This window comes from Mchenga conophoros, linkage group LG9 (genome assembly GCF_057382185.1).
Source record: "Mchenga conophoros isolate Kocher_MC1m ecotype Shallow Benthic linkage group LG9, M_conophoros_male_GT1.1, whole genome shotgun sequence".
In the NCBI taxonomy this organism is placed as follows: domain Eukaryota; kingdom Metazoa; phylum Chordata; class Actinopteri; order Cichliformes; family Cichlidae; genus Mchenga; species Mchenga conophoros.
The window spans coordinates 24,867,025-24,927,972 of record NC_140534.1 but is presented as its reverse complement, the minus strand read 5'-3'; the positions used below and the strand labels follow the sequence as shown (position 1 = coordinate 24,927,972).

The window sequence follows — 60,948 nt, the reverse complement described above, 5'->3', positions numbered from 1 at the left end:
TTCTTTTCAGGGTAATGGAAATAAATGACAGCTGCTACGTGGCTCTCAAAGGGACAAAAATAGATGTGAAAAACTGAGCAGTAGTGTTTCTTTGTAGCCATGATGACAGTTACTCACCATCAGTTTATAATAAGTTCATCTGTAATAACACCAGCAGTGAGAGTTCATCAGGAATGTGAGCCTCAAGAATTCAGTGCTTTGTAAGAAAGTTACACTTTCCTGCAGAGACACTGCAATGGGGGTTGAAGAAACAGCTCTCACATATGATGCTGTTTCATTCACATGACCTTGCTACTGAAAGAACACCTGCACATCCTGTTGTTGTTTATCTTGCAAATCAAGTAAGCCTGAGAACAATTACCCCCCAGTGTGCTTAACGGTTGGTCTATGACAGCTTTGTTTTACTTCATTACACCTTAGTCTTTCAACTTGTGAGCCCGCTGTTATCTTTCTGATGCTTCTCTTCTGTTGATTTGTTACACTTACATGTAAAGCACACCCACCCTCTGATTTTTGCCTCCTCCCTTACTTTGTCAGTGATTCCTGGTGGTCCCACTCTCCCGCTCAGTAACAACACACCAACACAGTAAACTCTTGGAAAAAAAAGAATTTTTGTGATTTGCAAAATTATTTTATTGGTTAATTTGTGATTTTTTTTAACATTACAAAGCTTTCCACTTACTTTTGATTTAAGACTATTTTTAACTGTTCAGAGAACTCGGTCAATGTTTGTTTGGGATAACACGATGTCAGTGCTGTGGTTGAAATCCTGATGGAAAAAGCATGAAAACAAGTCAGTTGTTAAATCAGGCTCGGAAAACCTGACAGCAGGACAAGAGCTGACAATTTGCAGATGGTCTGATGTATGTAGCCACACTCACTTCACTGCAGGGCTTAAGAGGATAGACGTGTGACTCCTGGGACATGAAGGGTTTGAACGTGTATTTTTGGCACGGCATAATTCATTGGTCTGTGCATGGAGAACCTTTTCCCTTTATTATGTGCAAGTGTCATTAGTTGTATCATCCACCATCCATATGTGATGGCTCTGGCTCAAAGGGAAGGACAAAATATGGAGACCACACATGATTTGTATGAAAAGTAAAAATTGTTAAAAAAAACAACCCTAAAGTTAATAATGCGATCAGTTAATCAGTAATGTATGTAGTGTGTGGATGTGTGTTCCTGTGCTGTAGATAAATCAGAATATAAAGCAAACAAAGTTCAAATAAACTCAAATTACCTGAAAGGGAAACACAGAAAAGTTGCAAACACTACTCTAAATAATTTTACTCTAATACCAGTAACCATCAAAACCTGGAATACAGAGGAGTGAGGGTCATTACACATATTTATTCAGAATAAAACAGTTTTTTGTGTGTTTCAGTTCTAGGGGATGTCAACATAACTGCACAGCTACACAGTAACAGTCAGCGCATAAGGAAATACAGTCATTTAACTTATTTTTTAAGGAAATAACTCAAATAACTGCACTGGCATACAGAAGCCCATTTTAGTAACAATCACTACTGTGTTGTGATGTCAGAGTAATGTCACTAAAGCTGTTTTAAAAAAGCTTCTTGAAAAGCATCCCAGTGTTTTAAAATGTCACAGGGACAGCAAGTTTCAAATTTCAAGTTTTATTGTCATGTACAGATAAACAGTGTAGCCACATTTATCCATAATGAAATTCTTTGGCTTGTGCTCCTCAGCTTTACATGAGCATATAGAGATTGTGCAGTTATATTGAGAAGAAAATAACAGAAAATAGCAGTGGTAGTAATAAAGTAATAATAATATTAATAACAACAATAAAAAGGAGAGGAAAAAAGTATTAAATATTAGAGAATTTAGTTGGTATTTACAAGTTTGTGCAAGAGTATGTGCAGCACTAACAGCAATCATATTTCCCTTGTATTGGCTTGTCATTGGTGTAATTCCCAATGTGATCATGTACCATTACTGTGCCACATTATTTTCTCTTTCCCTTCACCCCCAACCAATCACCATGTGTCTGCCGGAGGCTTCTTATTGCTAAAAGGGACTTTTTCCTTCCTGTTGTTGCCCTTGCTCAAAGGGGATCAGTTGATTGTTGGGGGTTTCTCTCTTATATTGTACGGTGTTTGGTCTTTACCTGACAACATAAGACAGCTGTTTTTATCAATTGGCACTATTTATATTGAATTGAATTTTATGGATTTTCTTTAGTTGAATTGAATTGAACTGAATTGATCTTATATTAGTTTTTAACTTAATAATTTTATCCTGTTCAATAAATAAACAATAACTCAAAAGAATATTCTTGCCGTGTATGGTTTATTCTTTATTTCTGTAAGTTCTATGCTCGTGTAGATTTGGACTTTTTAAAAACTTTATGCTTCACTGTGAATGGCAAAATTTGTATATTTTGTTAAACATTGTTGACTTTATTGATCTATGCTGGGAAATAAACCTATTGCCTCCACATGAGGACATACTTTTTAAAAAAACAAAAACAAAAACAAAATGCAAGCAACAGCTGTGTAACAAAGTAATGACTTCCTGTACAAAGATGTAGTTTTCATACTTCATGCTAGTACTTCAGTGGGTCTAAATCATCACAAATAGTCAGGAGAAATGAAAAATGCATCCCAAAGATGAAGGGGAGACAATTGGCAACATTACTTTTTAAAATTGTCACAATATGTGACAAATACGGATACTGTTCAGCGGATGTAATAAATGATGTGAATAATACACTAAATGTAGGCTGAGTTTTTCAAATGATCACACAGCGCCCCCAGGTGGCGGAATGTTATAATATTACACAATTCCTGTGACTGTAGGAAAATTAATATGACAGGGTTTGTTTATCTGTTTATCCTCACTGCTCGTCACATCTATATAGAGCTGACCGTTTCAAAATAATAAAAAACGTATTCATGTTTTCATTGCAGCTGCTGCTGATTTTAATTATTTTTATACTGATCGGTTGCATGATCTATAATAATGCAATTTAAGTGCAAAATAATTATTCTGTAAAATCAATATTATGGAGTAAAAAAAACATGATATTTGCATTCAAAAATATAGCAGTATAGAAGCAGAAAGTCGCAAAGCATACAAATATTTATATTATGTACATGTACGTTAAAGTATGTATGTTAAAGTAAGGGTGTATCAAGTTACACGCTTTCTGGTCCTATTCATGCGATCATCTAAAGGTACTTGGTGTGTGTGTGTGTGTGTGTGTGTGTGTTTTGTGTGTGTGTGTGTGTGTGTGTGTGTGTGTGTGTGTGTGTGTGTGCGTGTGTGTGCGTGTGTGTGTGTGTGTATTGGGTGCGGGGGCACACCATGCCCCCTATGGACACACCACTGAGTCCAATGTGATTGTAGCCTACTGTATACAAGATAAACCTGGGAAGTCTGTTAAACTGCTTTTTAACATGTTTGCAAGATATGTATGTGTCTTGGTAATCTCAAATTACACTTAGAAATTTTTGTTGGTCTGCAGGCTGACATCTGCCAATGATAAATGGATTTTCCACATTCTTATCGTTTAACTAAACATATCTAAAAAAAACCCATATCTTTTTTTTCTTCTAAACACTTTAAAAACATTAAGGCAATAAACAAAAAGATACTTCTTTGACCAATATCTGCATTTTCTCAGGATTGCACAGTTACAAAACTGAACTTACATTTAACACAGTAAGCATGTAACACACGTGTTTTTACTGTAACATAACAGCACAGGAAAACACATTGCTCGAACTCAAGCAAGATAAGGTGCAACAGTGAATTTATGATATTAAAATTACTAAAATGTCTCATAGAAAAGTACTTGCTTCACACATTTCTGCTCTGCATTAAAGCAAAGCTGAGGAACATGTAAGAATCTGGACCAAAAGGTCTTTTGGCTGGATGAGCTGCATGTCTCAGAGTCTAGGGCGGTATGGTAGGAGTGACACACCCGCTGGCCCTCGTACCTCGTTTCATGTGTGTTTTTAGTTTGTGTAGGTTTTTTTTTTTTTATGAGCGAGAAGACAAATGTGCTCCAATTATAAGTTTTCACAATTGATTATCAAAACGGTTAGAATTTCAAATTTGTTTTCCGTGGCGCCATGGGCTTCCTCTCTCTGGCTCAGAGGCAAAAGGCTCCCGCGCCCAGGCAGGAAACACTTTTTAATATGTGTGATAGTTTAGGCCTTAGGTCTGATGTCGGCTCACGTGTCTTTTTCTGCAACTTTCTGGACATCTCCTTATTTAGAGACGCCACTTCACCCGTCACCAGACCTGTATAAAGAGATAAGTAGAAACAGAGCTCCCCAAACCCCAGAAATTTCCGACTAGTGATGCCTTCACCAGTGAGACAGACCCTTCCCCTCAAATTCCTTAGAGAAGGGCGTGCAATAAAGTATAAAACAGAAATATGTGATGCTAATTATAAGATATTAGCCTTTATTTTCTTAAAAATAAATCCCAACATTTGCTTCTCTCTTCTGGACCTGCTTATCTTTGTATTTTAGTTAGAGCTTTCAATAAAGCCGTTTTGAATTTTATTTGGTGCTTTTGAAATTTTCCGTTTTTGTCCATCTCTGTCAGACACACAGATAATGTGGCAGCTACAGTAAATGCAGTTTGGATACAGTGACACTCAGAGTGAAATGAAGACCGATAATTGCTTTTCACTGGGGAAATATTAGATCTGTAAAATATCAAAATTATGCATTAGTCTTAAAGCCATTGCATTTTCACTCAAGAAAGGGAAAACAGTCAGCACATTTCTTTCTTATCTCTGAATATAAACAGACATCCAACCTAATGATGAAGCATGAAAGAAATAAAGTGATTCTATACATGTTTGTGTGACACAACTAATATACATGTCTCTTCAGACACAGAAATTACGGGTAAGTATGAATTAATTTTTTTTTAATTAGTAAAACTTCATATCATATACCAGTAATATTCAAGGCAGCGCATCAAAATGTCAACAAATAAATGAAAGGGAGATCAATGAAAATGAAGGATTCTGAATTAAACTCACCAAATACTGAAATCCTTTGTAGATCAGTCAAAGCAAACCAGTCTTCAAAAGCTTCGAGAAACATCCACAGACATACACATCATTGCAAGATGTTAATTATGTTTTGTCCATATGGCATCATTTATAATTAAAGATTTTTCTTAAAATGTTCTTTAACTGTCAGTGTCAATGAAATACATAAATTAATTAATACTCACAATACAGCACCTAAATCAGAGCAAAACCCACTCGGAACTTCTCATGTTAGGACCAACTACAATATCGATATAGCAACAAAATGCAATGTTCTTTGCATTAGAAACATTAGAGAAACCAAGTCAAAAAATACACAAATATAAACTGACTCTAAGCTGTCACTAGCAGGACTCTTATTGTCATTAACTCATTTTTGCTTTGAAACTAGGGCTGTCAACATTAACGTGGATTAATCCGTCATCACGATTAACGCGATTAACATTTTTATTGCATTTAACCCATCTGGAGCACAGAATAAACAAACTTTGGACAAACGGTGTTGAGACATGATTTTGAGTCATTCTACGTTCCAGATTGGTTAATTGCGTTAAAAATGTTAATCGCGTTAATCGTGATGACAAATTCATCCGCGTTAACGTTAACATCCCTAGTTAAAACATTATTACTGGTCAACCACTGGCACTATATATCTGTCATGGGCATCTGTGTTTGGAGTGTTCAACAATCTCACTGTGGTCTTTTCAGTGGAGCCTCAGATGTGAGATGAGTCCACTGAAACCTGCTACACAAGTTTCTGCTCTGCTTTAACGCAAAGTTGGGGAACATGTAAGAATCTGGGCTAAAAGGTCCTTTAGCTGGATGAGCTGCATGTCTCAGAGTCTAGGGAAGTCAGTATTGTAGGAGTGACACACCCCCAGGACTCCATCTACCGAAGAGAAGTTCAGTAGTTTCCAAAACGCGTATCCATAAACCGAAGCTTTGCATGCAGTTTGTCTCACAAAATGAAAGGATGGTCAGGTCATTACTATCCTAAACTTTGTATTATCTGAGGTCACATGCTGGTAATGTTAATGCTGACACAGCTTCCAGAGAAAACATATACTTCCAACAGAGCAGCAACACTAATGGTAATAAAAAAAATACTTTATGGAAGAAGAAGAAGAAGAAAAACAAAATCCACAGAGAAGTAAACATCCAAAAGTTTCCTTAATGTCGAAGCAGCAGACATGTTTCAACAAGCCAGTTTTATCCCCATGTTACATTAGCTTGTGTAATTGCACCACCACTTACTACAGACATTGGTTTGTAATGGGCTGTTAATGTAGGTTCAAAAATATGCATATGTCTTTCATGTTGCTCAATAACCAGCCCACAAACCAGTAAAAAATGTTACCTCATTAAAAGTCCACATATACACTATCAGTCAAAAGTTTGACAAACCTTCTCATACAATGTTTTTTTTTTTTTTTAATACTTTCTACATTGTAGATACATACTGACATTCATACTCTCTGTTTGCTGCACTGCAAACCCTTGGCCTTCTCTCAATGAAGTTTATGATGTAGTCAGACACACACCCACTTCTTGGTCTTTCCTCAGGCAGCAATAGAGGTTATCGGCAGGGGCGTTGTCTCTACCAGGGATGTAATGAACCTTAAACTGGTATGGCTGCAAAGCAAGATACCATCTGATGATTCTCTCATCACTGTCCTTCATTCTCTGTAGCCACAGCAGGGTTTTGGGTCAGGGTTTTCTGGTCAGTTTGAAGGTTGAATTCTCTTCCCTGCAAATAATATTTGAATGAGACAAGTGCCATTTAATGGCCAAGGCTTCCTTCTTCACCGTTGCGTAGAGGCTCTCCCTTGGTAGCAGCTTACGGCTGATGTAGGCAACAGGGTGTCTTCCTCAAAGTAGCAGCCCTTTGCTTTGTTGACAGCGCTGCAAACCCTTGCCCTTCTCTCAAAGAGCTTCATGATTTAGTCACCTGAAATGGTTTTCATTTGTGGAATTTCTTGCCTTCTAAATGGGGTTGAAACCATCAGTTGTGTTGTGCAGAAGTCAGGTTGGTACACAGCTGACAGCTGTCAGAATTCATATTATGGCAGGACCTAATCAGCTAAGGAAACCACAGTCCATTATTATTTTGAGAACTACAGGTCAGCCAGTCTGGAAAACGTAAAAAAAACTTGCATGTGTCGCCAAGTGCAGTCGCAAAAACCATTAAGCGCTACAACAAAACTGGCTGACATGAGGACCGCCCCACCTCTGCTGCTGAAGACAAATTCTGAAAAAATGCTTGATAAATAATGAAGATAAATTCATCTGAGTCACTAGCCTCAGAAATCCCAAGTTAACAACACCTCAGATCAGAGCTCAGATAAATGTCACACAAAGTTCCTGTAGCAGACACATCTTGACATCAACTGTTCAGGGAAGACGGTGCGAATCAGGTCTTTATGGTCTGATAGCTGCTGGGAAACCACTACTAAGGAAAAACGATAAGCAGCAGAGATTTGGTTGGGCCAAGAAACACAAGGAAATTAGACCAGTGGAAATCTGTGCTTTGCATGGCTACTACAGCATCCTGCAGCAACATGCCATCCCATCCAGTTTGTATTTAGTTGGGCAATCATTTATTTTTCAGCAGGACAATGACCCCCAAAACCAGGATGTGTAAGGGCTATTTGACCAAGAAGGAGAGTGATGAGATGGTGGGCCAGATGGCCTGGCGTGCACAGTCACCTGACCTAGAGTTGAGTTGCACCCATTCCAGAAATCCACTGCTGCCCCTTTTACTCATTGGACTCATTCAGTTCAAATACCAGGCAAAGCTTCTCCAGCAATGCTGTCTGACCTGCTGGCCATGGTAACCACATCACATGCAGAGGCGTGGACTGTTAGCACCACAGCTTGAGGTTTCCGAGTAATCCTGTTCTTTCAGGCTCTTCCTGTCTTTTCTACATACAAGAAACCCAAACTATAAGAGACACATAACTACTAAAAATCCAGACATGTCATATGTTTGGTTGTTTGGTCTATGTGTGCACTAGTTTGGCTTTTCTGTGTTATTTGTCGCTCCTTGATTATGTCTGTCTATGTAGTGCCCTTATTGCAGCCTTTCAAGTCATTTTCAGCTGTCTGTCTGTGTTTTATTTTTTTTTCTTTAGCTTGTGTCACTTTGTGGCTGGTTTTTCATCTGCGTGTTTTACTTTTTTGCTGCCGTTTGCAGTCATTCAAGTCTCCTTTTTGGTTTTTATTTTTTCATCTAACATTTCAAGGTTTAAAGATTAACTTTAAACAAGTAATAATTAGATTTCCCCTGGTTAAGAAACCAATGAGCTGGGTAAAATCTAATTCTAATTCAGCCTTAAACAACAAATAATAGCAATAATAATTTCTGAACCACAGAGAGCAGTACCCACTCAGTACTTTGGGGAACTGTGGTTTGCTGAGGTTCAGATATCCGAAGTACGATAACCGGAAAGGAAGAACTGAAAGCAGTTTTTAGGCCGTGATTCATGCGTAATCCTCTCCAAACATCACAGATCACACCCTGTATTTTCACTTCCCGGCAGACTTGACAGTCAGCTGTCATACGCTCGCACTAACCGACACATGCAGTAAAAGGCGTACGGACTAAAAATACGTGTACAAACATTTAGAAGATTTATCCTATAAACACAAAATCAATGTATAAAAATGTGAAAAGCTACTCATTGTTTTCTTGTCTTAGGATATCTGATTATGTGAGCTTTTTTTCTTGGTTTTTTACGCGATCGTTTGCAAATACCACCCCCTTCTCCCCCTATGCCGATGGTACGGTCCAAAATGCGGCGTCATATGACTCGCTGACTCACCGAACGACCTATAAAAAAGGCTCTACATGCGTTTATTCACTATTTCGTCGTTTTTCACTACCAAAAACTTGTCAAAATGCCGATGTGCGGAGGGCTTACCGATGTGAAGCAGGCCGATGAAGAAGTTCAGACGATCTGTGATGCAGTGAGTAGAAAAGAGAGATTTTACACTTAACATTTTGTGCACACGGGGCCTGTGCTTCTTATTGATGTTGCTGTCATTGTTATTCAGATGAAGCCTCACGCAGAGCAGAAAACCGGGAGAAACTTCGAGGTTTTCACTGCAAAGAACTACAAAACACAGGTCGTTGCTGGGACCAACTACTTCATTAAGGTAATGTTCGTAATGCAAGCAGTGAGCTCAGTGGAAACACTGCAAAGCTCCGAGGTCTTGCATATAATAAAATATCATCAATAAGAGTATTAACTGTAGATAATCTGATCCATAAAGTGAAAACTAACGCGATTATCAGTGATTTTCTTTCTTTACCATCTCTAGGCTTATGTAGTTATGTGGTCATATATATAGAATTTCATGCAAACCTTAAACTGTTGATTTTCTAGTCTTAAGTGTCATTCATCACGGCTGATGCTTTTAATCTAAGTTTCCAGCCAAGTTTTGGTTAAATGTATTTAAATTTTGAGAAAAAATATGCAAAGGAAGATTAAAGTACATGTGTGCTTCACACTCCTGGTGTTAATGGGCAAAACAAGCCATTCCAGTGCTTCCAGTACTTGTGTATGATGGCTTGGAACACATTTGCACAACACTCCCTCAGGGCTTCAATAAAGTCTCACAAGCAGAGATTTACTTTATTTTCTTAGTCTAAAATGACTCATCCGTGTTTTTGATCACTCTAGCCATAGTCCACTCTGTAATGAAGACATGAACACCTCCTTCCCTACATGTTAGCATGTTGTGTGGTCAGCGTGGCTTATGTTATCACGAGTACTTCTATGTGCACATTAAGTATCTCTTCTAACTTTTTCTTGTACTTCCTTGCAGGTCCATGTGGGCGGAGATGAATGCGTTCACCTCCGTGTTTACAAGAAACTCCCGTGTTATGGAGGAGAGCTCGAGCTGTCCAGTGTGCAACACCCCAAGAGTCACGATGACAGTATTGAGTACTTCTAATGGGAGAACGAACCAGCCAAAGCATCAGTGCCTTCAGGCTGTAGTCTTGTAGTAGTCCATTAATAACCTGCCTCTTGACAAACATGTGCAGTTTCCTTTGCTTATATGTAACAATATACTGTAGATGGTAGATGTAAGGTAAAGTGGAACACTTTTATACAAGGTGCATAAATAAATTAAGCAGATTTTTCTTCTATTGTGGTGTCTGATTTGTGAAATGCCTGCATATTATCTGAAAGCAAACTCATTTCTCTTTCCTAACATAAGACACATTTGCAGTATATTTAGTAAATGTGGCAGCTATATACATGTCTTGCACAAGTGATTGATGGATTTTAGCACACAATGTTTGTGTTCAGACCCGCAAAAACATTTTTGTAGCAATAATCATGTCAGACTGAACTCTGAACACAATTTTGTTTAAAATGACATCTTTTGGAGAGTTCTTTCATCTAGCTTGCCCTCCTTTTTGAATGCTTACATGAAAGAGACATAATACACAGTTGAGTCTGATATGAGGCAGGGGTCTCATTGATTTTAATCAACTTTTTCTACTCTTAGGATACGTTTTGTTCTTTTACACTAATCAATAGAAAGTTGCTCAATTTTCTCCAGCGCTGAAACATTTCTGTCCTGATGGGAGTGATCCTTGTGCAATAGTCTAAACACCTAGAAGGCTCAAGGGTCACTGAATGGTTTAAGTTCATAAATACTATCAGTCATTTGTTATACATTAAGTGGATCTTGACAGTGCTTTCCAAAAACATTGTTAAAACCCCAAATTATTTGAAATGATCTTCTAAGACTGGTGTTTCAACCTCCAATGGAGCTCTGTAGGTTTGAGGATTCATGATCAAGGTGAAACTGTGCTGGCAACGTGTGGTAGCCAACATCGTACATTTGAAATGTAAGACGACCCATGCTACCATGACATGCTATTCCATAGCATAGGTAAAGAAAAACTTTCGCTTTAAGATTTCCAGTTATTCAAGTTTTCAGTGGTCCAAAGTTCACAAATGAACTGTACATAACACACAACAGTGTACAGGGAAAATATGATTTAAGCAATCTTAAATGACAATAAGTCACATGCTGTATTTGAACATGTCGAGACTGTCGGGCAAACCTCAAATCACACTTCCCAACTCTGACTTGGAAAAAAAAAGGTGGTCAGTGGGTTGTCAGCAGTATTTTGTTGGCAGACTTTGGCATTAGTCAGCCTGTGATTGTTTTTATCTTGTGACTGACATTCATCTTTGTTAATCACACGCAATGTGATCCCATTGATGACTCAAGTTGCAGATATTTCACCATAGTCTATGCAGTCTGTGTCTACAAACATATTGTAAATATGCATCAGATTGAAATGACACGCTTTAGATTGATTTTCTTGTTGAAAACATTAAAATCACACTGTTCCTCTACTAGAAAATACAAAAGAAGGTTTGCACATGCTTTGTGACACTGTTTGCCACATTGGTTGGATTTCTTGCAAGAAATCAGAGGGCTGTTGGCAAAAAAGTGTAGAGGGTGTTTAATTACAAAGCTCTAGGTGCAGATGGATTTTACATTAAAAAACACTGATTATTCACACTTTATACATTTACATTAAGTCATGAACAGTCAGCAAGATTTCTTGTTAAAAGAAGCACAAATATGACAAAAGAAGCGGCACTGCAATAAAATAATCACAGCAGGATGTCACAGTACTGGATCTCACTGAAACGTTGGACATATCAGAGTGTATTTTTATTGTGTATTCATTGACAACAGACTCGTTGTGATTTCAATAATAAAGTTAATTCAGTTCTCTTGTTCATAACGACATATATTTTTGTTGTGAACTATTTGCAAAGAGTCAAGGTGTCTGAAAAAACAACAGCGAAGACAAAGCAAATGGATGTTCCCCCAAATGCTAGGTAAAAGCTACACAAAAGAAAATAGTCACAAGTTAAAGAGACAAAGAAACAGCAAAGTGCAAAGAGAGCCTCCACTGATCCTGAGACCGTCTGCAGGTCCGTCTCTGTCCTCAGATTCCAAACATTCTAAAAAAGAGAAAAAACGTCTTCAGGTCTTAACGTTCTTTGAGAAATGTCCAAACTATTCTTTGAAACATGTGAGCACTGCTGTTGAGTCTCTGTTTCACAACCAGAAGTTACATTCCTCAGAGTTGAAATGTGACAAGTAGAAATTGTTGGTCTTTAATCCCACGACCCAGCTGCCATAGGCAGAACCTGGATTCACTGCAAAACATATTATCTCTCAGCATGTGTCGGTGCATGTGTTGCTAATATCATTGCAGATTGTCTGGGTAGAGTGGCATCAACCAAAACTTTGCAAATCTGTAGCAGACTGCTTACGGTTTCTAAGTGCTGACAGTGACAGTACGGTAACGGTCTGCTTGTGGTGCCGTCTTCTTAGGACACCAACTTCTCTGCTTGTCTCTGACATAGAACTCAGTCTGGAGATGGTATTAAGGCTCACTCAGAATAATTTTGCATATTGGTTTTGTGGAACATCAGCTTGAAGTTGCCCTGTGGCACAGGCCCTATCCACATCAGTTAAATGTAGTATGCTTGGAGCAGACCTACGCCGCATCAAATTGCAAAAAGACCATCAAATCTTCTGAGTATATATGCAGTAGGGTTATATGCCATACTGTTGGCTTTAGAATAGGTGGAATGGTTATTTATTTGTTTTTGTCTGAATGTATTATTGTAGGGTCTACCTTATAATATAAAGTGCCTTGAGGCGACTGTTGTTGTGATTTGGCGCTGTATAAATAAAACTATAGGTATAGGTATACATATAGGTATTGTGGGTAATGAAAGAGCAGATAGGTTGGCTAAAGAAGCTGTTAAAAAAGTAGATGTCGATGTGCAGATATCAAAAGTATAGTCTGGAAAGAAAGTAAGAATTTATGGAAACTGACTTGGTCATAGCAAAGTAAAAGGGAGAGATTTATATAGGGTACAACACGCAATAGAAGTTAAGAGAAGTAGAGGAATAAATAGGCAGGAGGAGATATTAATAAGGGGAATACGAACAGGTCATTGTTTTCCGAATGGCACTCTCCTTAGAATGAGGAAACATTCGACTGGTTTATGTAACTGGTGGAAACGGTTGAACATGTACTTATTATTTGCAGGAAGTATGCCAGTCAAAGCAGAGTGTTGAGGGTAGAAATGGGTGGTACTACAGAGCAGAAAAGTTTGAAAGGTAGTTGAGTGGTTAAGTCATGATGAAGGAAAAGGAGTGGTTTTTCGTTTTTTGAGAAATACTGGACTCATCAAGAGGATCTAAGGTTTTGGAAGCGATGTAACAGTAAAACCCAGGAGATGGCAGCAGTGCAACATCTTTGGATGCAAGCTGCCATTAAAAATGAAGGAAGAAGAAGAAGATTCTTTGGTGGCAGACAGGATTTGACAAATTATCATTATTCTTTTTATCAATCTCTTTACTTGTTTTTGGAGTTCTTTGCAAAACTGCAAGTCTCTGCAATCACCCCTTCAGTTAAAAAAAACCTGCAGACCTGGCATATTGATCTGAGTCAAGTTTGATAGCTTATCTCTCGAACAGTCAGCTTAAAGAATTTGCAAAGCTCATTTTGTTTATTTAAGATACTTTTTGACAGACACAGCTGTGCCACATAATGGAGTTTTGTAAGACATTTATATCAGACTACAGACTGACAGGACTGCAAGAAACACCTCTTAGTTATCACCCTTTTTAGTCATCTAAAGAAAAGTTCATATAAAAGCTTAGGTTTTATCTGTTTTAAAGACATTTAAAATTTAAGACGCAATTACACAAGTAGATATTTGGAGAAGACAGCGTAAGCAAACATTTAGGGTCTGTGGTTACACATGTTGCTCCACCTATCATGTGTTAGAGCCACCTTCCAGTAAGTTTCCAGGTCACTTATCCAGTACATGTACTCGGAGAGGCACCAGTATGTTTGAGTCACACAAAACCAGAAAATTGACACCTCTATTTATTTCAGCTGACTTTCAGAATGGCTGAAATGGTATGCGCAGGATTCATGGAGACGAGGGCCGCTGATGAGGAAATTCAGAAAATCTGTGATGAGGTGAGCTGAGTGTTATGTGAGTAACATTCAGACTCACATAACACTCAGACACATCAAGTCATTGCTCTGCATTTTACGTCATGTTTTGCATTTATTTTGTCCATACACAGGTTAAGTGTCAAGTAGAGGAAAAAAGAAATGAAGCATATGCAGTTTTTAACGCTGTTCAGTACAAGAGTCAGGTGTTGCAAGGAGTCAACTATGTCATCAAGGTAATTAAAACTGTGATATTATGCATGTTAGGAATTATTAACGAAAGAAAATAAAGTATTTATGGACTGAGTTACTTGTGAGCTCCAGATGACCTGTTGAACAGATGAACATCTTACTGAAGATCTTCAGCGTTCAACAAGTACAAGTTTCCTCTGATTTGACTGCAGGTACATGTGGGAGGATGCAGCTACCTTGATCTGCGAGTCTGGAAGAAGCTTACATGTCATGGAGGGGAAGCTATAGTTACTGGTATGGAAGACCATCATGACAAAGATCCCATCCAACCTTTTCAATGTGATCACACTTTGTTTTTTTGCTGCTCTCTGTCTCCAAGCTGCTGCCTCATGACATGTGCTAAAAGAAAAAAAATGCAATAAAGCTCCTTCAAAAGTAACAATTATAGGAAATCAATCATTTTAATTATAATATTTCTAGACATGTTGCACTGACTGGACTGCAACTTGAGAGGTTTGAAGCATTAAAAGTTGAATTGTGTAACAACAAAATAAATTGTGTTGTTGATTTCTTGCCAGTTATAAACTCAGGCTTTTACCAGCAAACTGAAAATATGTTTAAAATAAGTCAAGTCTTCATAATAAACACACCAATTGACAGTTTAGTATGACAACTATACATTTATAGGTGTAAATGATACTTGTGTGGCACAGTGGTGCAACGACCCAAAGACCTGTATGTTAGGTTATCAGTGTTTTTTTGTCGGCTATAAATGTGAATGTGGGCATGTGTGTGTCTCTCTGGTTGGCCCTGCCATACCAGCTCTGGTATCTGTATTGGATCGATACTAGCATGTTGGATCAATCTTTTTTTTTTACTATCCCCTTAAGTTCAGTAGGTATAACTGAATTGCATTAGATAAAGTTTTTGGAAATGCTGAGGTTTGGGTGTCAGAAGTAGGATAACCTGAAAGGAAGAGCAGAAAGCAGTTTTTTAGGCCATGATTCATGTTTGATCCTCTCCAAATTATACAATCACACCTCACACCCTTTACTTCCACTCACTACCTGTTGTGCCAAAAACTAATTTCCAGTGTTTCCGTGTTTTGTTTTGCTTTTAAAATGCGTAATTTGTATGTTTGTAAATACACTTTGGTGAACAGGGTTTTATTAGTCCTTTATTTATCCAGGTAAAAAATCTCATTGAGATTAAAAATCTCATTTTCAAGAGAGACCTGGTTTACATAGGGGTTATATATAAAATGTAAAAATGGCCTGTTTTTCAGGTATCTGTATAACTCTGTGTTATTGTATTTACATTGTAACCAATCCGGTCTGTATGTGTCCACTTAAACTATGTTTAGAGAACTATTGTTATATTTGTTGCAGTTTCTGCTGTCCTCTTGGCCAGATTACTCTTAAAAAGACACTTTTAATGTCAATGCGAGATTATTTTTAACTGGATAAATAAAGGATATATAAAAGTCAGTGCCAAAAACTGATTGCGGATTCTACCTTCTTACAGAAATGTTGTTTGTGGCTCAAGATGACTTGATATTATTCGTGAAGGCAATGTTCAGCACAAAGTTACACTGATGCGTGAGGGATACGTGTGACATATGTTTTGCATAGAGCAACAATTTATTTATAGCAGTACAGTAATCAGTTTCTAGTAAATACTGGAAATCAGTTTTTGGCAGACGATCATTTTTTGGTACAACACCGACAGACTCGAGCGTCAGCTCAGACTAACCCACACATGCAGTAAAAAACGGACAAAAAATGGACAAAAGTAATTGTTTCCGTATGTAAGTGTGCTTCTCTTTTTTTCATAATGTTGGCAAATACCGCCCCGCCCACAACCCCCTTCTCCCTAAGATGATGGTACGGTCCAAAATGTGTTTATGTGGGTTTTTTTTTTTTTTAGCCTACAAAGAAACGCATCTTTTTCCGTGCGCTGGTCCAAAATGCGGAGTCTTGTGAATTGGCGTGTGTTTATAACCTTTTTGGTCGTTTTTTACCAACAAAATGTTGTCGGAGTAAAAATGATGGGAGGGTTGACCGAGGAGAAGCAGGCTGATGAAGCAGTTCAAAAGATCTGCGATGCAGTGAGTAGAAAAGTGAGATTTGACACTCGCACACACGGGGCCTGTGCTTCATGTTGGTGTTGCTGTTATTGTTCTTCAGATGAAGCCTCTCGCAGAGCAGAAAACCGGGAGAAACTTCGAGGTTTTCACTGCAGAGAGCTACAAAACGCAGCACGTAGCTGGGACCAACTACTTCATTAAGGTAATGTTTGTAATTCAAGCGTTTATGTGTTAATTTATATGGAGGTTCATACAAAACTTAAACTGTTATGGTTAAAACTGTCACAGCCATAACAGAGCTCAAAAAATGTTCTGTTTGTGAACACTAGTGCCATCATGCACTATGTAGCCAAAGAAGTGGATGCCCCTTTTCCACATTGTAAGATAGTTTATTTACTTTCCAGCTCTTTAAAACTTCGCAGCAAAATGTTGAGGAAAAGCACCGAGTTTTTTAAATGGACTAACAATGAGGTGGAGTTATTGCTGCGAGTAACACAAAAGTACAAAGTTGCAAAAGTGAGTGAGAATGAAAGAATTTGAAGAAAAGCTATCTGGAGCATGTACAAACTGATATTAATCTTTAATAGGGTGGTCAAAATGTCAAAATTGATAGCAAACAAAACTACTGCTGTGTAATGCCCTCCGTCATCTTAGTTTGTGAACACTAGAAACATTGTGCACTCTATATAGATGAAGACGTGAATTCTCCTTTTCACATGTTAGCATGTTGTTTGGCCCACAGCTGTGGCTTACATTACCACAGCTGTGATAAAATGATCAGGAGTACTTCTATGTGCACATTAAGCATCTCCTTTAAGTTTCCTTGTATTTCCTTGCAGGTCCATGTGGGAGGAGGCGAATATGTTCACCTTCGTGTTTACAAGAAACTCCCGGCTTATGGAGGAACGCTCCAGCTGACCAGACTGCAGCACCCCAAGAGTCAACATGATACTATTGCATACTTCTAATGGGAGAACGAACCAGCCAAAGCATCAGTGCCCACAGTAGTCGCATTGTAATCCATTAATAACCTCCCTCTTCATGAGGGGAAAGCTTTCCTTGTTTCCATATAATAACATACTGCAGATAATGGAAATAAGACTAGATCAGTTAAATACGAGGTGGGTAAATAAATAAAGCAGAATTTTTTTTGTGTGTGTGTTATTGTAAGATACATTCTGTGGTCATATGGGCTATTTTTAAAGTATTTGATTGGTTGGGGAATTGAACTGCCTCACAATTCACCACTTATGTGACTCACTTCAGAGATGCCATCAAGGATAACCAGCGCAGTTTCAAAGAAACAAATAAAACATCTACTTTTGTCCATAGTGAAACAGATAATACGTTTGAAATAAACATTATGCTTTAAAAAGAGCTGTAAAATAGTGAGACTGTCATGGTGAATTGGGTTGAAGGACTCAGGTGCGAGACTTCTTGCAGAGTGACAGTGAATTTATTCACAGTGAAAAAAATAAGGCAACAGTTCGAGTCTGTAATCCAAAAGGGCAGTGCAGTGATACGGTGACTTGTCCCCGCGGTGACAGTGCAGTGATTATCCAAAACTACTTGTTCTTGTGCCCGCTCCTCCTCCGATCCCTGGATCCTGGAGGCAGATGAGAAAAACACACGCACGGTAACTTAAACGTTCTCTCTCCTTCACAAACTAGGTACGCTAATCGCGACTACGCTACCCGGTTTAGCTCAACGTTCCAGCGTTGGTTGTGACCCGACCGCACTGTTAAATAGGTCTGCTTTGGATTAGTAGCAGCCGGCGAAGTGATTAAGCACAGGTGCGGCGATTCCAGCTCAGGATGCTCCCCCCGGGTCAGCTGCCGTTCCGTGCCATGGCTTCCGGAAGTACATGTTCCCGGATACAAACACGCACACAGGATGGAGAGGAGAACACCACAAAGTACACACAAACACAACAAAAATTGGCAAGGCGACCGGTGAGGACCGTCTAGCCGTGGCAGAGACATCTATAGTCTGTGCTGTAACCCAGCAGTATTGAGACATCGCTCTGGCAGTGTGTTTGGGATCATCGTCTCACTGAAAAACGAAGCCATCTGGTTGTTGTAAAGGGGTTTTCTCATGACCATGGAAATGATTCTGCGATCATCCACCCCGGTTGTCTTTCTTTGACATTCAGATCTTTTTTGCATTGCTGATTTCACCAATCCTTTGTTTCTTTCTCAGGATAGAATAGAATAGAATAGAATAGAATAGAATAGAATTCAACTTTATTGTCATTGCACATGCACGGGTACAGGGCAACAAAATGCAGTTTGCATCCATCCAGAAGTGCTTTAGTGATATAGATATATTACAATATATATTAGCAATAATATAGTTATGTAAGTATATTACAGAAATGGGTCTATTATGGTATGTTATAATGTACACGGTATGAAGTATGTTGTGAATATTCTATAACTATAAGTATGTACAGGCTGTAGTGAGTACAAGCTATGTACAGGCTATGAACAGGATATAAATATGAAAAACTATACAGAATATGAAATAAATAACTTTACAGAAATCTGAGATATACAGCTATACAGAAATGGGAACTGTGCAAGTTGTAAACAGTTGTAGGGTTAAAAATTATCGTATGTACAGAATGATTATTTACACAGAGCTATACAGTAGTGCAGTTAAGATAAGTGAGGGTGTGGATAATTCCTACAGAGGCTATATAAAGTGCTGGTGGTTGTGAGTGGTGGTTCAGTCCATGTTATTATTGTGTGTTTGAGGGTACAGTTGTCCATTGTGGGTGTGTGTATGTTCAGTCCGTGTGTTAACGTGGGTCAGATGTCAGGAGGCAGAGTTCAGGAGTCTGACAGCTGTGGGGAAGAAGCTGTTCCGGTACCTGGTGGTCTTAGTCCGGAGGCTCCTGTGGCACCTCCCAGAGGGCAGGAGGGTGAAGAGTCCATGTGATGGGTGACTGGGGTCTTTGATGATTTTCCCAGCCCTTTTCAGACACCGCTTCCTGTAGATGTCTTTTATGGCAGGAAGTGGTGCTCCGGCGGCGCGATGGGCAGTTTTCACGACCCTCTGCAACGCCTTCAGAGCAGTTCCCTTACCAGACTGTTATACAGTTGGTCAGGATGCTCTCGATGGTGCAACGATAGAAGTTCACCAGGATGTCTGAGGACAGGTGGTTCTTCCTCAGAGTCCTCAAGAAGAAGAGGCGCTGGTGAGCCTTCTTGACCAGCTTGGAGCAGTTGGTCGTCCAGGCGAGATCCTCAGAGATGTGGACTCCCAGGAACTTGAAGCTGCTCACACGCTCCACAGCCGTCCCCTTAATGTGGATGGGTGGATGTGGGTCAGCATTCCTCCTGTAGTCCACGATGAGCTCCTTGGTCTTCTCGGTGTTAAGCAGCAGGTTGTGTGTGTAATGTACCAAACTGTAAATTTTGCCACTCCTAATAATGTAGCAATTTCTTGGATGGGATTTTCCCATTTTCACAGCTTGAGGATGGCTTGCTCCACCTACACGGAGAGCTGCTTTGACTGCATGTTGTCTATTCACTAGTGATGTGCGATACCACTGATTTCCTTTCCGATCCAATACTAAGTAAAATTCAGGGTGGCATCGACAATACTGATCCGATACTTTGTACAAAAATGTAATGTTTTATTGTATTTCAAATTATAGCTTCATAATGATTACAGGACATCAGACTACTTGTTCTTATTGCTTAATAATGCAGAATTATATAGAAATAAAAAAACAACAACCCTGAAGTTGTGTGCTATTTGAACACTTGCCTGCCTGCAGCACTAAAGGACTCTTACAAGATGTCTGTCTCGCCCTAGCTGCACCTTCCTCTCCTCATTTTCAGTTCCCCTCAACATAAGCTCGTCATAGTCTGTGATATGATTTACTCTGAGGTGTTTGATGAGGTTAGTGGTGTTGCCACAACACCTCACTGTCTTGCCACATGTATCGCAAACCACGTCTTGGCTGTTTGTGGAAGTAAAATACATCCATACATGACTCCATTTACACTTGGCCATTGTTGAGTGTGCACGCCAAAGGGCTGCGACATTTATACAGCCTTATTTTGCATATGACTATTGTAGACTATTAGCTGTAGGCCTGAGAGTGTGTGTAATTGTTTAGAGGGAAAGGAATTTATGGACACTGGGGGTCTGCTGTCATAAAAGGAGACAGGAAGCTACAGTTGGGGGTTGCTGATGCTGATGCTTTAACCTGAATCTAATAAACGGTCATAATTGTTATAACTTAGAAGTAGGTTTGCAGGAGACTCTCCACCTTATCTGTAAGGTAAGACAACAAGAGGCCAATGGCCCAGTGGATGCAGAGTGGGAGTCTCAGTGTTTGTACAGCTGCTGTTATTGTGTATATATTTATTTATATTTATATTTAGATTTCTTCATACATTCTTATATAGTTCTATATTGTGTATTGTGTATTTTGTTGTACAGTTATTTTATTTTCAACTTTAATTTATATATTTTATCTTATTCTTCCCAGTTAAATTTACCCTTCATTCTAATTTGTGTTGTACAGTTATTTCATTTTTAACCTTAATTTATATTTTATTCCTTCCTAGTTAAATTTACCCTTTTTAATTTTTCATATTTATTTCCTATCTTATTCATAGCCTTTCCTTTTTTGTTTTCTTTAGGTCACGAGCAGTTGTCCAAGCATTTCACTACATATCGTACTGTGTATGACTGTGTACGTGACAAATAAAATTTGAATTTGAATTTGTTTGTAATATGTTAACTGTGTTTTGTATGTTGTCTAGAGGAATTTGGTGTAGCTTGGGTGAGGAGATTACTTTTATGACCCCCAGGATGTACGACGCACCCACACCTACATGCACACTCACTCATGTACTCATGCATACACACACAGACACACAGAGTTTGCAGGACACCATGGGGGGTTTTATGATAAGGTTGCTTCTACAAAACTGTGTTTCACAGACAAAGGAGGGAAGATTTGCACCGGCCTTGCACATCTCCCCTTCTAGAAGATGCATGCTTAAATGAAGATGAATAAAGGTTTTGTGAAAATGACTACTGAGTCTGGTGCCGTCTCTGGATGCCTGGAGGAATAAAAAAGAACCGGGGTGAAACTGATTTCGTAACACTATGTAAGTCGGAAGAGGAAGTAGTTCCTTCCAAGTTAGATGATCCGAATGATATAGTTTCTTTCCTAACCCTAACCCATATCCTGTTAGTGATAAACTACAAATTTACTCCAAATTACTAAAAAAATGATATTTTAATATGAAAATCGATTCTAAAACATTAATAACTGTAACTGGAGGAATTGATATTTGAACCAAAAACTTCAATATTGATCTGCACAACACTACTGTTCACAGCAAAATATTCCAAATGCAAGCACCACGCCTCAAATCAGCTCAAGGCCATTTATCTGCTTAATTGATAATAACATAATGAATGAATTGCCCACATCTGCATAGCACATAGCGTTTGAGTCAATTGTCCAATTACTTGTAGTTCTTTTAAAAAGAGGGTGGCATATGTTAAGTAGCTGAAACTCTTAAACCCTTCATCCAATTTGAATGTGGATACCCTCAAATGAAAGATGAGAGACATTGTGTCCATAACATAACTATAATATTGTTCAGTAAGAAGTTGAGAGAATTATTTGAACCAAAAACTTCAAATCTGGTTTCATCTCTCCATAAGACCTGTGGCCACTGATATTCAGTGCAGTTCTTGTGTAACTTTACATATTTCAGCTTTCCTTGAAAATGGTAAACGGTAGATGGACCGACTGTGTCAGATATTTTTTCTCATTTCTGAGGGCAATGCTTTCAGATACAGTTAATCCGTTGCAGGTTGTTTTTTGTTTTGTTGTTGTTGTTTTTTCTTTAGGTCTGCCACTCACTTGTTGTTCAGTTTCTTCATTTTTTTAAGAACTGTAGATTATACTAAGTTATACCAGCTTTTTGGCTAACAGCTCATTGGAAATCACCTTCTGGTGCAAAAATACTGATTTATGTATGTCAAATGGTACTTTTTTGTCAAATAAAACTATTCCTCTGAAAGTGCTCAGGCATAAGGACTGGTCTGAAAATAAGTGGAAAAACACCCAGAGCTCAAGGTTTGTTTGTTTTTTTAAAGACAAGTGAACAATGAATTACAATAAGTTAGACATGATGAAATAAAGGCATGAATAACAGTAATTCTGAGCAATCAATCAATCAATCAATCAATCAATCAATCAATTAATCAATCAATCAATCAATCAATCAATCAATCAATCAAGGCTTTATTCGCCACGTGCAGGTTGCCCTGCAGTGAATTAGGAACCCCCGAAGCAAACACAGCAGCCATCCTGCCCAGCGCTACCATTCCAGCGCGGGCTCAGACCCACCGTGTTCCCAGGAGGGAACAAGCATCGAAGGCTTTTGGAAAGGGAGGGGGGATGAGTGTGTGCATATCAGTGTATATGTATGTGTGTGCATGTCCAGAGTTCAGCTGAGACAGTGTCCTTCGCCCTGCTAGGCTAAGTAAACAGTCTTCCAGCCAACCCAGGTGGCCTTGCATGGAATGGGAAGGAACAGTCTAAACACAGTCCATTATCAGGGTGTTTTTGTCGGTTCCAGCCTTGCGACCGCAGCTGGCGCCGAAGGGGTATCCACATGCCATTTTTTTGCCCCCCCCACCCCGAGGGCATTCCACCCCCCACCCCCCACCCCCGCGGGCATTTCCCCCCTCCCCTATCCCCCTCCGCGTCCATGTGCGTGTGCACGTGCGCGAGAACGGACTTTTTGCACGTGCATGTGGGTCCAGGGGGTCATATGAGTTCACATGTGTTTAATAGCGTATTATTTAATGAAACCATTATGTGTTTTAATTAAACTCTTTTTAAAGGATTGTATAGGTCTCAGAGTTCTGTTATTTAGACATAGATGATTTAATTTAACTACTTTAGGGGTATTTTAACTAGTTAGGAGCCTTTTGCATTTTCTTCAGTCGTATTTAGGAGCAAATAGTTTTCAAACAGAGGGCCGCAAATAACAGGTATCCCTTTAGAAATAAACAGTGATACTTCTAAAAACCGTGTATTCCCACACAGCATTTAATTTAGCTAGTTTAGGAAGATTTCACTTTTCTAATAGTTTCACAGGCTAGTCGTTTTTAAATAGAGCACCACAAACAACATGTATCCCTTTAGAAATAAACTGTGATACTTCTAAAAGTACATATTTGCACTAGCGCTGTATCAACCTCAATGTGGCTTTAATGCAACTAGTCTTATAATTATCTACTAGTCTGCAACAGTTAGACTCGATGATTACACATAGATGATTTAACTACTTTAGGGGCATTTCACTTTTCTAAAAGTTTCACAGGCCAATAGTTTTAAATAGAGCACCGCAAACAACATGTATCCCTTTAGAAATAAACTGTGATACTTCTAAAAAACACATATTCACACACCCTGTAACAGTTAGACAGAGGGGGGGTACAGTTAGGCTCCCAACAGTCTGTAAAAAAGGTATGAAGCAACAAAAGAGGAGACCTTATCAAGAGCATCCCAGCCCAAAGGTGTTTCTTCACAAATAGTTAATTCCCACACTCTGCAACAGTTAGACTCGATGATTACACATAGCTAATCAGAGGGGGTGCAGTTAGGTGCCCAACAGTCTACAAAGCAACAAAAGATGCTCCTTATCAAGAGCATCTCAGCCCAAAGATGTTTCTTCACAAACAGTTAATGGCTTTAATGCAACTAGTCTTATCATGTCAGAGGCCAACAGAAACCATGTCCAACAGAGTCTCCAAAGGCCTGCCACCTTTCTTCCTTACATCGTGCTCTTTTATTTCTACATCTCAGAGGTCAACTGAAAGTAGCCCCACTTATATAAAAACACCCCATCAGACACACAGTATATTCCACACTACTTCACAACTGCCGCAAGGTATAGCGTTTTAACTTTTTATTTTTTCACCTGAATGGGCGTTGTAGCCGACTTTGCTACCCGCACAGAGCGTTTCTGACAGTCGGGTGCTGCTTATACAATAGAGAAAAGCAACAATACAGAATGTTTCTCTGCTCCAAGAAATCCGAGGGCCTTTCACAAGGTAAGCATGTCTGTTATACCCAGGGCATAAATGTCTGTATGTCAGTGCTGATTATTCAAACCCTGTTTAAAACGTGACACATATGTTGTCCGAAAACATTTCCTCTAAATTTGCAAAGTTACTGATTTAAAAAATATATATTTTCGAATTTTTAGTTGCATGTCAAACATATGATAGACTCTTGAGCATATTCGTATAGCTAAATTCACAATGGTATAACCGTGCTAAATAAAAGAGGCCCAAGCACCAATGCACTCTAATCCACTCCGCTAAACTGTATGTTGATAAGTACATGAAGCGTACCTCTACCTCTACAGCTGAAAACAGTTTGTATCCGCACTCTGAGGATCTGCTGAATTGTTTTTAATAAGGCACTTTTTGACAAACAGCAGATGATGATGAAATCCTCTTTATTGTAGAAACTGTCCCTAAGCTATTGTTGCTCATACTTACTGAGGTCCCTAGCTACTTCCTTACTATGTCAGTAAACTTTTTTGAAAAGGAAGCTGTTGTAGATTTAAAGAAACATCTTAATTGAAGCAAAGGCAAAAAAAAAAAACTGGAATGAATTTCATGTGACTGTTCATATTAAAGCCAACAACAAGTGAAAATCCAAAAACGGCTCCAATCCTTTGTATTAATGATCTCCCCCCTCTCTCTCTCTCTCTCTCTCTCTCTGTGTGTGTGTGTGTGTGTGTGTGTGTGTGTGCCCTCACAGAAGGAAGGTCACAGCAGGAGCTTTTCTCAAACGCATTACCAATCAGTTTTTTACAAGAAGTGTAGCTCACACAATGGTATAAATGTATTCTTTGCGATACTTTATAAATATGAAACTCTAAAGATTTTGAGTTCGGGCACATTGTGAAGCAAGAATCTAAATATCTGTGTCACAATGATTTCTATAAAAGCGCGTTGTTTATGGGGATAATGTAACAAATCTTTTGTGCGTCCTATTAATGATCAATGATAATTGAAGAGGAACCCAGGCTCGGGACATTTTCATGACAAGTGACAGCGCAGACAACTACTAACGAGAGAACATGTTTTATCATCATAAAGACTGTGATATGAAGCATCGTTAAAGTGTCACTTCAGTAATGTTGACTCATGCTTTTAATAATGACTTTAAAACACTAAACTCTAATTTCTGTGGTTATTTTAAGTTTACAGAATATAACATGTGGTAAGACGACGAGTTTTACTTCTCACTGTCCATGTTATGTGTATCTATTTATCATGTATGCTACTTTGCTCTGTGGACTGTAAAATGTTTCATTGTGTTAATGAAATAAACCAGACTTTCACTGTCTGCATCTTTTACTGTTTTTCTGCTTTTGTTCACTCCAAGTTTGACAAAACCTACAGATATCCAGAGTTAACCCACTAACAATGTGGAGCAGTCTCAGTGTATTTAGCTGCTTTTTTCCCTGAACACAACCAACTGAGAGAAACGCCTGTAGGCCTCACTTTGGTCATTTGAACACTGAAGGAGATTTGTTCCATAGACACATACTAGTGTTTCCTGCACTTAATCCATCACTACTATGTTCTATATAAATCCAGATTCCTTTTATAGTTTGCAGTGAAATTTGTTAAACCGTTGCTTAATGGGACAGAAGTACAAGTCACTCTTTACTAACACATTTGTAGATAAATTTATTGCTAAACAACGCAGCTAGCAGTCTCACACACTCTTTAGGTTTTTCAAGTTATGTGTGTAAGGGTTTAGTCTATCAAACCTTACCCTTTTTCCCCAGTATCACAACAGTATGACTCCCAAAGTACGGCTCAGTAAACAACCAATGATTCTAAAGACAGAACAGAAAGATACAGTTGGAAGATGAATGATTGCGTTTTTATGATGCATAGTAAAACGACCCCCTCTTCTTCTTCTCTGTGCTGGTGTTGTTGTTGTTGTTGTTGTTGTTGTTGTTGTTGTTGTTGTGTGTGTGTGTGTGTGTGTGTGTGTGCCTTAGAAGTCAATTAATACATTAGCCATACTTAAAAAACATCTGAATTTCATTTAGAGCTGAGATTCTAAGTTGTAAGCAGAAATCTTATGCACAGCCAGAAACATGTTTCCCCACTTTCACAATGCTGAGGTGCCAAATCCACAACCCCCAACAAATGGTTTGTTACACGCGGGTGTGAAGGGCAAGCTTTACTTACACAGCCTCACACACAGTAGATTTTTAAAGTTTTTGGGTACAGGGGTTTAGCCACAGATGCAACATCCACTTTTGATAAAGATCACTCCACCTGTTTATTTCTTAAGAAATTAAGCATCTTTATTAAGCTCTTATTTATAAATGTCTACACAATAATAGACACTGTGTGCTCTGTGACATTATAGTCTTCTACTTCTGCTTCCATCGGTTTGCATTTTAAACTCCCAGCCTTTCAGTTTGTTATGAACGACTTATATTTCTAACATTTTGTGATATAAAAGTGAACCATGCGACTTTTTTTATTTGGCATGACTTAAGACACGAGTTATTTAAACAATTATAAATGACAGTGTGGTGGCCATAGTACTTTATGTGGGCCAAATGTGTTAAGGATAATGTTTATCAATGTAAAATTGCAAAGAACCTTTGAATAGATTATAACATTTTGTAAACAGTTACCTCAGAAGCTGTACTGGCAGTTCTGTGTATGTAAGGTAAAACTATCCACAGTACTACCACTTAAGTAACTAAACACATAAAGTCACCCTTACCAATAATCCACTGCTCCTTGAAAAAAGTAGCACAAACAGACAACTGACTGAGCAATGATAAGTAGAACTACCCGAGGCCGAGACTCAAGCAGAAGAAAATTAAAAGTTGTTGTTTTTGTGGCTCGAAAAATTAAAGAAAGTATGTTTAATAATTCAACAAGACCCGCACCTTCAACACATGTACATTCAAATTTTGGAACAGGCTCATCATTGCTGTTGTTCAATAGTTTTTATCCGTTCGAAAAAGTCATTTTACGGCTTTAATATTTCCAGCTGATAAGGAGAATGAGTGCGTTTCAAATGTGCGTCCAAAGGCTTTAAACATCTGCTTTGTCTGTAACGACAGTATCAAACTACAGAGTATTGTTTTTACTAAAATTCAACATTTTCAGATGAAAATTTGGCTGCTTTTTGTTTTTTCACTGTAACACCCACCTCAACGCCGTTTTTAGGATATTCTTGGTGATCCCACCTTTTTCATATTTATGCTTTTGGCACTGAGGGTATCTGATACGCATGTTGTCACTGTGTTTTTGTACTACCAGCTGCGAGGGCTCTGCTTTTGCTTTGAGCAGTCTGTTTTTATTTTGTCTCGTGACTGTGTGGTTTTTTTTCAAACGAGATCCTCCTCAGTTTGATTTTGTTACCACAAACTTTGTGTGAAGTTCACAACAGAGGTAAAGAGATTTAAACACCCCAGTTTAAGGAGGCAGGCAGGGGTTGAACCAGCTGCACAGGGCTGGTGAAGCAGAGAGTGTCCGGGGAGATGTGCAACAGAAGCAGAGGGAACATTTTACAAGATGATAAATGGCACATTTAGGTGATTAAGGACTGTTGACAAGCTTAAAAGACACGTCCGTCAGAGTTCAACAACATTACAGTTTGATTAAATAAAACTTTTTTAAACTACACAAGGGTCATTTTCTCCTCTGATAGTAAGCATATTAAACATGTCAAGAAAGAAAGAGTATAAAGAAAAATAGTAAATGTGTGTCTAATTAAACTCTTCCTGTGAACCTTATATCATCCTTTAATATGTTTGGTGTTACAAACTTGAAGAAGCACAGAAAAGATCATCAGACATTAATCTAATCAGTTAGAGGTATATTACTACTCATAAAGTATAAGCTCTCCAGTAGTTTCTGGGTCTTACTCATAATTGCCTTTGAGTTAGGTGTGCACTGATAATCTCCAAAGGGAAAATACCCAGGCAAGATCCCACTGGATGTCTTAGAACATAACATAGAGATGAACATAATTATTTTAGCCATTCAGACCCAATTTTAATAAAATACCATTACTAGGAAGTGAACTGACTCAGATCAGGTCTGATAGGAGTCAGTCAAAAATAACCACACGGGGTCAAAATGGGTTAAAAATAATTTTTTAAATATGCCAAAAATGTCACAAAGCACTGCAGCAGCTTGTTAAATCAGCAGGAGAACCAAATTCACATGATGGTCTTTAAAGACAATTAGTGCTGATTTTTATGCTTGCACACAATTTTGCTGTGAGGAGGGGGACACCCAAAAAAGACTGAATCTAAATAGTAAAAATCTTTTGCGAAGAATGCATTTTTTTTTTAGAAAATATCACTTCCATAATTTGCAGCCTTGGGCCAATTCACAGTACTTGGAGAAATAAAATAGCCTGGAAATGAACGTGAAAGTTATTATTGGCTCTCGGTTTCTCCTCATTTACACCTTCCACAGAAGGCTGTGGAAAGGAAACACTTAGATGAGAGCCCCACTGCTTCAAAATTGGCCAAATGACCTTCAGGAAGCTAAGCATAAACACCACAGAGATGAAAACAGTACTAAATTATGCATTAATATCCAGAATAGTAATATCTCAAACATATTTTTAGATTGATTACAAGCATTTGGCAGAATATGGGAGCAAATGCTCACAGTCGGGATGACGTTTACAGTTTGTACTAGAAATCTCATCTGTTTTATTTATTCATATTGCCTCCGTCTCTCAGGCTAAGGGTTATTTCAGTTATTGGGAATGTATTATCATTAAAACATGATGTTTACAAGCTTCAAATTGAGCATGCGACACATTAAAGTGGCTTTGTTTGATTTGTTGGGATATAGTTGGGATATATTTGCTGTACACAATATATCCCAACTATGACTGTGGTGATCCCACACTGAGCTGATAAGATAAGCATTTGCAGCATACCTTATCAAAAAGCAGCCTTCCTTTCCTTTTTAATATCATACACCATCAGCGAATTGATGTGAGTTTTTAAAATGCACATGTAGTATATGGTTTATTAGTATTCGCTATGACACAAAAAAGGAAAATTATCCTAATTTTTTATGAATATTTGAAGCATGAAAAGCAAAAAACATCAAAGCTTACAGGAGGACGGGAAAAGGCAAAACTTCACCCACTACTTTGCTCAACCTGTGGTGAGCTGCAAACATAAAGCTGCTAAAATTAAGCAAAAAGCAAACAAATTATCCTCATTCAAAAATGTCATGTGACAACCTCATTGGCTTATGGAATTCTGATGTCACAGGCTTCTAAAGCATTGATCCTTTGAAGCTTTGATCCTCATGAAGTCTTAAGTAGGGGTGAGGATGTAGAACTTTCAGTCCGTTATTTGCAGCACTTGTGTTAGCAGCATTCAAACGTTCACCAGTAAAGCATTTTCAAACATTTGGATCCTTTCCGTACTCACGGTATACAGACTCCAACATGTCTCAGAAACAGCAAGAAAGACAAGAAGTTGACCCCAGCTCTATTCCATGGTATGAGTCCCTAGACCCTTATATCAGCTCTCTTCCTTGGGATGAACAGGTAGAGTTAGAGGAAAAGCGACTGGAAGAAATGGAGAAAGAAAATCTCATGAACAGAGAAAAGATTAAGATCCTGATGGAAGAAAATGAGAGAAAGAGCACTGAATTAGAAGAATTATCCTACCAGCTTGAAGAAAAACAGGGTATTATTGAGGAGAAACAATGGGCTCTCCAAGACGAGAAGAATCAGGAGCTCCAAGAAAAGCTTGATGGAGCTCTGGAAAAAATTAAAGATCTGCTCCAAAAGGAGAAAAAAGAGAGCATAAAACAGGAAAACATGCTCAAGAAGAATCAGGAGCTCCAAGAGAAGCTTGACGAAGCTCTGGAAAAAAATAAAGATCTGCTCCAAAAGGAGAAAAAAGAGAGCATAAAACAGGAAAACATGCTCAAGAAGAATCAGGAGCTCCAAGAGAAGCTTGACGAAGCTCTGGAAAAACTGAAAGAAATCCACCAAGAAGAGAAACAACAGTCCACACAGCAGAGAGACATGCAGCGCAAACTCCAAGCCATGGAGGAAAAATACAAAGCTCTGCATGTGAAACATGATAAAACTCTGCACAAAAATCAACAGTTGCTTCAAGACAAGAAGCAAATGGAAATGAAACTGAAACAAATGGGCTCCAATGTTGACGAGATGGAGGAAAAACACAGATTGCTCCAAATCAGGCTCGAGAAAACAGTGCACAGAAATAAAGAGTTCATTCAAGAGAGAGAGCAACAAGAAATGCTTGAGAAAGAAACGGACTCCAAGCTTGAAGTCTTGGAGGAAGAACTGAAAATGTTGCAAATGACTCTTGAGGAAGCACTGCTCAAAAATAAAGAGATGCTTCATGAGAAAGACCAACAGCAAATACATCAAGAAGAAATGTATTGCAAGCTGAGGAACATCGAGAAACAAAATGAAGGCTTGCAAGTTATGTTTGATGAAGCTCTGGAGAGAAATAAAGAGTTGGTTCACGAGAAAGACCAACAGAAAATACAAAAGGAAGAAATGGATTGCAAGATGAAGAACATCAAGACACAAAATGAAGGCTTGCAAGTTATGCTTGATGAAGCTCTGGAGAGAAATAAGGAGATCCTCCAAGACAAAAAACAAGAGCCCGTAGAGCAGAGCGACCTGCAGAGCAAACTCCAAGCCATGGAGGAAAAATACAAAGCTCTGCAGGTGAAACATGACAAAACTCTGCACAAAAATCAACAGTTGCTTCAAAACAAGAAGCAAATGGAAATTAAACTGAAACAAATGGGCTTCAATGTTGACGAGATGGAGGAAAAACACAGATTGCTCCAAATCAGGCTCGATAAAAAAGTGCACGGAAATAACCAGCTGCTTCAAGAAAAAGACCAACAGAAAATACAACTGGAAGAAGAAAAACTTATTCTTCAGAGGAAAAATGAAGAACTCCAAGAACTGTATAATGAAACAAAGTACAAAACAACTGTACTGGAAGGAGAAAAGAAAAAACTGGCAAATCAATGCTCAGCGATGCAGAGTAGCATCAATGAAATGCTGAGAAAAAATACAGAACTTGAAGAACTTTCTAAGACCTTGAAGCACAAAAACACTGAAATCCAGGCACAAAAGCAAGAACAACAGAAAACACATAAAGACCTGCAGTGTAGACTTCAAGATATCCAGAAGAGAAACCAGCAGCTGGAAGACATGCACACAGATGTGCACAAGGCAAAGCAAATAGAGGAGGCAACAGTTAAAGAACTGAAAGACCATCTTAAAGAAAAACAAGAACAATTAGAAGACATGGTGAAAAGATGCAACAAACTTGAGAAAGAAAACACAGAAACAATGGATGAGCTGAAAACCCTCATCATTGAGAAAAAAGTGCTGGTGGAAGAATATCTAAAAAAGAAGAGAAAACGTTTCCACTGGTTCTGGAGGAGGGACACTGCTGCTTCTCACCTGATGTAAGCTCGTCTTCCTCCACCTCTATTCCATCTTCATTTTCCCCCTTCCCCTCCCTCCTTTTTCTTTTTTCACCCTCACCCCCCGACCAGTCCCGGCAGTTGACTGCCCCCTCCTGAGCCTGGTTCTGCCATAGGTTTCTCCTTTAGGTTTCTTTCACTTTAAAAGGAGTTTTTCCTATCCACTGTCGCCTGGTGCTTGCTCAGAGGGGATTGTTGGGGTTTTCTCTCATCTCTCTCTTTCCTTCTTTCTATCCCCCCTTTTCCCCCTTCTACCTTTTCCTTTACCCAATAAACACAATTGGCCTCATTTTACATGTGTTTGAAAAATGTCTTCATTCAACAATAATTCATCTTAGGTATAAAAACAAGAAATGGGTAATAGCAGCATGTGTGTTTGTGTGTGTGCATAATATACATACTTGTATACCAGAAGGAATTAATACTAGATGGGTAGAGACAGGTTTTAAAGACTAGAAATGAAAACATGTGAGTCCTATAATCTAAGCTCGTTTCACATTCATAGTAATTAGTTACTGATTACTTTTTTCAAGTAACTTGACCAACACTGATGCCAACTACTCACCAAGTGGTGGAAAAAGTTTGGTTTGGTTAAGTTTTGCTTTCATCTTTACTTTTGCGCCCTCCTGGGTCTCATTGTCTAATCAGCCTCTTGTGCATTTGTAATCCCACCTTTCCCTCTGCTTTGCCTCACAAACAGCATGCACGCCTGACTTGACTGCAGGATAAAATAAATACGGTCAGTATAAAAAGAAAAGCAGCAGAGAGAAGAAAACATTTAAAGTCCCTCCACCAAGCAAAGATTTATCAGTAAAACCTGGATTTTGGCAGCGTTTAGGAAAACAATTCATCCAAAATTAAGTATTAAGAATCAGTTTCTTATCCTGGTAAAAGGGAGAAAGGATGGACTATAGCAGAGGAGGTGAAAAAGCAGAGATTTATATAGAACAAAAAAAACTATGGAGTTTTATATCAGGAGGTGTGAAAAAGTTATGTAGGTTTGAAAGATGTGAAGAAAAGATAGAAAAGATTGAGAGAAGGGCAAAGAAGTCATCAGAGGGCAGTACAGCAGGAAGAGATATGGACAGAGAGCTTCCCTGTAGTCACATCTGAGAGGGTGCAATAACCAGAAAAGTAAAAAAGGTGAGAAAATAATGAGCTAAAAAAGAGAGCTGCAAAGGATATGAGAGAGAAATGCTGTAAGCATGTCTCCAGGCTCTGAATTGAAGGATTTTAGCACACAATGCTTTGTGTTTTCAAATTCACAAAATCATATTTTACGTTCTTGTAGCAACAACCATGTGAGACTGAAGTTTAATCAGAATCAGAATCAGAATCAGAAAGGGGTTTATTGCCAAATGTTGAGCAGGTTTACAACATTAGGAAATTGCCGCGGTGCTTCAGTGCAAACATAGTGTCATAAATAGCACTTAAATAGTGTCATAAATAGCACATAAATAGACATGAAAAAATAAAAGTAGGGATAAGAATTAAAAGTGCTACGTAGAAAGATATGTGCATGAGCTGTACATGAGATATATACATGAGAATAAGAATTAAGAGTGCTACGTAGAAAGATATATACATGAGTGCAGGTGGTGATCAGTGCCAAACATGGAATGATGCAGGGTCTTTTCTTCTAAATACTTTTCTTCCCCACGTCCCGTGTGCAAGAGTCAATTATAGCATCATTTGGAGAGTTATATTTCATTTAGCATGTTATCCTTTTTGAACGTATATGTGAAGGTGACCTAAAATAAAGCACAGTTCAGTCAGAGAGTCTTTTATTGATTGAAATCTACTTTTCCAACTTTTAGGAGATAACTGAAAGTACACATGAAAGGTGCTCAGTAGGTTGTCAGCATTATTTTATTAGCAAATTTGAACATCAGTTTAATGATATAAGCAGTAAATGACACTATAAACTGAGTTGATCTTACTTACTGGATATAATATGTTTTGGTCATGAGTCATGCTCTGAGTGCATGCACCCTGACGGCTCCACTCCGTCAGTCATTAAGCCTGGGAATGCTGGGCACCCCATGGCTGAAATAAGAGAGCTGCACACTGAAGTGGGAAATGTCAGATATAGGCTGGTGGTGAGGAAAGTCCAGGACTGCCAGTGTGTGTTCAGATACCTGTAAGTATATTGATTGCTGCAGTGTGTGTTATTGATGGTAAGAGTTCTGGTGATGTTGACTATGAACGCAACTGCATCTTGTATTTATTTAATAATTGTTTTGCAGTTATCTTGTAAATGTGAAAGCATTGTGACATGTGCAGCATTTTGGATGAAGTCGCTGCTCTTTGGACGGCCTCAGTGCTGCGTGTGTATAATGTAATTACCTCCATAGTGCTGCGTGCACCAGAATAGTTGCAGCTGTCAACCTTACGGTAAGTTGGTGGCAGAGCAGTGGGGAAGGCTAAAGTAACTGTGCGTGTGTGTGTGTAGATTAGATAAATGAAGATATAAATTATATAAACTGTATAATCTATTAATCAATTAATGTATTATTTTAAAATTCCCCTCTCACCCCTGCAGACTGTCTATCCTTCCAGCTCAGATCCTCCACCAGAGGCCTAGGATCTTGAGGGTCCTGTGCAGTATCCTGCTGTTCAAGACAGAGATCTCGGATGTTGTTCCAGGATTTCCTGGTGCCACTCGCCTAGCTTGGGAGTCACTGCACCTAGTGCTCCGATTACCACTGGGACCACTGTTACCTTCACCCTCCACATCTTCTCTGAGCCCTTGGTACTTCTCAAGCTTCCCGTGTTCCCAGTTGTTACATGATAGAATCTCGATATCTTTCTGCAAAGGCACAAACTCTGCAAAAGCTGTCTTATCAATGCATCAATCAGCATAGCGTCTGTGTCTTTTCTAGACTCTCAAGTTTGCTTTTAGAATTTTCTTGAAAACATGTTTTTGGGGTATTTTGCAAAACTGTAAGTTTCCTCAGTCACACACTTTTTTGACTTACAGATCTGGCATATTGATCTATCTCAGGTTTGATAGCTTATCTCTGGACAGTCAGCTTAAAGAAGAATTTGCAAAGTTCAATGTATTTATTTTTTGACAGCCACAGCCGTGGCACATAAATTATTTTTATAAGACATTTATCACAGACTACAGACTGACAGGACTACGACAAACACGTTTTAGTTATCGTCCTTTTTAGTCGTCTAAAAAAATGTTAATATAAAAGCAAAGGTTTATCTGTTTTAAAGACACAGATAATTTAAGACACAATTACACAAGTAGATATTTCAAGAAGACATTCTAAGCAAACATTTAGGGGCTGTCGTGTCACATGTTGCTCCTCCTATCATGCGTTAGTCACCTTCCAGTAAGTTTCCAGGTCACTTACCCAGTATATGTACTTGGACTGGCACCAGTATGTTTTAGACACATACAACAAGAAAACTGTCTCCTCTGTTTATTTCAGCGGACTTTCACAATGGATGCCATAAAATGTGGAGGATTCTCGAAGGTGAAAGACGCTGATGAGGAAATTCAGACAATCTGTGATGAGGTGAGCTTCTTCACAACATTCAGACTCACATATTAAACAGACACATCAACTCTGTGCTCTGCATTTTATGTCATGTTTTACTTTTATTTTGTCCATACACAGGTTAAGTGTCAAGTAGAGGAAAAAAGAAATGAAGCATATGTCGTGTTCAAAGCTGTTCAGTACAAGAGTCAAGTGGTGCAAGGAATCAACTATGACATCAAGGTAACTGTGACATCAGACATGATAGTGATTATTAATGGAAGAAAATAAAGAAAGTGTTTATGGACTGAGTTACTTGTGAGATCCAGATGAGCTGTTGAGCAGATTGAAGATCTTCAGTGTTCAACAAGTACAAGTTTCCTCTGATTTGACTGCAGGTACATGTGGGAGGATCCAGCTACCTTCATCTGCGGGTCTGGAAGAAGCTTCCATGTTATGGAGGAGAAGCCGTAGTTACTGGCGTGGAAGACCATCATGACAAAGATCCCATCCAACCTTTTTAATGTGGTCACACTTTGTATTTCAGCTGCTCTCTGCCTCCAAGCTGCTGCCTCATGACATGTGCTGTTTTATTATCCTGAAAGAAAAAACTGCAATAATGCTCCTTCAAAAGTTAAAGTTATAATCAATATATTTTAAAAAATCGTTATTTCTAGACATATAGCACTGACTGGTGAAAGAAACTCCGTCCCGGGTCTGGTCCGTGGATCGGGTTTCCCCGAGGCGTGGGCGTCTATAAGCAGAGTTTTGTCTTTACCCTATAAGATTCAAAATTATTAAGTAACACTCAGCAATATATTCTCAAGTAGCACTCAGATATGCCGTCAGCGGGTTAGTTACGATGTCGGGAGCAGTTAGGAGAACAAAATGATACAGAGACTGTTCAGGTTGCTTTCCCAAAATCAACTCAAAGTTTTATTCTTTTGTGCAGCAGTATTTATAGGCAGAAAGTTCGTGTGTCAACAAGTTTCAAGTTAAAACCATATAAGGAAGGTCCCCCAGCTCTGAAAGAGGTCTTCTACAATTGTATCTCAACATACCTTTGACAGGTCCGTTAAACACTAGACAGTTAGAATCCTTTGTTCTACAATTGCAGTAAGATGCACTATCAAGGCCTATAAATCTTATACAGAGGTCTCCTACATCCGTGAGTTCTGACACAACCCAGATGGTCTTCACATAAACATCTTCTGCAAGGGAGTGATAAGTAAAAGAGTGATTTGTTGGTGTTTTCCCTCCAACCTTAGTATCTACTTTCACACCATAAAATCTTGAGTTGACAAAGCAAGAGAAAATGACGGTTAACATAAAGAGCCTTGTTGAGTCACAGAATCTTCTGTCTAATATCATCAAAAAAGTACCCAGTAAATGCTCCCATAATACTAAAATATCTAACAGTTCCCTTCTTTATTATCACACAATAATAACACAATATAAAGGCAAAATGTAATAACATAATCTAAAGGAAAATGTAACTTGTCCTCCGAGCAAGCTTGATATCAAAATTCTAAGGAAAAAAAAACAACAAAAAAACTTCATTCCCTTCTTGGATAACGGAGTAATTCACAACCTAATGCTCAATATATACATCAGGATCATCATTGGCGACATCTGGCACATTATCTGGGTCAGTTTTTGTCAATTTCAAATACGTTGAGGCAGCTTTACTAGTAGCTATACGGGTCATCATTGAGCATATATATGGCATCACATAACAGGCAATAATCATCAAAAACAAAATAATACATACTGTTACAAAGGCTACAATTAGTTCCTTCCATCTTCCAAACATGTCCTGTAACCACTTGTCTAGCCACTGACCATGACCTGCATTGGTTTTCAGTTCTATCTGCAATGTTTTAAGTTTATTCATAGCTTGTGTGAATGAACCATTAGGGGCAGTATTATTGGGAATGAAGGTACAGCATACATCTCCAAACATAGCACAGACACCTCCTTTCTCAGCTAACAGCATATCTAAGACCATTCTATTTTGCATGGTCATTAAAGAGGTAGCAGACATCTGTTCTCCTAGGGCTGTAAGGGCCGTATTGGTCAGATTAATATATTTTTGCTGATGGTAATAAACATAATTAATCCAGGCTACATTTTTGTTTATCTGCACCCACGGTAATATTGAGGCAAACCCTGCAGAGGTTTCTCCTTGTGCCTTTAATTCATTTGGTATCCCGCGTGGAACTCCTATAGCATCTATGTAAACGTCATGTGAGTAAGCGGAGCGTTTTGTACGTCTGCTGGATACAGGCAGATCTGAGGTTTGTTGTATTAGTAGTTCTTGGGCTAAAGTTACTAGACCACAGGTACCGGTCCAATTAACAGGTAAGGCTAATCTAAGAGTATTGTTGCACAACCAATAAGCGTTAGGGATTGCTCTAGTTAGGCGCGTGACCATGTGTGATTTAACTAACTTCCCCCAGTCAGTGTCATATAATACACCCTCTGGGGGAACAATGATCGATTCTCCGCTCGAACTTGAACTGTGTGTGTGTTCCTCCAGATATGATAAAACTTCAGCCACAGAGACAGCTAGCCATGTCTCATTGCAGCGTGCACCTGGGGAGTCAGAGAAGAATGTATAGTTATCCTTTGTATAATCTATGTGGGTGTCTGGGCCAGTTAACTTTAGTCTGCGCAGACATATCATGCTAGTATTAAAATGGAGAGGGATCTGTCCTAGGGGCAGTGAGGGTTTTAACCTATTCTTGGGGCGTTTCATTGGGGCGCAGGTCCCCGCGGTGTCATTAGACAACTTCAATAATTCGCCTAATGGAGTCTCAGGGTTAGTTGGTGTGTGTGTGTGTCTAAGTAGGCAGTCGAGAGGGCTCAGAGTCAACTGTAAAGTGTCTTTGAGGAGAGCATTATCTCCGCCGATTTTCTCTAGTCCCTCAGTGAGGGGGAAACCGGATATGGGGTATCCTACTATTACCTGTTCTGGATTGCCCTTTGAACAGACATAACAGTTACTGGTTCCTAAATCACGAGCGGCTGTTCTGGCATTTTCATACCAGGAGTTAACTCCTGCTGTAGGGGGTGCATAAAATGGTTTATTAGTGGCATCTGTGTTGCTATTTACTGATTTTAGGGAACGTGAGGAGCGTACTAGGTGGGTGTCTTGCCAAATGGAGCATGAGGTATTGTCAGCAAAATACGACCTGCAAAAATGTGAACATGGTTGCAGTCTACAATACAAAATAGCAAAGAAAAATCCTAAAGTTAATGCGATAGATATGATAAATAACCTAAATATATAAGAAAAAACACAGTTCTTCAGTCGTCTCCTGGCCTGGTCCCAGGTTCGAGAGACATCGAATAAGCGTCGTATGATGACAATGGGCATTTCATTTTCTCCATTATCAGGATGGAATGAGTCTTGCTTTATCAGATTAGACATCATGTGGTACTCTCGGCTTTCTGTTCCTGCTGGATGTTCGAGTACCTTGTTGTTGTTCATGTGGAGGATCAAAGAGCTCTCTGAGTCTTGGCTCTTTCAGGCGTTGTGTGTTAATCAGTGATTGTGTGTGTGTATGTATATTGGCTCCGGGCGCTGGCTCGCCTGAGTCATCGTCTGCTTGATCCGACGCCTGAGATGGTTCAGTGGGGCTGCTCTTAACCCTGCTGGCGTGTATCCACTGCGGTTGTCCGTCTGTAAGGATGCTGGTTCTCGTCACTGCAAGTACAGTCTGGGGGCTGGAATACACGACCTCCCCGGGTGTCCTTGGTTTTAGCGACTTCACCAACACCACGTCTCCTGTTTTCCACGGATGGGTTGGATCTGTAGAAGGGAGAGGCTGAGAGAGTTTCTGATAGTTATTATTCAGTGTTTCTACCAGATTGTGAACATAGTCGGACAATGCAGTGTCTACATCCCCTTCCAATAGCGGTGCCCCTCTGGAGGCTGACCATGGTGTTGGAAATGGTCTTCCCATGATTATTTCAAATGGAGATAATTTGGTTGCTGCGGATGGAGTCATTCTAATCTCGCAGAGGACTTGAGGAAGTAATTTGACCCAGGTCATTCCTGTTTCTATCATTGCTTTAGTCAGGCGATTTTTTTATGGTCCTATTCATTCTTTCTACAACTCCTGAACTCTGAGGGTGGTATGGCACATGATATTTCCAGTCTATTCCTAGAGTTTTAGCACACTTTTGAATTACTTCTGATGTGAATGAAGGTCCTCTATCACTGTTAATTTGGTGAGGTATTCCGAATCTGGGTATTATTTCATTGCACAACTTTTGACAGACTACTTCTGCAGTTTCTTTTGATGTTGGGTAAGCTTCTACCCATTTACTAAATTGATCCACTATTACCAGTAAGTACTTGATGCTTCCTTGTGCTGGCATATGTGTAAAATCAATTTGTAATGTATGAAATGGAAAATCTGGTTGTGGTAAATGCTGATGTTTTGCTTTTGGTCTCCCTACATTAGTTCGTGCACATGTTAGACAGGTTGCTAATATGCTTTTTACTGCATGTGATGTTTTCTCAATAACAAATCTTGATTTTATTGCCCCTATTACCCCTCTTTGTCCGACATGACTCACACCGTGAAAATGTCGGACAAGGACTGGCAGTAGGGAAGATGGGAGGGCAATCAAACCCTCAAGATTTTTGTATAGGCCATCTCTGTCATCTAAGGTACAGTCATTATCCTCCCAATAGGTGTAATCAGATGCAGAGGCCTGCTCTTGTATAAATTTTAAATCAAAATTTGTTTCTAAATAGTCTGGGAGTGTAACAAGTGGCAGCTGTAGGGGCACAGATAATACTTCCTGTGGAGGTGGGAGCTGTGACACAGCTGCAGCCTTGGCAGTCACGTCTGGTAGGGCATTACCTGCTGCTTCGTCTGTGTCAGCTGTACTGTGTCCTTTCGTTTTAACGACTGCAACGGCCGATGGCAGCTGTATAGCCTGCAAAAGTGTTTGAACAAGATCAGAATTAGCGATCGGTTTTCCGTCACTTTCTTTTAAGCTGGTTGGATCAGAATGCTGACGTTGTGTGCGTGCAGCTGCTGCAGCAACTATTAATTCGGTCTCATCTTCGTAAGGCGGTGGGGCCGTAGGCTGAACGGCTGGGCATGCAAGACTAGCTTTTCCTGTGGTAGATTTATGTTCTATGCTAGAGCCTGCACTAGCTTTATTTGATGTTAAAGCATCTACACCTGGTTCCGGTCGCTTTTTCCATAGTGGTGACATTCGATGTATCACGTCGCGGCATTCTATCATATATTTTCTACAGGACTTTTTAAGCAGACTACTTTTCTTATCGCAAATGGTATTCAACAGGGCTGTGCAGAGAGGTTTAAAGGGGCGGGTGCTCAAAGTTAAAAAGGGGCACATTGAACCAGGCTGAATAACAACAACACACATTCATCAAGAATCTAATATGGGCAACAAGGCAAAGCAAACATAGCCGATGCTTTACCTGATGGGTACAATGTTGCTGTTGAGGGGTTGCTGCTGATGGTGCTGGAGGGCAGGGCTGTGTTGATCTGAGACTGTAGACATTAAAAAGTCCATAGGAGAGATGGTAGCTGATTAAATGTCATGAGATAATAACAAAATGCAAAGATTGGTGACAGCGCTTGGAACCATAAGGCAACAAAAAACTGAGAAATAATTTAGGCTCTGCCTGTGAATCACTCTTTGCTTCTCTTCTTCCTTCCATCCCATCATTTCATATATCGCTCTCCACTTGCTGTCTATCTGAGAACAAGGCACAACTTGCTATTGCAATAAACTATAATCTAATTATCCACACCTAACAACTCCAGCACTTAATCTAAAATAAAATGATGACAGAAAAATGTTATAGCACTGCCTTTAGTAGCCTCACACAGCTCCTACTGTTTCCTCCTCATGTCCTTACCAGGCATGTCTGGACAATGTTATATCATGAGTAATAATTAAAAAAAATCCATATAAATAAAACACACACATGCACGCACACACAGTAACACTTTAGACCTTCAGAATACTGTATATACTGTGGGCATCATGGTGCTGATCCAGAATCCTTACATTATTATTTATTACTAGAGCTACAATAATAAAGCAATGAGGGGAAAAAAGTAATAAATATGAAATAATGTCATTATGTTGATTCCATTTGTTTCACTATCCACTCTGTGCAGGGGCAAAGTTTATTACATTTTTAAACTGTAGAGATACAATAATTTTACTGTTGTAAAATCCAAATTTTGTCTTATTTAAAATATAAATCTAATATAATCTGCTTCTTAATGTATGTTCTTTAAAATACAGCGTGTGTTTCTAATATATTATAATTATAATAATGCATAATTATGTGGACATGCATATTAGATCGTTTTTTAGTAAAATATAATCCCTCCAGAAAGGCAGGAAAAGCCCTGTAACTTGCTTTAAAGCTAAATATGTTCCCTAAAACGGTGACAGAGCTACAGACCCATGACAGCCTTACACAGGTAGCCAGCAGCTATGACCAGCACTACTTGTGCAGTTAATAAAAGGACAGGTAATGTTTGTCGCGCTGTTGCACACACAGCACGCTCGTTTGTTTCAGTTCGTCAGTTGCAACAAGACAGCTTACCAACGTGTACGTAATAAGCTAATACTCCTGGGTGCTATACACTACAGTGTACGCTGTACACCTACTTACTGGTTTTGTCGCATCAGTCTGTGTCTCTGAGTTAACACGTGTTTCTCCTACAGCTGCGGACCGGAAAAAGTGCGCGTGCTCTTTGTGAGCTCGTTCCCGGCTCGTAACCAGCGCGTTCTGCCGTCAAGGGCGATCATTGGTTAAATGTGAGCATGTGACTGATGCAAGCCAGAGCCTTTTATTTAGCAAAACTGTGATTAATAGTTAAATATTATTGTTGAGGGGCACAGACAGGACTCCGCACGCACACACACATTTAAAAAAAATTATTATTTTTAAAGTTGCCTCAACAAAAGGGCACCTTGGGCACCCATCAGGAAAGGGGCGGGTGCTCAAGCCCCTCTAGCCCCCCCCCCCTCCTCTGCATGTGCCTGGTATTCAACATTTCTACTGACCTGTTTTCTGGCGATAATCGTTCGGAATAGGGCTCCGGAAATAAATTAGAATGCATTAAACTTACAGTTCTTAAGTTGTAGACAAAATCAGTCACGTAAGCACTTCCACATGTTCTGGATACGTAATCATGGAAGTCTTCACCGATTCGCGGACGTGGGTTACACGTAACCGGAGGTGGGAGTCGTACTGAGCCGTTATTTGTGACTTTATATATATATTTTTTCGGTTTTACAGTTAATTTCGATTTTTCATCGGACCTGTCTGAGGTCTTTGAATTATTCTGACCCATGTTCAGTGATTTCCAGAGGGGTTTACACGCTTGAAGGATTTATGCTAGTATTTTTGCTGTGGCACAGCTGAGGTTTCAATTTATTGCTAGCAATTTTATCTTTTCTTTTGTTTTTGGTGAGCAGCTTCTCACTTAACGAGCAACTTCTCGCTTTTTTAGCATGCGTTTTCAAAACAACAGGCAACTTCCTGTGTCTTTCTGTTTTAATTTACTTAGTAAGTGGGTCACTGAGAAAGGTCTAACAGTCTTATAAATAAAAAAAAGACACGTATTTACCTTCGTCGGCGTATCCCACTTCTGACACCAAAATTGAAAGAAACTCCGTCCCGGGTCTGGTCCGTGGATCGGGTTTCCCCGAGGCGTGGGCGTCTATAAGCAGAGTTTTGTCTTTACCCTATAAGATTCAAAATTATTAAGTAACACTCAGCAATATATTCTCAAGTAGCACTCAGATATGCCGTCAGCGGGTTAGTTACGACGTGGGGAGCAGTTAGGAGAACAAAATGATACAGAGACTGTTCAGGTTGCCTTCCCAAAATCAACTCAAAGTTTTATTCTTTTGTGCAGCAGTATTTATAGGCAGAAAGTTCGTGTGTCAACAAGTTTCAAGTTAAAACCATATAAGGAAGGTCCCCCAGCTCTGAAAGACGCCTTCTATAATCATATCTCAACATACCTTTGACAGGTCCGTTAAACACTAGACAGTTAGAATCCTTTGTTCTACAATTGCAGTAAGATGCACTATCAAGGCCTATAAATCTTATACAGAGGTCTCCTACATCCGTGAGTTCTGACACAACCCAGATAGTCTTCACATAAACATCTTCTGCAAGGGAGTGATAAGTAAAAGCAGAAACGGCCCTAACCAATCTGGCGCCCTAGGCAAGATTTTAGGTGGCGCCCCCCTACATCAGCAGTGTAGTGTAATGTTGTAACGAATAATATTTCTATTAAATAAGCTTTACTTTGCATTTTAATTAACGTGGGATTATTTTTTGTATTTAGAAATAATAGTACCAACTTTTTTTTTTTTTTTCAACATTTGTGGCACTGGCGTGGCGCTCCCTGATGGACGGCGCCCTTAGCATTTGCCTATACGGCCTATGCCACGGGCCGGCCCTGAGTAAAAGAGTGATTTGTTGGTGTTTTCCCTCCAACCTTAGTATCTACTTTCACACCATAAAATCTTGAGTTGACAAAGCAAGAGAAAATGACGGTTAACATAAAGAGCCTTGTTGAGTCACAGAATCTTCTGTCTAATATCATCAAAAAAGTACCCAGTAAATGCTCCCATAATACTAAAATATCTAACAACTAGAGTTCATCATTTGAAGCATTAAAAGTTAAATTCTGCAAAAAACTAAATGATTGTGATTGTTGATTTCTTGCTAGTTATTAACTTCTGTTTTTACCATTATTGCAGCTTCTGATGATTTTTTTTTTTATTTTCATATTTGTCCAGAGCTTCATCTATAATAACTGTAAGGTTAACAGTACTCTTGTCTGAATTATCTCTGTGTGTATGTGTGTGTGAGGGAAGACTCCCAAAAGTCCAACACATGTTATCCTATTTTTAGAGACATATTTGTGCAGCATATACAGAATCTAACCAAACATTAAAGAATTATTCAGGCTATTAATCTCTCTAATTTATTGTGTTTTACAATGATGGACATGGTCGTCCATACAGAAGATAATCAGTATTAAGACGTCAGCCACAGCTGAATTTCTTTGTAATCTTGAATTAGTCCCACTTATCCAGCAGATGTCCTTGTTATGTCTACACATCTTGATCGTTTGTACATCTCCACCATGCTTTGACCGGATCATTCAGCCTTCCTTTATTTATTTAAATATATTAACTATTTAATCTAGTTGACCATCTTATAGTGGCCTTATTGCAACCTTCAACACATCATTTTCAGCTGTTTGTCTATACTGCATTTTTTTCCTTTAGTTTGTATCACTTTGTGGCTGTATTTTCATCTCCCTATTTTTTATTTTGATGCTGTTTGCAGTCATTAAAATCTCTTTTTTAAATTTTTTTTATTTTTGCATCTACCATTTCCGGCTCCAAATGTTAACTAGAAAAGAGTAATAATTAAGCAGAGCACCCTGAAACTCACTTAAAAGCATGTGAAGAGAAGATTCCCCCCCAGAAAAAAACTAAACAAAACAACAACAACTAGGGAACAGTAAAATCTAATCTCTACAGCCTTAAACGACAAATAATAGTAATAAAATAATATCTAAACCACAGAGAGGCGTGTACACTAGAGCAGGGGTGTCAAACTCCAGGCCTCCAGATCAGGGGTCCGTTCCTCGCTAAGTAAGTTAGCTGGATTTGATTGTTGACGATTTCGCGTGATCCTGGATCGTTCGGTTCCCCGAAGCTCATCCGGGACTTGCTGTCGTAGCAACAGAGCCGTAAGCGTAAACCTGCTCGGGAGCAGGTTTACTTTATGTAAACAGGATTAGATCGCGGCCACGCAGGTATGTCCGCTTCATTTATACGAAAGCAACAGCGATATTCCACCACTGTTTCACCATAAATAAATAACATCAATGTAACTAAAGATAATGCAGCACTTGATCCATTTATTGATTTCACACAGATACATACAGGTCATTTCCTAAAAAAGGGAAATGTACTATTAATCATTCTATTACATGTATTTGATTATTACAGATGTAATTCATATTTCAGAGTAGTAATTGTAAATTACTTCGTGTAATCAAGATGAGAGACCACGGCTATAAAAGCGAAGGTGGATTTGGGAAGCCTGTCGCAGCCATGTCCTGTCCGTTTACGCGAGCCACCCATTGCGGAAGGTGCAAGATTGATAAGGAGAGTTTTCAGAATTCAGCGTATATTGCGGGACAGACAGGATCCTTTAGCTCAGCGTGACAGTGTGCTCATAGAGAGATATCGATATTCCCGTGAGGGTATTATTCACTTAACCAACTTGTTGACGAAGGGGTGCAGGACCACCACCTGTCTTTTTTTTGCTCTGCCCTTTTCTTGGTTGCTGTTATGAACAAACTAACAGCTTATTTCAGGGTCTCTTTCCAAGAGACTAAAAGCAATATAAGTGATGAATATTGCCATTCTGTAGAATATTCTTATATTTCACTTTTACTTGTTCCCATGTTCTAGTGGGTCCTGTTGTGGCTCTAATGTGAAAGGGGATATAATATAACATAATTTAACATAATCAGAAATCAGAAAGGGTTTTATTGCCAAATGTTGAGCAGGTTTACAACATTAGGAAATTGCTGCGGTGCTTCAGTGCAAACATACTGTCATAAATTGCGCTTATATAGACATGAAAAAAATAAAAGTAAGAATAAGAATTAAAAGTGCTACGTAGAAAGATATATACATGAGTGCAGGTGGTGATCAGTGCCGAAACATGGAATGATGCAATGAACACAGCGTAGGGTCATGTGTTAGTGGTGGGAACAGTCGTACGTTTATTGTTCATGTGTCCAACAGCAGAGGGGAAGAAACTGTTCTTATGGCGAGAGGTTCTGGTGCGAATGGACCGGAGCCTCCTGCCTGAGGGGAGCAGGTCAAACAGACTGTGTCCAGGGTGAGAAGGGTCAGCTGAGATCCGAGCTGCACGCCGCAGTGTCCTGGAGGTGTATAGGTCCTGCAGAGATGGGAGTCTACAGCCAATCACCTTCTCAGCAGAGCGCACAACACGCTGCAGTCTCTGTTTGTCCCTGATAGTGGCTCCAGCGTACCACACGGTGATGGAGGAGGTGAGGATGGACTCGATGATTGCGGTGTAGAATTGCATCATCGTCCGTGTTGGCAGGTTGAATTTCTTCAGCTGCCTCAGGAAGTACATCCTCTGCTGGGCTTTCTTGATGACGGAGGTGATGGTGGGCTCCCACTTCAGGTCCTGAGTGATGGTGGTACCCAGGAAGCGGAATGAGTGATGGGGGTGTCAGTCAGGATGATGGGGGGGGGGGGACTGTGTGCTTCTGGGCATTCAGCACCAGGTTGTTGTGGCTGCACCAAGACACCAGACGTTCAACCTCCCTCCTGTAGGCAGACTCATATATATATATATATATATATATATATATATATATATATATATATATATATATATATATATATATATATATTTATTTATTTATTTATTTATTTATTTATTTATTTATTTATTTATTTATTTATTTTTATTGGATAATATAGTGTAATATAATAAATCTACCCTACCGCCTACTGGTGTTGGCCAGAGGGGCCGATGGCGCGATATGGCAGCCTCGCTTCTGTCAGTCTGCCCCAGGGTAGCTGTGGCTACAACTGTAGCTGCCTCCACCAGTGTGTGAATGTGAGAGTGACTGAATAGTGGCATTGTCATGCGCTTTGGGTGCCTTGAAAAGCGCTATATCAATCCACTCCATTATTATTGTTATTATTAAATTACTTACGAGTTTAATTTGTCAGCAACTTTCTGCCAGCCCTCTCTCCTTGCTTTTGCAGCCTTTGCAGTGTTCCCTTGCGTTTTAATTAAACTCTGAAACTCCTGAAATCCCTCACTCAAGAGTTCTTGCTCTGCTGCCGAAAAATACTGAGCGCGCTATTTGACATTTTCGCCGACCAATCAGAGGGTTGCCGATCAATGTTTCTACTATCGATGCGTAGCCCCTTTTACGACACCCAGTGATCTCACGTTACTTCATCCAGCTGTACTAATCCTCAACAGCAGGTGTGTTCGGGGAACCGGAATAGCGAGCTCAGAGTTAGCGCGATGATTTGGTCTTGGATGTACATATGGATGTGTCATTTGATCTTGGATGTAGTAAGCGACGTACGAAGAACGGACCCCTGGTGTCCTGCAAGATTTAAATATCATCCTGGATCAACACACCTGAAACAAATGAATAGTTCATTACCAGGCTTCTGGAGAACGTCAAGACATGTTGAGGAGGTAATTCAGCCATTTAAATCAGCTGTGATGGATCAAGGACACATCAAAAACCTGCAGGACACCGGCCCTTGAGGCCTGGAGTTTGACACCTGTGCACTAGAGGTAGTTGGATCAATACCAACTCTAGTATTGGTATCTGATCGATACTAGCTAATTAGAATCAATACTTTGTTTCTATCTCCTTAAGCTCAGTTGGTATAATTGTATTAAATAAATAAAATTTTTGGAGATTTGGAAAGGCTGAGGTTCAGGTATCAGAAGTAGGATAACCGGAAAGGAAGAGCTAAAAGCAGTACTCAGGCTGTGATTCATGTGTGATCCTTTCCAATATTTCAATCACAGCTCACACCCTGTATTTTCACTTCCCGGCAGACTCAAGAGTATTTTGTCATACGCCCCGACAAACCCACACATGCGGTAAAAATGTGGGCAAAAGTTATTATTTTCTTGTGCTAGTCTAAGTGTGCTTGTTTTGTTTTTTGATTTTTACCACCCCCTTGTTCTTGAGCTGATGGTACGGTTCAAAATGCGAAGTCATATGACTGGCTGTTGTGTTATTTGGTTTTTTACATGATCGTTTACAAATACTGTACCAACAAACACCCATCTTCCTCTGCGCTGGTCCACAATGCAGAGTCTTGTGAATTGGCGTGTGTTTATTAGCTTTTTGGTCATTTTTTACCAACAAAATGTTGTCGAAGTGGAAATGTGCGGAGGGCTGACCGAGGTGGAGCAGGCTGATGAAGCAGTTCAGAAGATCTGTGATGCAGTGAGTAGAAACGGGAGATTTTTACACTCACACACAGGGCCTGTCATTCATATTGATTTTGCTGTCATTGTTATTCAGATGAAGCCTCTCGCAGAGCAGAAAACCGGGAGAAACTTCGAGGTTTTCACTGCAGAGAACTACAAAACACAGGTCGTAGCTGGGACCAACTACTTCATTAAGGTAATGTTTGTAATGCAAGCAGTGAGCAGTGGCAACACTGCAAAGCTCTGAGGTCTTGCATGCAATAAAATATAATTAAAAAGAGCATTGATTGATAATGTGATCTGTCAGGTGAAAACTAAAGCAATGATCAGTGGGGGGTTTTCAGTTACTATCTCTTCACATATGTAGTGATTTTAAAAGAAGGTGTGTGCAAACCTTTAACTGTTATTGATTTTCTAGCTTCATAGCTGAGGCTTTCAATCATTGTTTCCACACAAATTTCACAAATTCCACACAAAGTGCACCTCACACTCCTGGTGTGGCACAGGACGAGCATTTCCGGTTTTTCCAGTTCTTGTGAATGATCGCTTGTCACACACAACGCACACTAGGGGCGGGGGTGTCGAACTGCAGGCCTCGAGGGCTGGTGTCCTGCAGGTTTTAGATATCACCCTGTTTCAACATACCTGAATCAAATGATTAGTTCATTACCAGGCTTCTGGAGAACTTCAGGACATGTTGAGGAGGTAATTTAGACCCTCGAGGCCTGGAGTTCAACACCTGTGCACTAGGGCTTAAATAAAGAAGCATAAGCACATATTTACTTCATAAACTCTGTCAGCCATGAACAGAGCTCAACAAATGTTCTGTTTGTGAACACTACAACAATCAGGCACTCTATATATGAAGATGTGGATTCTCCTTTTCCATGCATGTTGTTTGGCCCACAGCTGTGGCTTACATTGATAAAATAAAATGATCAGGATTACTTCTATGTGCACATCAAGCATCTCCTTTAACTTTCCTTGCAGGTCTATGTGGGAGGAAACAAATATGTTCACCTCCGTGTTTATGAGAAACTCCCGGCTTATGGAGGAACGCTTGAGCTGACTGATCTGCAGCACCCCAAGACTCAGAATGACAGTATTGAGTACTTCTAATGGGACAATGAACCAGTGAAAGCATCAGTGCCTACAGCCTGTCCTCTCAATGTAATCCATTAATAACTTGCCTCTTCATGAGGGGAAAGCTTTCCTTGTTTACATATAATAACCAACTACAGATAATGGAAGGCAAAGGGAATCAGTTAAATACGAGGTGGGTGGAAAAGAATATAGCCGATTATTCAAATCACAGCAGAAAAATAGTCCTTTCATGTTTGTCTGTTTTTTGTTTTTTGTTTTTTTTTGGAAGACTTATTTCTGGAATGTTTTACAAAAATTAAAAACTCTGCAATTTGCAGACTTTGTATATTAATGTGGTTCAAGTCTGCTTACTTATCAAAGAGGAGTGAAACGAGTGTGACTGTGTATGTGGGACGCATATGTGAACAGTGTATTTAAAGTGTAATTTATGTCGCATAGCTGTATAAACTTGGTCAGTTTTGGACGATGTAACAGAATTAATCATGAAGGTCTGATAACCTGATTTTGAGTTCTTTTAATATCATTTCAAAGGGTGTAATTTAAAAAAACAAACAAACAAAACAGTATTTCATTTGCTAAGGTATTTGTGACCAGATTTGAATTAAAAGTTGTGCTATGTACAGGGTGGCCCATTTATATGGATACACCGTAATAAAATGGGAATGGTTGGTGATATTAAAGTCCTGTTTGTGGCACATTAGTATATGTGATGGGGCAAATTCCTAAAGATGGGTGGTGACCATAGTGGCCATTTAGAAGTCGGCCATCTTGGATACAACTTTTGTTTCATCAATAAGAAGAGGGCCATGTGACACATCAAACTTATTGGTAATGTCACAAGGAAAACAATGGTGTGCTTGGGTTCAACGTAACTTTATTCTTTCATGAGACTGCAACACCAGACTGCAGATGAGCTGCATACAGGGCTGGTTTGGGACAAAAAAATCAGCCTGGGCATTTTGACTAGAGACCGGCCCACCATTATAGGAAAAATCATAAAGCCTTTGAATGAAAAACTGTTGTGACAGTGATGTACACGGTTTTGATGGTATATATGTATCCATCAATCGTTTGTAAGATTGATAATTATTTTTTAAAAGCTAGATATTTTAAATGTGAATAAGGAAGAAAAGTATTTCTTTGTGCCCCCCTCTCCCTGTTAATGCCCTACCTGGCCCCCCTGGCCAAACTTTGCTAGACCGCCCCTGCACAGTTACCAGCTGTCAGATACGTAGAAAAAGGATCCTGGCAAAGTGAACGATAAACAAACAAGAGATAAACGCCGATCAGCTGATCATTGATCCGTTTCATGATTGAAGTAGGGGGGGGGGGGGGAGAGAGAAGAGGCAGGTGTGCAGCTCCAGCAGAAGCAGACGAGGACGAGGAACAGGACACCGTGGAACACAGACCAACAGGCAGGAGAACACACAGGGCTTAAATACACACACCAGTAATCAGGGGATGAGAGACAGGAGGGCAACACACCTGGGAGAAATCAGAGCTGACGGGACAGGGGAAACGTAAATTGAACACACTCACATGAGTCGGGGACCTTCAGAATAAAACAGGAAACTCAGACACGGGGAACCAGACAAGACACTAAACTAAACAGACAGATTCAGAAGCAGACAGTGTGACGCCATAGACAGACAGAGGGAACACGGAAGTGGGACCAGGGCAGGCACAGAACAGAAACCTAATAAATGGCAAATCATAACGGAATACATAATCAGAATAAACAAAAGCATAAAGAAACACAAAACACTGAGTCGGCAGACTCAGGACCATGACATAATCATTCAGTGATTTAAAGAATATGAACTTTTAATATTCATTTTTCTAATTTACATTTTAAACGTTTTCAGCTATTTTCCAACTTCTTCTGTGTGAACATCAGCTTTCAAAAGTTCTGCACTTTGGTTTTCAGGTTAAAAAGTCTGTATTTTCCAACTCATTCAACATTTTTAGCTTAATATTCATTAATTATTTCATTTCAGTGCATACATTCAGATTTCAGCATTCACACTGCAGTTTCTTCAGAAAATGCACTTTCTAGTTGGAATATGTTTCAGTAAACAGTTAAGAGAATTATTTGAACCAAAAACTTCAAATTTGGATTCATCTCTCCATAAGAGCTGTGGCCACTGATATTCAGTGCAGTTCTTGTGTAACTTGACAAATCTCAGCCTTGCTTAAAAATGATAGAGTAGTTGGACCGACTGTGTCAGGGTTTTTTCTGGATATTTTTTTTTTCTTTTCTGAAGAACATGACTTTCAGATACAGTTAATCTGTTGTAGGCTGTTCTTTTTTGTTTTGTTGTGTTGTTTGTGTTCTTTAGGTCTGCCACTTTATTTCTGTCCTTCACTTGTTGTTCAGTTTCCTAATCTTTTTAATAACTGCAGATCATACCAAGTTATACCAGCATCTTGGCTAACAGCTCATTAGAAATCACCTTCTGGTGCAAAAATACTATTTTATATTTGTCAAACGGTGCTTTTCTTGTCATTTTTCATACATTTAACAAAAGAAATGGGAACAATTTTTTTTATTTTATTTCTGGAACAGGCTGCAAAATGGTAAATGGCCTGTATTTGTATAGCGCTTTTCTAGTCCCTAAGGACCCCAAAGCGCTTTACACAACCTGTCATCCACCCATTCACACACTGGTGATGGCAAGCTACAATGTAGCCACAGCCACCCTGGGGCGCACTGACAGAGGCGAGGCTGCCGGACACTGGCGCCACCGGGCCCTCTGACCACCACCAGTAGGCAACGGGTGAAGTGTCTTGCCCAAGGACACAACGACCAAGACTGTCCAAGCCGGGGCTCGAACCGGCAACCTTCCGATTACAAGGCGAACTCCCAACTCTTGAGCCACGATCGCCCCATAAGTAACAAAGTAACAAAGTACCTACAGATAAATTAACTAGTTCCTCTCTTGGGTTAGGTGGGTTTTTTTTATGCTCGAATGATTAATATGTCAGCGTTAATTGCCCTAACAAACAAAACCATTCCTCTGAAACTGCTCAGGCACAAGGACTGGTCTGAAAATTTGTTGAAAAAACAGCCAGAGTTCAAAGAAAAACTTTAAAAGAAGGAAGACTTGAAGTAAGTCTAAATACGTCTAAATCACTCCCCCCAACATACAGGGAGTGCAGAATTATTAGGCAAATGAGTATTTTGTCCACATCATCCTCTTCATGCATGTTGTCTTACTCCAAGCTGTATAGGCTCGAAAGCCTACTACCAATTAAGCATATTAGATGATGTGCATCTCTGTAATGAGAAGGGGTGTGGTCTAATGACATCAACACCCTATATCAGGTGTGCATAATTATTAGGCAACGTCCTTTCCTTTGGCAAAATGGGTCAAAAGAAGGACTTGACAGGCTCAGAAAAGTCAAAAATAGTGAGATGTCTTGCAGAGGGATGCAGCAGTCTCAAAATTGCAAAGCTTCTGAAGCGTGATCATCGAACAATCAAGCGTTTCATTCAAAATAGTCAACAGGGTTGCAAGAAGCGTGTGGAAAAACCAAGGCGCAAAATAACTGCCCATGAACTGAGAAAAGTCAAGCGTGCAGCTGCCAAGATGCCACTTGCCACCAGTTTGGCCATATTTCAGAGCTGCAACATCACTGGAGTGCCCAAAAGCACAAGGTGTGCAATACTCAGAGACATGACCAAGGTAAGAAAGGCTGAAAGACGACCACCACTGAACAAGACACACAAGCTGAAACGTCAACACTGGGCCAAGAAATATCTCAAGACTGGTTTTTCTAAGGTTTTATGGACTGATGAAATGAGAGTGAGTCTTGATGGGCCAGATGGATGGGCCCGTGGCTGGATTGGTAAAGGGCAGAGAGCTCCAGTCCGACTCAGACGCCAGCAAGGTGGAGGTGGAGTACTGGTTTGGGCTGGTATCATCAAAGATGAGCTTGTGGGGCCTTTTCGGGTTGAGGATGGAGTCAAGCTCAACTCCCAGTCCTACTGCCAGTTTCTGGAAGACACCTTCTTCAAGCAGTGGTACAGGAAGAAGTCTGCATCCTTCAAGAAAAACATGATTTCCATGCAGGACAATGCTCCATCACATGCGTCCAAGTACTCCACAGCGTGGCTGGCAAGAAAGGGTATAAAAGAAGAAAAACTAATGACATGGCCTCCTTGTTCACCTGATCTGAACCCCATTGAGAACCTGTGGTCCATCATCAAATGTGAGATTTACAAGGAGGGAAAACAGTACACCTCTCTGAACAGTGTCTGGGAGGCTGTGGTTGCTGCTGCACGCAATGTTGATGGTGAACAGATCAAAACACTGACAGAATCCATGGATGGCAGGCTTTTGAGTGTCCTTGCAAAGAAAGGTGGCTATATTGGTCGCTGATTTGTTTTTGTTTTGTTTTTGAATGTCAGAAATGTATATTTGTGAATGTGGAGATGTTATATTGGTTTCACTGGTAAAAATGATTGAAATGGGTATATATTTGTTTTTGTTAAGTTGCCTAATAATTATGCACAGTAATAGTCACCTGCACACACAGATATCCCCCTAAAATAGCTAAAACTAAAAACAAACTAAAAACTGCTTCCAAAAACATTCAGCTTTGATATTAATGAGTTTTTTGGGTTCATCGAGAACATGGTTGTTGTTCAATAATAAAATTATTCCTCAAAAATACAACTTGCCTAATAATTCTGCACTCCCTGTATGCCCTACTTCGCCAAATTAAATTTACTGTATTTGGAATATTTGCTCCAAGTATGGGTTGATATTTAATCTTGTTAAGGGAAGCACAGCTACAACACAATCAGATTTACTTTCTGAATGAAAGTGAATCTGATTGTGTTAACAATTTATTCAAAAGACCGAATCTTTAGTTTGAAGAAATTGAGATGATCTATTAAATTCGTAGGTGAACGTGCAGGACAACGATTCTTCACTAAGCGATTGATTACATCATTGATGTGTTCAGAGAAATGAGGCAGTGAGGGAGTATCCCTGTGAATGTGATAATGTCAGCAAGTGGCTCAAGTCATGCATCTGCAGAGATAAGGTCATACAGAAGACATCTGTTCCCCTGAGACTAAACGTAATATAGACACACAAGTGCACAAATCAGGTCATGTGCACATGTCAATTCTTTGACTTCCCTTATTCACAACCTTAAACTGTTAGTCTTTCTATATGAGAGTGGGAGTGACTTAAACAACTTAAGTAAAACAGTATTTTTTTTTGTTAAAAGCATTCGGCTCCAGTGTTCATCGAATTCAAGACATCTGAATTGAGTCAACAGCAAAAGAACTTTGGACTCATTTGTCTCGTTTGCTCATTTTGTTCTGCAGTGTTTCTGTTCAGTGAATGGGACCATAGCCTTCATGCTGAGATGCGTGCGAAGACGGAAAATGAAGTAACTGCCGAGAAATATAAACTGTTGTAAACGTAACACACCACATCTCATCTGAAAATGCTTTTAACAGTGACATAGGAAATCCATAAGTCATGGCTAAAGCATAAGGTGTTCAACAAAATGAAGAAGATCAGATCAGGTGACACTAGTCATGTACAAAAGAGAAAAATGTGTTACATTTCAGGGAGGGCATGTGCTCGCAATGCATCTGCGCTTGTTAGTATTGTAAATGCCTGGGAGTTGCAGCACAGCTGGGCTCCTTTAAAAAAGAACATTTTAGATTCCTGCTGACCCTGAACTACTTTGTATAGCCTGGCTCAGTCAATTCTGATATTAATTTGTCTTCCATTATCGAGTGTTAAATCATGGGACGAAGCTGCTGATACGCAAGGTATGCGGTAGGTTTCTCTGTGGATTAAAAACATGAACCGGCCTGTCTGCCTTTTTCAGCCACAGCTCAGGTTGAGAGGGTGCTGCCTGGTTAGCATTTATGGACAACCCATAACATTTGTCTCTTTTAATTCTATGTTGTTGTACTTTTTCAACATGTTCAAAATAAAGATTCAATCAATCAACCCTTGAAAGTCAAAGATATTCCCCCATGTTCACTTTTCCCGGCCTGGGAAAAGTGAACTCGGACTCGCCCTGCCTGGAACATCGTGGTGCTTTTAAATGTTTTATGGAGACTCTGAGGGAGCCACAAGCTTTCAGAGGAGAAGCTTCATGTGCACCCTGCCTCACTGATAAGAAAGACAGTAAAAGTCAGCTGATTCACTGGAGTTGATATTCAAATTATGTTACTCAGACAAAGGGAGAAATGCTTAAAATATTTAGCAACTTATCTAATAGACCAGCATGTAGATCTGTTTAAAGACTTCAGTGTTAAATATAATCCAATATTTTATCCTTCTTATATACGCATGCTGTCTATTTGTTTGAGACATCTGTTGTCGTTGTGAAAATCAGGCTAACATGCAGTGGCTAATGTTATATAAATGCTTGAGCTAACTGAATGTAACTAATTTATACCTCATGGTAATGTTAGAAGGCTGCTCAGTGATCACCCTAACATTTCATTGTGTTTCCCTTCTGTTTCATTTTGTTATTTAAAATGACTTTCAAGAATAATAATTTTGTTTTACTGTCGAAATGATTATTGATGATTGTTTAATTTCTAGTATCTGTAGAACACAGAGAAAATAGTGTATCAACACTCAATCAAGCAGCTAAGACATTAAGAAAAACAAAAAAGCAAAACAAAAAGAAGAATCCTTAAAATCTCAAAATATATGCAGTAATTAGAGTTACAAAGTATAAAGTTACCTTAAAAAGGGTTTAAATATGAGTTTTTAGCTGCTTTTTAACAGACCATCGAGTCCACATATCTAAAGCTCAGTGGGAGAGAGTTCCACAGTGTGGTGAAAAAGAAAAGTGCTACTGAAAACTAAAGATCTACAGTCTGTGGGCCCACTGTTGCAAAAGCTCTGTTTCCTTCAGTTCTCAGCTTTGTATGCTGCACAGCCAGCATGACCTGATCACATGACCTTGGGAAATGTGTGGATGTAAAACTTTATTGATGCTCTTCAATGCAGAGCTCTGAAAGTCAAAATCAGAATCTTAGGTTAAAGTTAATGGGGAATCAGTTGAATTAGCAACTGAATTAGCAACAGCGTGTTGTGAGTACTTAGAAGACTTAGTCAGAAGCCTGCAGACATCCCAATGTTTTGTTTTTTTAAGAAAAGTGAGCAATGAATTACAATAATTCAGACATGATGAAATAAAGGCATGAATAACAGTAATTCTGAGCATGACACACTAAAGTGTGACTTGGAAATATTTCTTAAGTTATAAAAGCACGATAGCTCAGAGATTTAACATCAACATCCACAGTAACAGCAGAAGGGGTTTAATGTTAGAGTTGCCCTGATTCCTGTATGCACCAGAACCATTGTGGTACCTGTTCAATAAGGAACCCAACACCTGACCTAGCTGGATAGAACACAAGCAAGTGGACACAACATAGATCATGTGCAATTACAAGACAAAGAGTAATTTTACGAGAAAATGCAGTGATGTCATGTGAGTGAGCTTGTTTGATCTATGTGTGCACTGGTTTTGCTTTTCTGTGTTATTTGTGTCTCTTTGATGTCTGTCCTCATCTTTAGGTGGCCATTGCCCATTTTGTCTGTTTGGGTTTTTTTTTGCTTGTGTCCAGTTTTTCATCTCTCTGTTTTATTTTGCTGCTCAAGTCTCCTTTTAGTTTTTTTATTTTTGCATCTAACATTAACAGCTCTAAATTTGAACTTTAAAAGAGTACTAATCAGGCAGAGGCCCTCTAAATTTTCATTGAAAGTATGTGTGACCCTCTCCAAACATTGCAGCTCACACCCTGTATTTTCACATCCTGGCAGACTCGAGAGCACGCAGGAAAAAGGGAAGGGCCTAAATATTTGTGTATGAATATTTAAGAGATACTTAAGAGATGTATCCTATGTATCCTAGCCATCATGCACTCTCTATATATGAAGACATTGATTCTCCTTTTCCACATGTTAGCATGTTGTTTGGCTAGTGTGGCTTACATTAATTACCACAGCTGTGTTAAAATGATCAGCACTTCTATGTGCACATTAAGCATCTCCTTTAACTTTCCATGTACTTCCTTGCAGGTCTATGTGGGAGATGAAGAATATGTTCACCTCCGTGTTTACGAGAAACTCCCATGTGATGTAGAAGAGCTCGAGCTGACCGATCTGCAGCACCCCAAGAGTCAATGTGACAGTATTGAGTACTTCTAATGGGAAGATGAACCAGCCAAAGCATCAGTGCCTACAGCCTGTGCTCTCATTGTAATCCATTAATAACCTGCTGCTTCATGTGGGGAAAGTTTTCCTTACTTACATATAATAACATACGGCAGATAATAGCAGGCAAATTACATCAGTTAAATACGAGGTGGGTAAATAAATGAAGCCGATAATTTTTCTGTTATTGTTTCTGATCTGTGAAATGCCTGCAGTTTCAGGAGCAGACTCTATTTCTTCATTTGTCACAATGAAGCCAAACGCATATCTCTTTCCTGATATGGACAATGTTTGCAGTAAAACTCAGCTGCAAGCATGTCTCCAGGCTCTGAATTGATTCATGGATTTTAGCACACAATGTTATGTCTTTTCAAACTCACAAAATAATATTTACATTCTTTATATTCAGGTTTATATGGTTTGAATACTCCTTTCATGTTTTTTTAAGACATGTTTCTGGAGTGTTTTACAAAAATTAAAGTTTCTCCAATCATGCACTTTTCCCCCCTTCAGCTAAAAAATTTGCAGACCTGTCATATTGATTTGGTTCAGGTTTGATTGCTTATCAAACATATTTTACATTCTTGTAGCAATAACCATGTGAGACTGAACTGTAAGTACTTTCCCCCCACATCCCATGTTCTTTAATGTTGGAGAGTTTATTGTAGCATCATTTGGAGAGTTATATTTCATTTAGCATGGTATCCTTTTCTGAAAGTGACCTAAAATAAAGCACAGTTCAGTCTGACCTGAGTCGAGAGTCCCTTATTGATTGAATTCAACTTTTTCGATTTTTAAGAGATGACAGAATTTCATTCCTCATCTCAAAACAATCAAAATTTATTATTTTTTCTCCTGTGCTGAAACATTTCTGCCCTGAAGGGAGTTGTCCAGTGCAGCACTGCCTCCATCCACAGGGCACAAAGGGAATATTTATTGTAAGAATGGTGCTGTCCATCCAGTGGAGCTCTGCAGGCTTTCAGTGGCTAAAAGTACACATGAAAGGTGGTCAATAGGTTGTCAGCAGTATTCTATTAGCAGACTTTACCATTAGTCAGTGTTTGTTTGATCTTGTGACTGACACTTCTCTTTGTTAATCATGTGCAATTTGATTTTTGTTGTTTGTTTTCTTTTTCAATTTACTGAGTGAGGCGTCGTACTTAATAAATCAATGGATATGGAGGATTAAGTAATTTATTAATTAATAATTTAGTTAATTCTTATTTTCATGTGGGTGACTCTACTGGTCCTGCAAAGAGTCTATGTCATACTTTATGTCATAAAGTACATGTTACTGATTATTACTTAAAGAAAATAAAGAAAGTGTTTATGGACTGAGTTACTTGTGAGATCCACTGTTGAACACCTTACTGAAGATCTTCAGTGTTCAGCAAGTACAAGTTTCCTCTGATTTGACTCATGTGGGAGGATGCAGCTACCTTCATCTGAGGGTCTGTAAGAAGCTTCCATGTTATGGAGGAGAAGCCGTAGTTACTGGTGTGGAAGACCATCATGACAAAGATCCCATCCAACCTTTTTCTTTTTTCCTTTCCTTTCCTTTCCTTTCCTTTCCTTTCCTTTCCTTTCCTTTCCTTTCCTTTCCTTTCCTTTCCTTTCCTTTTTGCCTGTCCCGTTTTGGTTCTTTAGCCATCAGAATTATTGTCTGAAGGCCAAGACAGATGCCCAACAGATTTATGTTACCAAGTGGATCATCACGGCCTTGCCATATTGGTCTATTTGATTGACCTTCGTTATTACTATTTATTTATTTATTTTATTTTATTTTCAGTTGTTACAGATGGGACAGGCATGACTTCAGGATAGGAAAGGGAGAAATAAAGAAAGAGAGCGAGGGAAAGAGGGACAGTGAGAAAGGGCACTTAAAAAAATCACATGGATCACCTGTTGAGAAAAGAAAAAAGAGAGCAACAGAATAAACACAACACCGTCGCAATAATCTAGCTTAGTGTAAATAACAGTAAATACTAAATATTGAATGTTATCGTGCAGCACGCAAGACCGACAGCGCCAAGAAAGGTGTAATTTGTGTCTGTGAACAGAAAGTTCACTTTGGTAGCACTGAAGTGTTACCAAAGTACAGAGACAAAGTAACTGAACCTTCAGATGTTTTTACTCTCACAACCATCAAACAAATCTACTCAATTATCATTTTTCCACGTGTGTTTTAATGTATGTCGGTCTTTTCATGTTCCATTTAAAACCTGATAACATTTAACTGTCAGTATTCTTAAAATGTCACTAGATGGCACTGTCATTTTATTTTTCACGTTTTGTTTGGGGATGTGTTAATGACAGACATTAAAATACTCTGGTCAACCAACCAGCAGTCTGCCTGCTGTGTCGTATGAAATGCGTGGAAGGAGAGGAACCGACTGTCTGTTACATATAGATAAAAAACAAAGTTCTGACGTGACCTCAGGTCAGCCAGCCTGACGGTCAGAGAAACAGAAACGTGCTGGATTGTGGATCTCTGAGCTGCACATCAAAGATGCACATATGCACAGATCAAGTCTCAAAAGTGCCTCATATACACGTTGATGCGAAGCGCCGCCAGAGCAAACGTTTCCACTTCATTTGCAGAGGTGTTTTTATTTTGGATTGTGTATTTATTGTTTGCAGTGTATATATATTAGTTTGCAGCTCTTTGCACACATTAATAAAAGGTTCAACTAACTGGTCAAATAAAGTCTGTGCGGTTTAGTTGTTCCACTCATATTAAACCAAATGATGGTGTGGCGGCCTGTTCTAGTGTGAACTAAGAGAGGGTTTGAATGTAAGAGAGAGAGGGGGGGGGGGGGGGGGGGGGAGGGGGGGGGAAGGAAAAGGAGACCTAAAATGTAACCCCCTGCACCTCGACTGAGGAGGTGAGTTACATTAGTGCTTCCTCTTTATTAAAAAGCGGTTCGAGTGAATTAGAAGTCTGTTTGTTTTTTTTGTTTTTTTTTGGGGGGGGGGGGTTATCTACTCATTAGTCATGCTAGGCATCCATCTGAACTCTATCAAAATAAAGGTGTATTTGAACTCATTTTAATTTTTTCTAATATCAGGGATATAGGACTATACAAAGTAGCTTGTGACATTTAAAACGACAGCACACTTAATGCGTCTTTCTTCACCTCATCACTTTTTTCTGTGTGTTTGT

The 60,948-nt window shown here is 39.3% G+C and overlaps 7 protein-coding genes across 7 annotated transcripts; 6 read left to right on the top strand and 1 right to left on the bottom strand.

Annotated features, from left to right (window-relative positions):
• The first annotated feature begins 8,842 nt into the window (after positions 1–8,842).
• Positions 8,843–10,193, top strand: LOC146567350 (cystatin-B-like). The gene is made up of 3 exons (XM_085287123.1): positions 8,843–9,007; positions 9,095–9,196; positions 9,869–10,193. The coding sequence occupies exons 1-3, from the start codon at positions 8,939–8,941 to the stop codon at positions 9,995–9,997; spliced, it is 300 nt and encodes a 99-aa protein (XP_085143249.1). The 5' UTR covers positions 8,843–8,938; the 3' UTR covers positions 9,998–10,193.
• A 3,819-nt stretch (positions 10,194–14,012) lies between these two features.
• Positions 14,013–15,676, top strand: LOC146567349 (cystatin-B-like). Its single transcript, XM_085285853.1, has 4 exons — positions 14,013–14,087; positions 14,198–14,299; positions 14,468–14,594; positions 15,666–15,676. The coding sequence occupies exons 1-4, from the start codon at positions 14,013–14,015 to the stop codon at positions 15,674–15,676; spliced, it is 315 nt and encodes a 104-aa protein (XP_085141979.1).
• A 486-nt stretch (positions 15,677–16,162) lies between these two features.
• On the top strand, positions 16,163–17,489 carry LOC146567348 (cystatin-B-like). Its single transcript, XM_085287121.1, has 3 exons — positions 16,163–16,362; positions 16,442–16,543; positions 17,181–17,489. Exons 1-3 carry the CDS (start codon positions 16,222–16,224, stop codon positions 17,307–17,309), a joined length of 372 nt encoding a protein of 123 aa, XP_085143247.1. The 5' UTR covers positions 16,163–16,221; the 3' UTR covers positions 17,310–17,489.
• Positions 17,490–29,872: 12,383 nt separating this feature from the next.
• LOC146567347 (uncharacterized) lies at positions 29,873–32,126 on the top strand. Its single transcript, XM_085287120.1, has one exon. The coding sequence runs from the start codon at positions 29,873–29,875 to the stop codon at positions 31,898–31,900; it is 2,028 nt and encodes a 675-aa protein (XP_085143246.1). The 3' UTR covers positions 31,901–32,126.
• Positions 32,127–35,367: 3,241 nt separating this feature from the next.
• Positions 35,368–35,929, top strand: LOC146567346 (cystatin-B-like). The gene is made up of 3 exons (XM_085287122.1): positions 35,368–35,444; positions 35,547–35,648; positions 35,804–35,929. The coding sequence occupies exons 1-3, from the start codon at positions 35,370–35,372 to the stop codon at positions 35,927–35,929; spliced, it is 303 nt and encodes a 100-aa protein (XP_085143248.1). The 5' UTR covers positions 35,368–35,369.
• Positions 35,930–39,053: 3,124 nt separating this feature from the next.
• Positions 39,054–42,160, bottom strand: LOC146567345 (uncharacterized). Its single transcript, XM_085285852.1, has 4 exons — positions 42,088–42,160; positions 40,873–40,945; positions 40,283–40,358; positions 39,054–39,235 (listed from the first exon to the last, which is right to left on the bottom strand). Exons 1-4 carry the CDS (start codon positions 42,099–42,101, stop codon positions 39,054–39,056), a joined length of 345 nt encoding a protein of 114 aa, XP_085141978.1. The 5' UTR covers positions 42,102–42,160.
• Positions 42,161–47,534: 5,374 nt separating this feature from the next.
• On the top strand, positions 47,535–49,906 carry LOC146567344 (cystatin-B-like). Its single transcript, XM_085287119.1, has 3 exons — positions 47,535–48,487; positions 48,566–48,667; positions 49,462–49,906. The coding sequence occupies exons 1-3, from the start codon at positions 48,347–48,349 to the stop codon at positions 49,588–49,590; spliced, it is 372 nt and encodes a 123-aa protein (XP_085143245.1). The 5' UTR covers positions 47,535–48,346; the 3' UTR covers positions 49,591–49,906.
• Positions 49,907–60,948: the final 11,042 nt, after the last annotated feature.

Bases quoted from the DNA above. Each gene is read 5' to 3' on its own strand.
- LOC146567350 (XM_085287123.1), top strand. From the start codon at position 8,939: ATGCCGATGTGCGGAGGGCTTACCGATGTGAAGCAGGCCGATGAAGAA. The intron at 9,008-9,094 runs GTGAGTAGAAAA...ATTGTTATTCAG, and splicing joins TTCAGACGATCTGTGATGCA to ATGAAGCCTCACGCAGAGCA. The intron at 9,197-9,868 runs GTAATGTTCGTA...ACTTCCTTGCAG, and splicing joins GGACCAACTACTTCATTAAG to GTCCATGTGGGCGGAGATGA.
- LOC146567349 (XM_085285853.1), top strand. From the start codon at position 14,013: ATGGCTGAAATGGTATGCGCAGGATTCATGGAGACGAGGGCCGCTGAT. The intron at 14,088-14,197 runs GTGAGCTGAGTG...GTCCATACACAG, and splicing joins TTCAGAAAATCTGTGATGAG to GTTAAGTGTCAAGTAGAGGA. The intron at 14,300-14,467 runs GTAATTAAAACT...ATTTGACTGCAG, and splicing joins GAGTCAACTATGTCATCAAG to GTACATGTGGGAGGATGCAG.
- LOC146567348 (XM_085287121.1), top strand. From the start codon at position 16,222: ATGCGGAGTCTTGTGAATTGGCGTGTGTTTATAACCTTTTTGGTCGTT. The intron at 16,363-16,441 runs GTGAGTAGAAAA...ATTGTTCTTCAG, and splicing joins TTCAAAAGATCTGCGATGCA to ATGAAGCCTCTCGCAGAGCA. The intron at 16,544-17,180 runs GTAATGTTTGTA...ATTTCCTTGCAG, and splicing joins GGACCAACTACTTCATTAAG to GTCCATGTGGGAGGAGGCGA.
- LOC146567347 (XM_085287120.1), top strand. From the start codon at position 29,873: ATGTCTCAGAAACAGCAAGAAAGACAAGAAGTTGACCCCAGCTCTATT.
- LOC146567346 (XM_085287122.1), top strand. From the start codon at position 35,370: ATGGATGCCATAAAATGTGGAGGATTCTCGAAGGTGAAAGACGCTGAT. The intron at 35,445-35,546 runs GTGAGCTTCTTC...GTCCATACACAG, and splicing joins TTCAGACAATCTGTGATGAG to GTTAAGTGTCAAGTAGAGGA. The intron at 35,649-35,803 runs GTAACTGTGACA...ATTTGACTGCAG, and splicing joins GAATCAACTATGACATCAAG to GTACATGTGGGAGGATCCAG.
- LOC146567345 (XM_085285852.1), bottom strand. The intron at 40,359-40,872 runs GTAAAGCATCGG...ACACTTTTGCAG, and splicing joins AGCAACATTGTACCCATCAG to GCTATACAGCTGCCATCGGC. The intron at 39,236-40,282 runs GTAATGCCCTAC...AAACTCTCTCAG, and splicing joins TGACACAGACGAAGCAGCAG to CCTCTCCCTTCTACAGATCC.
- LOC146567344 (XM_085287119.1), top strand. From the start codon at position 48,347: ATGCAGAGTCTTGTGAATTGGCGTGTGTTTATTAGCTTTTTGGTCATT. The intron at 48,488-48,565 runs GTGAGTAGAAAC...ATTGTTATTCAG, and splicing joins TTCAGAAGATCTGTGATGCA to ATGAAGCCTCTCGCAGAGCA. The intron at 48,668-49,461 runs GTAATGTTTGTA...CTTTCCTTGCAG, and splicing joins GGACCAACTACTTCATTAAG to GTCTATGTGGGAGGAAACAA.